Below are 72,089 nucleotides of genomic sequence, written 5' to 3'. Positions count from 1 at the left end.
CAAAGTTGGCAAAAATTGTTTACAGCCAATGTTTCTGATAAAGGTCTCATTTCTAAAATATATAAATAACTGTGTCAAATTTATAAGAACACAAGGCATTGCCCAACTCATAAATAGTCAAAGGATATGACCAGATAATTTTCAGATGATGAAACTAAAGCCATCTGTAGTCATATGAAAAAATGTTCTAAATCACTATTGATTAGAGAAATGCCAATTTAAGCATCTCTAAAATACCATTTCACACCTCTCAGATTGGCTATGACAAAACAGATAATGGTAAATATTGGAGGGGATGTTGGAAAACTGAGACACTAATGCATTGTTGGAGTTGTGAAATGATCCGATCATTCTGGAGAGCAAGCAGAAACTATGTCTAAAGGGTTGCCAAACTGGTGAACATGGAGTTGAGGGTACAAATTAGTGAATTTAGCGGGGAACTAATCCTAACAGTAAGATAAGAGACTTAATCAAAGACTATCACACGAAATCTCTAAACTTCTTAAAGACCAGAAACTGTGGCAAAAGGGAAGACCTAGAGAAATGCTAACCTCAGAGTATATTCAAGACCAGGTGGGTCTTATATGAGCCATTCAGGATTTACAAATAGAGTGCATCCTAAACATAAACTTCACCCCATTTCCACATCTACGCAATGAGGATAGTAAGAACTATAAAGAATGGAAAACACTGTATACCTCAATGCAATTCTTTGGATCAAGTGCGATAGAGATATGTTGCCAAAAAAAAAAATCTAATTGCCTTGCAAGAGCTGATTGTTAAATATTATTGGTGAGCACATCTCAGAAATTCACAATCTCTAAAAATCAGTTTTTAAGGTTTTGCATATTGCATAGACTTAAAATGATAATGCCAACTCAATTTAAAAATATGTTTTCCCAAATTTACATATTTAAAATCTGTGAGATACTGTGTTTTAGTACTGGTAGTTATCCACTTTTTAGAATTATGAAAACCTGGATTGAAGAGTTGTTACTGAAATAGTGTGCAACTATGAAAACGTTATTTGAACTTTTAGTTTAATGGACAATTAACTCCAAGCATGAAAATTACAGGAAAATTACTAATCTTCAATAGTGGAGGAAATTTATATGCTGTCCAATGAAAAATAACTATATAAATAAAATCATATGATTAGAGGAAAAAATAAAATAACCAAATAAAGTTTGTATTCCAGTTGCATATATGATATAACATTCAAGCTTCTATATAAAAGAGCTCAAACTACAAAGTTCTTTCTATATTAGGGATTTTTAATGTTTGTCTATATCATAGTTCCTTTTGGTGGTTTAATGAAGTCTATAGACCCCCCTCTGAGAATCATCATCATACACATATATAAACATATATATGTATGTATATACACACACACACACATATATATAGGTAAATGTTTTTGTGTATGAATGTTTATGTGAAGAAGGTTTATTAAAGAATTCAATTATTTAGAAATATTTATAAAACACTTTAAAAACAAGCTCAAGGTATATGAATATTATATAATATTATTGTTTGGTAAGAAATGACCAACAAGATGATTTCAGAAAGGCCTGGAGAGACTTACACGAACTTATGCTGAATGAAATGAGCAGGACCAGGAGATCATTATATGCTTCAACAACAATAATATATGATAATCAATTCTGGTGGACCTGGCCATCTTCAGCAATGAGATGAACCATATCAGTTCCAAGGGAGCAGTAATGAACTGAACCAGATACAATGAGCGAAAGAACTCTGGGAGATGACCATTACATTGAATTCCCAATCCCTATATTTTTGCCTGCCTGCATATATATATATATATATATTTAACTTCCTTCACAGGTTAATTGTACAATATTTCAGAGTCCAATTCTTTTTGTACAGCAAAATAACGGTTTGGACATGTAAACTTATTTTGTATTTAATGTATACTTTAACATATTTAACATGTACTGGTTATCCTACCATCTAGGGGAGGGGGTGGGGGAAAGGAAGGGAAAAATTGGAACAAAAGGTTTGGCAATTGTCAATGCTGTAAAATTACCTATGCATATAACTTGTAAATAAAAAAGCTGTAATTAAAAAAAAAAAAGCTCAAGAATCCTGGGTTAATAATTCCTACTTTAGATGCTTATTCTGGAAGTTTTTAAACTCTAAATGTTTTTTCAAACATGCCAAAGGATTATTTATTTTGATTCACCAATGGACCATTTTTTTCTTCAAGATTATTCAAGGAAGCTGGTTTTATCAAGCTTCTCAGATGTGTTTCCCCACAATATTTTAAGACAAATCAAAAGCAATTTGAAACATGTGATATTAAAGTTTAGATTTAGAAATGGATGAATGTTTCTACTATGTAGAAAGACTAAACAATGGGGATACAAATAGAGAAGCACGGTCATTCTTGCTATCTTTTTCAATTGTTATTTTTTATTAAAGCTTTTTATTTTCAAAACATATGGACAAATAATTTTTCAACATTGACCCTTGTGTAGCCTTGTATTTCAAATTTTCCTCTCCTTTTCCCCATCCCCTGCCCTAGATGGCAAGAAATCCAATATGTGTTATACACCCTTTTTGCTTTCAATGGACTCATCTATTAATGGGAGGAAAAGAGAGAAATAAAATAACACATATAGGAAATTACATTTGAAGAAAGTGTAGAAAAGTCTTGTGGTCTTAATGGTTAATACTAAGGCAGATAGCAGCACTTAGTAATCATAGAACTTAAAATGCTCTTATGATCAAAAACTTAAATTTGAATGGGATTAGAGACAATTTAAACAAAAATCATTTAATGGATCTAGAAACCAAGATCCAGAGAGGTTAAGTTAGTTTGACCAAGGTCTCACAGTTATTAAATGAAAGAACAGAGATTCATATTCATGTCCTCTAACTTTAAATTCATACTTTTTAGTACTTTTTAATAGTTCTATACCATGACTTACATAAAGTAAAAATACCAATTTAATTAATTTGGGCAAATCCTTAAATTAATCAATGCTCAAATAGCATATGTTGCCCTTGATTACATTACTTTTCAGCACTGTGAATCATGTTGAGAATGTCTAATTGGTTGACCATATTTTAGCATTTTCAGGTAAATTTAAGATTTAATTTCAGGACATTTACTCAGTACTTTATAGAACTGTAAGCACTTACTACACTGTGACAAATTAAACACATATGGAATTAATTGGCAAAAATCCTTAATTAAGAAAAAAATTTTGACCAAACATAATCAAACACAAAGGTCAGAGTGTCCTACTGGGTGTCAAATTTTAATCAGTGCTGACAACTAATGCACTGTTAGTGGGAATGAAAGGCCAAGGAACAGATGTGTAGACAGAAAAGGCAGACTGTTTCTGAGAGCCAGATTTATAAGTTTGTTAGGGGTGGAGATAGCAGTGAGAGTGGGACAGAGGAACTGGATCTCCCTGTAAACGTAGGAAATGCAAACAATATGCTTAAGGAAAAGTAAGATTGAAATGCCCCCAAAGAGCAGATCAAAGTATGAATGTAAACATCTATTATTCCCAATGAAGCCTAGATATTAACTAGTAAGATTTTTTGTAATTTCAACAAAGAGAACATGGTATAATTTGACATGTTTTAAGGATAATATAAAGGAATGTTATAACTCATTATCCTATTCCCATTTTCTGTTTATTGTTCATGATACTAATGTACTTGATCAAACTATTTAAAGAGAAAAAATATTATTTTTTTTCAAAGAAGATTATTTTTAATGAAATGACTTAGTGTAAGAGAAAAGATTCCTGGAAACAATTGTACTACAAGACATAATCTGCTAATTCAAGCAATTTATTTCAGAAACTTGAAATTTAATCTATAAACTTGCCCTTTTAGAAATTCTGTGAATTATAAGTAATTAACATTTAAACTTCAGTTAATAAATGGAATATGCAAAATAAATATAATTGCAAATAATGAAATAACTCATATTTAAAAATTCTTCCAAGGTATCAAAATGATTTTTACCTGATAATCCTTTTAAATAATCAGTGTATATATGATTATCTCCATTTCAAAGATAATAAAACTGAGTTTTTGAGAGATTAAATGACTGGCCATAGAACTATTAAATGTCTAAGGTAGGATATGAACTGAAGTCTCTTTAGCTTTTTTTTTTTTTTTCTTTTCATTATTCAACATTGCCTGAGTTTTGATTGCCAGAATCATTTTTTAGGGAGATCCATCTAAGACTATATATCATAATTTCTATCAAATGGTAACAAATGTAAACTACCAATTTCAACAAAGTTGATTGAATGTTATGCCCATAAAGTGGACAAAATATTGTAATTGTTTCACTTTGGAAGAATTTATTTATCTCTTGAGAATAGAAAGTAAAGGTTAATTTATCAGTCTTTCATAAGCCTCATCCACCATTAATGACACAAAGTCAATATTAAAATCTTCAGATATACTAGGCCTCAAAAAATATTCAAACAACTTCTTTCTTCTCAAAGATAATCCATCCCTTCCTCCCTTTCTTTTCCTTCCCTTTCTTTCCATTTTCCTTCTTTTCCCTTTTCCTCTACTCTACTCTCTTTGCTTTTTTCTCTTTCCTTCCTTTTTTCTTAGATCCTCCCCCCTTCCCCTTCTCTCCTTCTTTCCTTCCTTCTTCCTTCTCTCTTTACTTCCTTTTCTCCCTCTTTCTTTCCCTCATTTCTTCCCTTCTTCTTTCCCTTCTTTCGTCTTATTTTTGAACTTAGAGTTTTTAGGTTATTTCTTGGTATTCTAGCAAGTAGTGAAATATATGAAATCAATGTTGTTTAGTGGTATTTGTTCATGAACCATCCCTCTAACTCTCTGAATTCCCCAGTGCCAGCCAAGTAACAAAGTAGATAAAGCATGATCTTAAGAAGACCCGAGTTATCTTATAGGTGGGCAAGTTAGTTAACATCTGTATGTTGCAGGTTTTCCATTTACTAAATGGAAATATTCTTTAGTAACTACTTTCCAGGGTTTTTCTGAGGATCAAGACTTGAAAGATGAAAAGCATTTTGTAAAATATAAAATGCTACACAAATTTGTATTACTAATACCAATACCACACCACCACTACCATCACTATCACTACCACTCCTTCTGCTCTTCCTCCTCCTCTTCCTTTTACTACTACTATACTAACCATATATGTAAATGATATTACAGTGTCCAGAGTTCAGTAATGTTTTTTAATTATCATTTTCTTAAAAGGGGGTGGTGGTTGAGCAATGGAAGCCTACTTTCTATAATCTCTCAATTCACCCCCAGCTAGAGTTCAGGTTTACACTTTATCATTCCCTTATTCAATAAACTCTAGTCACTCTCCATCTCCTCCATGATTAAATAAAAAAAAAAAATTCTCTTTAGCACTGAAAGGTTTTCCTAACTTATTTCAAACCATTACTTTCCAACTTTCTCATACATTATATCTCCTAGTGTGCTCTTCTATTCAATGACATTTTTAGTTTGTGGCATGTTAATTGGTAATTGGCCATCTCCTGTGCCTGGGATGCTCTCTATCTTTATGTTTGCCTTCTGGCTTACCTTGTCCCTTGAAGTTTTAATAAAATTCCATCTTCTTCAGAAACTTTTCCCATCCTTTTTGATTAAAGTGTTTTCGTTGTATAGTTTATTTTCTATTTAAACATACATAGCTTATTTGTTCATAATTTGAATATATTCTCATCCACTAGATTATGGCTGAGTTCAGATTGCAGCTCAGGAAGACAGAGAAAGGAGCTGAGGAGGGGAGTCAGAGCTTTGCAGCTTCCACACACCTGGCAATCTTCTGTGAACCTCTTAGGCTACTCTGTCCAAGTTGCAAGCAGGTGGTTTGATAGAGTTGCTACTAAAGGCAAATTGTAAACCACTGAGCCACAGAAGAACATCAGACATAGCCACTATTAATCAGTTGCAGAAATCAATCAGCAGAACTGGCCCAGAGAAAATTAAAGCAGTTGTCACTCTTTAGCATTGAACAGACCTCAAACCTTAAAAAAAAAAAGAATAAAAAACAAAAATGAACTCTCACCATAGACAACTTTTAAGGAGAGAGAGAAGAACAGACCACAAATCATGAAGTTCCTAAAGGAAAAGCAACTCCAGAAGAAGTCCTAGAGAAAAACATGACCTGGTCCCCATTTCATAAGGCTTTCTTGGAGCATTGCATAAAGGATCTTAAAAGAGAATTAGAAGAAAAATTAGAAGAAAAATGGGGAAATGAAATGAGATTGTTGGAAGAAGGAATGGAGAAAAATTGAAAAATTCAGTGAACAAAAATTTTTAATTGGCCAATTGCAAAAGAAGCTAAAAAGGTAATTGAAGAAAATAATACACTAAAAGTTAAAATTGAACAAATGGAAGTTAATGATTCTATAAGACTTCAAGAATCAGGCAAACAAAAAGAAAAAACTGAAAAAAATAGAAGATAATATGAAAAAATGCTTAGGAAAAAAAAAAAAAAACAACTGACTTGGAAAATAGATCTAGGAGAGACAAATCTAAGGATTTTTAGGTTTCCTGAAAGCCATGATTAAAAAAAAAGAACCTAGATATTATCTCCCAGGAAATTATAAAAGAAAACTGCCCTATATTTTAGAATCAGAGGTAAAATAGCTATACAAAGAATCCACTGATCACCTCCTGGAAAAGCCCCCAAAATTAAGCCCCCAAGGAATATTGTGGCTAAATTACAAAACTATCATACCAAGGAAAAGATATTACAAGCAGCCAGAAAGAAACAATTTAAATATCAAGGAGCCACAATTAGGATTACCCAGAACCTAGCAGCTTCTACATTAAAGGATTGAAGGGCCTGGAATCAGATATTCTGAAAAGCAAAGGAACTGGGATTATAGCCAAGAATAACCTATCAAGCTAAAATAAGCATTATATTTCAGGGAAGAAGATGGACATTCAATGATATAGGTGAATTTCACCTATTTCTGATGAAAAGACCAAAACTGAACAAAAAATTTGATCTTCAAATACAGAAATCAAGGGAAGCATAAAAAAAGGAACAAATCTTGAGAACTATATTTTTGTTATGGTATACTTAGAGAATGTGAGTATAATTTGATTTTATTGTGATAATATGAAAAAAAAACTTGAGGTAGAAAGGGCATCATTCTGGAAAAAGAGAAAAAAGTAGGTAAAATAAGGGAAATTGCATCTCATGAAGAGGCATAGAAAATCTATTATAATTGAGAGAAAGAAGGGAAAGAAATGAGAACTGTGTAAATTTTACTCTCATTAGGTTTGGCTCTAAGAGATAATATCAGACATATTTGGTATCATAAAGAAACTTGTCTCACCTTATAGGGAAGTAGGAAAAAAAGGGAAAATAAATGGAAAAAGTAATACAAGAGAAAACAGAAGAATTAGGGGAAAAGTGTAAAAAGGAGGAGGAGATCTAGAGGGGGAAAGCAGGTTGAGGGAGTTGGTCATCAGAAGCAAAATACTGGGGAAGAGGAAAGTGGGAAATAGAAAAGCATAACCTAGGGTAAATAAGATGGCAAGATATACAGAATTAGTTATTTTAACTGTGAATGTGAATGGGATGAACTGTCCCATAAAATGGAAGTGGATAACAGACTGAATTAAAAGACAGAATACTACAATATGTTGTTTACAAGAAACACATTTAAAGCATAGTAATATATACAGAGTGAAGATAAAGGGCTGAAACAGAATATATTCTGCTTCAGGTAAAGAAAAAAAAAACAGGGGTAGAAATTCTGATCTCAGATCAAGTAAAAAAAAAGATAGATCTAATTAAAAGAGATAAAGGAGGAAAGTATATCTTACTAAAGGGTACCATAGATAATGAAGAAATATCAATACCAAACATATATGCACCAAGTGGTATAGCATGGAAATTCCTAGAAGAAAAGAAAAATGCAAGAAGAAATAGACCGCAAAACAATACTAGTGGGGGATTTCAACCTTGCTCTCTCAGGACTAGATAAATTAAACCACAAAATAAATAAGAATGAGTTAAATAAAATAGTAGAAAAGTTAAATATGATGGATCTTTGGAGAAAATTAAATGAAGATAGGAGTTTACTTTTTTCTCAGTGGTTCATGGAACTTATAAGAAAACTGACTATGTGTTAGGGCATAAAAACTTCAAAATCAAATGCAAAAGACAAATAGTAAATGCATTTTTTTCAGATTATGATGCAATAAAAATCACATGAAATATAAGGCCAGAAGAAAACAGACCAAAAAGTAATTAGAAACCAAATAATCTCATCCTAAAGAATGAATGGATGAAACAGCAAATGATAGACACAATTAAAAATTTAATTCAAGAGAATGACAATAATGAGACAACAAACCAAAATTTGTTAGATGCAGCCAATGTGGTAATAAGGAGAAATTTTATATCTCTACTTGCCTACTGGCATACAATGGAGAAAGAAAAAATAAATGAATTGGGCTTGGAAGTAAAAAAGCTAAGGAAAAAAAAATTAAAAACCCCCAATCAAATACCAAAATTGCAATTCTAAAAAGAAGAGATTAATAAAATTGAAAAATTAAAAAAAGATTGAATTAATAAATAAAACTAAAATTTGGTTTTATGAAAAAAAATGACAAAATAGATAAACCTTTAGTTAATTTGATTAGAAAAAGGAAAGAGAAAAATCAAATTGTTACTCTCGGTAATGAAAAGGGAGAACTTTCCACCAATGAAGAGGAAATTAGAGCAGCAATTAGGAGTTACTTTTCCCAACTTTATGATAGTAAATTTGATAACCTAAATGAAATGGAGGAATATCTACAAAAATAAAAATTGCCCAGATTACCAGAAAAGAAAATCAATTACTTGATTAGTCCTATTTTAGAAAAAGAAATAGAACAAGCAATTAATCAACACATTAAGAATAAATCTCCAGGACCTGATGGAATTACATGTGAATTCTACCAAATATTAAAAGAACAATTAAGTCCAATATGATATAAATTATTTGAAAAAATAGGTATTGAAGGAATTCTACCAAATCTCTTTTATGACACAAACATGGCAATGATACCTAAATCAGGTAGCTTGAAAACAGAGAAAGAAAATTATAGCCCAATCTCCCTAATGAATTTTGATACAAAAATTTTAAACAAAACATTAGCAAAGAGATTATAGAAAATCATCCCCCTGCCATCTAGGGGAGGGAGTGAGAAGGAGGGAAAAATTTGGAACAAAAAGTTTTGCAAGGGTCAATGTTGACAAAATTACCCATGCATATATTTTGTAAATAAAAAGCTATAATAATAAAAAAGAAATGCTTTGATTAATCACATTGTTGAAAAGAGCCAAATCCATTATAGTTCATCAACACATAATCTTGTTTTTACTGTGTACAATGTTATCCTGAGCTTCACGTCACTTAGTGTATGTCTTTCCAAGATTTTCTGTAAAAGACTGCTCATAATTTCTTCTGGAACAAGTGTGTGTGTGTGTGTGTGTGTGTGTAAAAGACATATACCATAACTCACTTAGCCATTCCCCAAATTATGGCCACTCACTAAATTTCCATTTTTTGTGCCATTACAAAAAGAGTGCAACAAACATTTTGCACATATAGTTCCTGTCTTCTTTTTTATGATTTCTTTGGTATACAGACCCTAGAGGGAGACTGCTAGATCAAAGCATATGGACAGTTTTAAATCATAGTTCCAAATTCCTCTCCAGAATGATTGAATCAGTTCACAACTCCACCAATAATGTATTAGTGTTAGAGTTTTCCTACATGCCCTTTAACATTCATCATTATCTTTTCCTGTCATCTTAGCCAATCTGATGGAAGTGATATGGTACCTCAGAGTTGTCTTAATTTATATTTTTATAATTAATATTGGTTTGCAGAATTTAGTCACATATGATGTCAAATGATTTTAATTTCTCCATCTGAAAATTGTTTATATCCTTGGAGCATTTCTTAATTGGGGGATGGCTTGAATTCTTATAAATTTTAGTCAATTCTTTATATATTTTAGAAATGAGACCTTCATCAGAGACATTGAATGTAATTCCTCCCCCCCCCAAGCTTTCTGCTTTCCCCCTTTTAATCCAGTATGCATTTGATTTTGTGTGTGCAAAAATTTTAAATTTAATTTAATCAGAATTATCCTTTTAATCATAATCTCTAGTTCTACTTTGGCCACAAATTCTTCCCTTCTTTACTGATCTGATAGACTACTCCTTGTTCTGCTAATTTGTTTATAGTATCATCTTTTATATTTAAATCATAAACCCCTTTTAACTTTCTTTTGGTAATAGGTATTAGATGTTGGTCAATATATGCTTTCTTCCATTTTCCAGTTTTCCCAGAAATTTTTTATTTCTTAGTGAAGAATTCTTATTGTAGAAGTTGGAGTTTTTGGCTTTATCAAATAGTATATTATGCTAGTAATTCATTATTGTGTCTTTTGTATATTACCTATTCTACTTACCCAGAATTCTATTTCTTAAATGGGATTATTTAAGTAATTTATGTCTTCTTCTGCTAATTTGAACAATATGTATGTCTTTAAATATGTGTCTATTTCATGTATATTATGAGATTTATTTGCACACAATTGGGCAAAATAGTTATTAATTATTGTTTTACTTTCTACTTCATTGGTAAAAATTCACCCTTTTCATTTTTGATACCAGTAATTTATTTTTTTTCTTTCTTTTTTCTTCAAATTAACAAAAGATATATCCATTTTTAATTACTGCTTATTGACTGATTGGATGACTACTTATTTAAAAGAGGTAGAAAAAGGACTAGAACTTTTGATAGGTGTGTCACACAAAACCACATGTATACATACACAAGCACATGAATGAACACATATTTAAAAGATAGAAAAATATTAATGAAATGACTACATTGTCAAAAATCAAGTTCTTTATTTCTGGGGAATATGTTTTTCTCACAATAATTTCTCTGGATCACATTGTCATCAAGATTGGAAGGACCTCTATGATCATCTAGTCAAGTAAAACTCTCATTTAAAGAACATTTTGTATTTGTTTAGTGGGTTTCAGTCATGTCTGACTCTGTGAATCTTTTGGGGGTTCTTGGCAAAAATATTATAATGGTTTGCAATGTCCTTCTCAAATTCATTTTACAAATGAGGAAACTGAGGCAGTATTAAGTTAAGTCCTGAAGTTATGTTTAAACTTAGGCCTTCTTAAATCAAAATTCATTTCTCTAGTCATTGTACAACTTAGCAACCCATATAATATTTTAAACTACCCAACCCCTTTGTGTGAAAAAAAAAGCCTTTTGACATAAATAATGTATAATTACTTTTATTTTTTTAATAAAAAAGTTTCAAATGATGTAGTGATTTTTGCAAAATAGCAAATTCTGAGATCATGTTTGTAGTATAGTTTTCCAAATCTTATGATTTGTGAACTTTTTTCTACTGACTGAATTAATTTTATAGTTCAAAACCATATAAAACTTTTAAAAATATATATAAAGAGGATCATTCCATGGAACAAACTTGGAGTTAGATTAAATATGTTCAAATGAAAAAAAAAAATGGTAGCTTTAAGACATGATTCTAGATATGTGTTTGCCCAACCCTATCAGAATTTGGAATTTTGATATTACTGGTGAGTCTTGCTCTATTTATGTATTAAGCTCTATGTACCATCACATTGGTAAGAAGTGGAGATACAAATACAATCAGAAAGTCCCTTGCTCTCAAGGAACTCAGTTCTAATTTGATAGCACAATAAATAAAAGGAAGTTGAAAAATAAATAAAGGGAAAGAGTTGGAATTCTCCTCCTAAGGGATGTCGTAAAACATGCAATCAGAGAAAATAATTTATAGAGATTGTATGTAATTCTGTTGTGAGAAGGCCATGGATAAAGTAAAATTTCATGTGAGGAGGCTTCTGGATCATGGTTTTGAAAAGTCACAGAGAATACTGAGAGAAACATGAAAAGATAGAAAGATTCATTTTAGAGTTATATTTTGCTTTGTGTTCTTCCTTCCACTATGTTTAGGTCATGGGGGAAGTGTACAGCAAATAAATCTGAAACTTCCAATGAGGACTGGGGAAAAGTCTCCCCCCCCCGCCCCCCCCAATGTCCCAGGATCATGATAACATGATGACTATGACCACATGGATGCTAGTGCAAAAGAAGTTCATTACTTGACTTTGTACATGGATCCCTGCCTGCCTTTTTTGTCTTCCATTTTTTCCATTTTTATGGAGTTGTCCAAGTTTGTAGACTTTATAATTTTGAAAGGACTAGAAGTCTTGGATCACATGATATTGGAGCTAAATGAATAAAAGAAGGAACCTCTGAAAACTACCTTATTGATGAGGATTAGCCCAATTTGGACTATTTTGTCATCAGTCATGCTGGGAATTGTATAGACATTACAAAGTTGAAGTGAAGTATAAAATGTTCAGTAGTCCTACAAATGTCTTTATGTCCTGATGAGTTCTAATTATGAATATTATAGCAGTGATAAATTGCTGAATCTTGTTTAAGCCATTATATTAGTTAGCAATGATCTTTATGTTTAGTATTTCTTAAGAACAAAGATATAAGAGCTGAACTAGGCATTAAACATTATGTATTCAATACCTCTCTATACTCTTCCTTTGGGAATATACTTCATGTAACCTGTAACACAAAATATATACAAATTAGTTCACAAGACCCTTGAATAGATGTTTAATGATGCAAAACCTATAAGAATAGAAAACCCAACAAACTGAAGAGACACTATAGAAGTGTTCAGCCTATCTCTCCAGGATTATGTCCTTGTACCTAATCAAGGTTGCCCCATCAGCACTGAGTGGTTGAATTACATTATACATCCCTGACTCATAAATAGCCTTTAGGGCATGATAGAAACATGTTTTATTGTTACTGTCAGTATAAAACTGAAATTTATCTGTAAGCCAAAAATCCTACAATTCTGAGCTTCACTCACACTTTTCTTTTGATGAAGTTATATGCTTCCTTTTTAGAGATGAACTCTCTCTCTAGTAAATGATGAACTATCACTCTAGTAAATACCACAGAGTCCTTGTTTTTTCATTTATCAATTTCTGAATTTCCTCATAATTTTCATCAAACTAATTTTGATGTTTGTGAGTATTCTGGCCCAGATGAGTAAATGCAATGTTGTACAACAATATTTTGAAAACTGTTTACTCCTTTTCTTTTTTCTTTTTTCTTTTTTTTGTCTTGTCTTTTCTTTTTTTTGCTGAGATCATTGTGGTTAAGTAACTTGCCCAGGGTCACACAGCTAGGAAGTGTTAAGTGTCTGAGGCCAGATTTTGAACTCCAGCACTCCTGACTTCAGGGCTGGTCTTCTATCCACTGGGCCACCTAGCTGCCCCCTTTTCCTTTTCTTCTCCACTGTTGCCAACCATGTCTTGATTTGTCTTTCCCTTCAAGTTTGCAAAAAACAATTCCTGTTCAGGAGAGATTCTGTTTGACATTAAGGCTTGTTATAGTAATTTGGCTTCAGGGAAAATGATTTTGTTGAATGGAAATGTTTAACTTGGAGAAAGCAAGTCTATGATCAGTTTAGCACTTTGTAACACACACTACTATCATCACTCTCACATCCTGTCTGTCTCTTCTCCTTGTAATGACTTAATCTATTAAATGCCAATGTTTCCCATATGGGTGCATACATGAAGATTTATTTCCTTCAATTAAATAAAGGACTCCATTGATAGTGAGAAGGTAATATGAAGTATAAAATTTCAGCAATAAGTGAGCATTGTCATTGCTGTTTCTGACTCTATTCCTCCCAAGCACTCCTTCCTATGTTTGGTAGTCAGTGTCTAGTCTTCTACTAAAGTAACCCTAAATTAGAACCTTTTCCTCTCTATTCTTATAACTTAAGAAACTTAAAAAAAACTCTCCATTTTGGCCTTTTATCTTTTCTAGGCAGTGATGAATGTGTTCTTCCCCTAACAATAATCTTTTTTGCATAAGCATGGTGAACAGAAATTAGTATAAAATTAGTATTAAATTAATTAGTATAAAAATAACTAGGTGAAGTTATGCTAAAATATAAGACAGAAACTATCTATCTATATATCAGGCCCTGAACTCCATAAATGTATTACAAAATTCTAAGTCTTTCAGACTTTTGCTGTGAGGTTTTGTTAATTTATATAAGAAAATAGATACTTATGTCTTTTCAAAAAGAATCTGTCTGGGGTTATTGTTCCATTCTCTCAAATATAAGACTTAAATGACATAGGATTGAAGTTTTTCCCCTGATTTTTAAATATTCATGTTTAAGAAATGATGGCATTGTGAGAGGTGACCTCTATGCAAAACACATTAAAAAGAAGTGCTAGCAAAAGAGTCAAGATAGTTTCCCCCCCTTCCCCTTAGGTTTTTTTTTTTTAATACTAGCTTTATAATTAAGCAGAGGAATAATTAAGACTGCTTGCTGAGGCCAAGAAGGGACCCTTCCCTATCTTTTCTTAGCCTTTCTCTAATGCCTCCCTAGTGAGTAACCTTGAAAATCAGTTTTTAAGTTTTTAATGAGAAGACTCACATCGAATTTATAATCTAATTCCATAAGCCTACCAAATTTAGTTTGGCATATAAGATATTTTATTGGATTAGAAAACAAGTGTCAAACTTCCATTCAAGGAAATTAATAAACTCCTGTTAAGCTGGCTTGTCTTTGAAATCGTTAAAATGTCCTATGCAAAGACATTGTAATAAGTGGGATTGTGGTGCCAATTTTAATCTATAAAGTTATTAAAGTAAAAGAAAGAGTATAGAACAATGAAGCAAACCAGTTAAGCAAAAATATTGTTATATTAATAGATGAGAATATTTGACAAAATGAATCAATGAAATTCATTACAATTAGAATATAATTTTATGACTTGGAGTGCTAAGTAGTGATTACATTGGATTAAATCTACTAGCTGTTATAAAGTGTTCCAAATATTTAAAAGACAATTTTTTTTTGATCCAGGATTGGCACTAGTGGTCACATGGTTACTATCAGAGGCAATAACATCGTGTACAGCATTGGTTTTTGACTTAGAGGACATGGATTTAGATTATGGCTGCTTCTTACTACTTGTATAACTTCCCTAGGCTTGAGTGTTCTTGTTTATATGACTAGATAATTTCAGCAATTTAGCCTAGTTGATACCTATGGCCATATAGTTTTCTCTTCCAGGCCTCTTTCCCCAAACTCTAATGAGCTTTCCATTATACTAAATTGTCTTTCTCTAAGTTATTATGAGAACCAATATAATGAATTGATGATTTCATTTATTTAACTGATTTCCAAATTCCATATACACCCAAGTTGAGGTATTAAATAAAATCAACACCCATATAAGTCTGAATAAATACATAGAAATATTTGAACGCATTCCCAGAAAAATAGCTAGAATATTATTTGAGACTTATTTTTCATATAACATGTCATATAGATAAACGTAAAATTTCTGGTCTAGGTAATGGTTCTAAATTTTATTCTCTACTTTTATTTGTAAGGTCAAATATATTAAAAAATCATACTTATCCAAAAGGAAAGAGATATTGATTTCTGATATATATATATATATATATATATATATATATATATATATATATATATATAAAATCTACATAATGTAAAAATTATTTAGATAATTAAATGTATCTAAAAGCTTTTATAGAAATTAAAGAGAATAGAAGACAATATTAATACTTATTAAGGACATATGATTTGGAATTATATTTTAGCTAAAATAATGGCTGACTACAATTATAACAATTCTCTTCAAGTGTTTAAACACATGCAATACAAAATGACCCAAAAAACTATTTGAATATATGTCATATTCACTTCATTGTGAAGATGGCACAGTTTCTTAGAACTGGATCACAGAAGTATTGACCTGAAAAGGCCTTTGAGAAGTTGACTAACCTGATTTCTAAGTGGATGCATACAAAAGAGCAAGTAATGGGGGAAAGAACAGTTAAACACTGATTTTTAGGCAAGAGGACTTGGGATTCAATATCAGACCTACTAATGACTGCTTATTGGACCTTGAGAAAGTTATTTAAAAATTATAATACCCACTTTTATTTTTAATAATGCCTACTTTCTTCCTCTAAATGGGGTGGGAAATAGTGTGGACTTAAATATCCCAAAATTCCTTTTCAGAATCTTGTTGTAACAGAAGTTAATGTAGATGTTTTATTATGATATTTCTACTGGATGTGAAACACAGTGCTAGTTAGTGGTGGAGGTATTTAGTTTTGTAGTCAGAAATTGTCATCAAAATACACTGACATTAAAAATCTGAAATCAGACTCCCACCCCCCATTGACTGCAAATAAGTCACATAGTCTCAATTAATCTTATTTTAAAAATTTGTAAAATGGAGATAATCATAAAAATATCTTCCAAAAAGTATTGTTTGTTCAAATTGTTTTAAAATTTAAAATTGTTATACAAATAGAATCTATTGTGAGAGAACCTTCTTCAATAAAAATTAAAATATAGTGGGGAATAATACATAAAGAAAGACTATTGTAATATATAAATACACAATAAAAATTAAAATATAGTGGGGAATAATACATAAAGAAAGACTATTGTAATATATAAATACACAATAATATATGCATATATAAGTATATATATATATATATATATATATATATCTACCTACATATATACATACACATACACACACACACATATTATCCCAGACCTGTGATTTCACCTATTTTTATCAGTTTAGTTAGACAAAAACTTGTCATATGTTCGCATGTGCGTGTGTGTGTGTTTGTGTGTGTGTATGTGTATACGCTACTATATATTCTTAGAGAGTTGTCTGAAAACACTGGAAGACTAAGCGATCTGTATGTTTCATGAAAAACTAAACAATTATAAAACAAATCAAGATTTAATGTATAAGAAAAGAACTAAGTCACCAGAGATAGATCTTCATATTCCTGAATATTTTTAATGACTATAACAATACACTCTAACATTTCACAAATTTTATACTAAATAATAAATTTCCCTTATAAATATTATGATTTCAGTAAGAAAAAGAGTACTCCTACTTTAAAAAAAAAAAAAAAAAACTTTTCATCAGCAAGAGAATGTTTTAATAGGAATCTTTCAATAAAATGAAAATTAAAACCAATTAATCAATATTTCTACTTTTTTGAAGGGGAGGAGCCTAGAAAAGCTGAGTTGAGTTGAGAGTTAATAAGATTACCCAGGACTTAGAAGCTTTAACATCAAAGGATTAGAGGGCCTGAATATGACATTTTAGCAGGCAAAGAACCTTGGACTTCAGCTAAAAACCAACTACTCAGCAAAACTGAGCATAATCTTTCAATAGAAAAGATGGTCTTTTAAAGAAATGGGATTTTCATTCATTTCTAATGCAAAGTCCAAAACTGAACCCAAAATGTGATGTTCAAATACAAGATTCAAGAAAAACATAAAAAAGGTAAACAGGAAAAAGTAATGTTCTTTAAAGGTTAAATGGTTTATATCCTTAAATGGGAACATACTTGTAACTATTGAGAATTATATCTTGGTTAAAGCATTTAGATAATGTATTCATAGATTGAAGGAGTAGGTATAATTTGTCTTTAATGTGATGATATAAAAAAAGTTAAGTGATAGAAAAAAAAAGTTTATACTGGGAAAAGAAGAAAGGAGAGTTAAATGGGGGTAAATTATATCTCATGAAGAGATACAAAAATCTTCTTACAATTGACAAAACAAAGAAAGTGAGGTGAACATGATTTGATTAATCTCATGGGATTTGATTCAAAGAGAGACATATATGCATCTTATTGTAGAAGAAGCTATTTTACTCTATAAGGAAGTAGGAGGGCAAGAGGGAAAGAACAGAAAAGGGAAAGCTGATGATAGAAAACAGATCAGATTGAAGGAGGTGAGAGTCAAAAGCAAAGCACTGGTGAAGAATGGAAGAGTTAAAGAAGAGAGAAATATAAATGGAGGAAAATATGATGGAGAGAAATACATTTAGTGATAATTGCAATGAATGAAATGAGATGAAATCTATCATAAAACAGAAACAGCATACTGGATTAAAAGTGAGAATTTTACAACATGTAATTTACAAGCACTGAATTTAAAGCAGAAAGATACTCAAAGAAGAATGGTAAAAGTCAATAGTAAAACATATTATACCTTAGCTAAAATAAATAAAAAAAGAAAAGCAGGAGTAGTGATCCTGATTGCAGATCAAGCAAAAGCAAAAACTGATTTAATTAAAAGAGATAGGAATGAAACTACATCATACTAAAGGATACCATCAATAAAAAAGCATTATCAATAGTAAACATATATTCAACCAAATGGCATAGTATCCAAATTCTTAGAGAAGAAGTTAAATAAATACAGGAAGAAATAAACAGCAAAACTGTACTAGTAGGGTATCTCAACTTCTCTCTCTCGGAATTAGATAAATCTAACCACAAAATAAAAAAGAAAGAAGATAAGGAGGTCAATAAGTGTTTTATAAAAGTTAAATATGACAGACTTTTGGAGAAAACTGAATGGGGATAGAAAGAGAAATAACTTTTCTCAGTGTTAATTTGCACTTACACAAAAACTGACATTGGGTATAAAAACATCACAATCAAATGTAGATAAGCAGAAAAACTAAATGCATTCTTTTCCAATAATGATGTAATAAAAATATATGTGGAAAAGATAGAACAAAAATTAATTGGAAGGTAAATAATATAATCCGAAAGAATGAATGGAGTGGGGTGGCAGAGCCACGATGATGAAGATTAAACAGGACACTACCTGAGCTCTTCCTAGTTTTCTTCTGAATGAACACTAGATCAAACCTCTGAACTGATTTTGAAGTGACAGAATTCAGAGATATTCAGAGTGTGATAATTGTTCCAGTGTAAGATATTTTGGAAAGACTTCAGGAAATGTCTACCTCAATTGGGCAGGGGGGAAACATGGCCCAGAGCATTGGAGAGGTTCAGTGCAGGGAGGCCCTAGTGCAGGGAATCTAGTGAGAGGCTCTTAGCCAAAATATAGAATGTAAGTTACTCTGTCTTAGTCCAGAAAGCCACATTAGCAATGATATCTCCAAGACAACTACAGAAGGCAAATTGTGAGTCCTTAAACCCCAGCATAATAAGTAGGATTTGATCAGGCCACTTAGCACAGAGGGGAAACTTGCAGCATTGGCCCAAAATTCAGTAAGAAGGTCCTGTTACCCTGTAAAGGAGGCTTGGATAATCTCCCTTGATCCCTAAGAGCATAACTCAACTTTTAAAAACAAACAAAAAAGCAAAAAGAGTCCTGAGTATAGAGAGCTATAGAGATAGGGAAAAGCAGAAGCCTACAAATTAAACCTCAAAGGTAGATATAAATTGGCTTCTAGTTTACAAGGGTTTTCTTGGAAGAGTTCAAAAATAAGATTAAAACAGAGCTAAAAGAAAAGTAGGGAAGGGGGAATGAGATCCTTGCAGGAGATATATGAAAGTTGATTGGAGAAAGGAAGGTAACATATTGGAGGAGGAAGCTAAGAAATGGACTGAAGAAAACAATTTCTTAAAAATAGAATTGATGAAATGGGAAAAAAAATCAAATAAACAAAAGATCTTTAAAAGCACAGATGGCCAAATGTAAAATAGGTAGAAATGCTAACTGAAGAAAATAATTCACTAAAAATTAAAATTGGAAAAAAATGGAAGTGAATGACTCAATGAGAAATCAAGAATCAGTCAAACAATATTTCAAAAAATGAAAAAAAGAGAAGCAAATGTAAAATACCTCACTAAAAATACAAATGACCTGGAAAATAACCAGGAGAAAAATCCTAAAAACTATTGAATTGCCTAAACCCCATCGTGAAAAAAAAAAAAGAGCCTAGAAAACATCTTTCAAGAAATTATCAAGGAAAATTGCCCTGATATTCTACAACCAGAGAGTAAAATTGTTGTTGAAATAATCTATCAATCACTTCTTGAAAGAAATTCCCAATCAAAAACTCCAAGGAATATTATAGCTAAATTCCAGAATTATCCAACAAAGAAGAAAATATTGCAAGCAGTTAGAAAGAAACAATTCAAATTTAGAATAAACAAGAATTACCCATAATCTAGTAGCTTCCAAATTAATGAATTAAAGGGCCTGGAATATGAAATTGTGAAAGGTATAAAAAAAAAAAAAAAAAAAAAAAAGCTTTGATTACAACCAAGAGTTAACTACCCATTTTTAGGAGAAAATACAGACATTCAATGAAAGATAGGATTTTTACTCATTTCTAATGAAAAGACATATTTGTTCTCCAAATATGACTCAAGAGAAGCATAAAAGAGTAAACAGAAGAAAAAATATTTTTAAACGTTAACATGTTATATCTCTTCACGGGAAAATGATTTAAGAAAAAACACAAAAACACGGGAAAGCTTTTAAGAGAAGATCAATTAATTGGATAAGCAACTAATTAAGCAAGGATTAAAAAAAAAAGATTAATTCCCCCTCCCAATGAACTATCAAATTAGAAATCCTGAAAATCAAAGGAGGGAATAATAAAATTGATAATAAAAAAACTATCGAAATAATAAACAAAACTAAAAGTTGATTTTATAAAAAATAATAGATAAAACTTTGGTTAATTTGATTAGAAAAAAAGAAAACCAAATTAGCAGTATCACAAATAAAAAGTGTGAATTTACTATCAATGAAGAAGAAATTAAGGTAGTTATTATGAGCTACTTTGCAAAATGGTATGCTAACAAATCTGATAATCTAAGTGAAATGGATGTGTACTTATAAAAATAGATTGCCTAGATTAACAGAAGAGGACATAAATTACTAAATACTCCCATTTTAGAAAAAGAAATTGAACAAGCCATCAATGAACTCCCTAAGAAAAAAATCTCATGGGCCAGAAGAATATACAAATAAATTCTATTTATTTAAAGAATAATTAATTCTAATAATATATAAATTATTTAGAAAAATAGGTGAAGGAGTTCTACCAAATTCCTTTTATGACCTAGATATGATGCCAATATTTAAAGCAGGAATGATCAAAATAGAGAACTAAAACTATAAACCAATTTTTCTAATGAATATTGTGGCAAAAGTATTAAATTAAATATTACCAAAGAGATTACAGCAACTTATGTCTAGAATAATACAATATTACCAAGTAGGAAAGCTATCAGGGAAACTATTAGCATAATGGACCATATCAATAACCAAAGTAACTAAAAACATATAAATGTGATGTGATATATGAAAAAATGACAAAATATAGCAACAATTTCTATTAAAACCTTTAGAGAACATAGGATTAAATGGAGTTTTTCTTAAAATAATAAGTAGCATCTATCTAAAAACATCAGCAAGCATTATATGTAATGGGGATAAACTAGAAGCATTCCAAAAGGATCAGAGTGAAACAAGGTTACCCATTATCACCTGTATTATTCAGTATTGTCATAGAAATGTTAACTTTAGCAATGAGAAGAAAAAGAAATGGAAGGAATTAGAGTAGATAATGAGGAAACCAAATTAACATTCTTTGCAAATGATGTATGGTATACTTAGGAAACACTAGAGAATCAACTAAAAATTACAACCAACAGTTAATTTTAACAAAGTTGCAGGATATAAATTAAAGCCACATGAATCATTGATGTTTCTATATGTTACAGATGAAGTCCAACAGTGAGAAATAGAAAGATAAATCATATTTTAAAGTAGATAATATAAAAATATTTGGAAGTCAAGTTGCCAAAACAAAGCTAGGAATTATATGAACACAAACATAAAACAATTTTTACACAAATAAAGTTCAATCTACACAATTATCAAGTGCTCATGGGTAGTTTGAGTTGATATAATAAAAATGACAATCCTTCCTAACTTAATCTACTTATTCACTGCCATATCAATAAATTGCCAATAAATTACTTGATAGAGCTAGAAAAAAATAGTAACAAAATTCATCTGGAATAACAAAAGGTCAGGAATTTCAAGAGAATTAATGAAAAAAAAAAAGCAAAAAAAGATGACCTTGATGTACTAGAAATGAAACTATCTTATAAAACTGTGGTTATCAAAACCATATGATATTAGCTAAGAAATAGAGAGTGGATCAGTGGATTAGATTCAGTTTACAAGACACAATAGTCAATGATTATAGTGAACTAGTGCTTGATATTCCTAAAGACTTCAGCTTCTCAATTAAGAACTCATAATTTGAAAAAAAAAAAAAAACTGCAGGGAATACTGGAAAATAGTATGGCAGAAACTAGGCATTGAGCAACATGTAACAGTATGTTAACAAGTTTGAAATTAAGAGATTAAATGATAATTTACCTTTTCACAACTTTGAAAAGGAAGAAATTTACGACCAAAGAATAACTAGTGAACAGGATGAAATGAAAAATGGATAATTTTGATGATGTTAAATTAAAAAAAAAGTTTTGTACAAACAAAACCAATGTAGTTAAGATTAAAAGGGAAGCAAAAAGTTGGAATTTTTTTTTTAACATCCTGTGTTTCTGATAAAGACTTCATTTCTAAAATACATAGAGAACTGAATCAAATTGAATATAAATTATTCCTCAATTGCTAAATGATCAAAGTATATGAACAGACAACATCTTCAAAATGCTAATTTTGTGTGGCTTCTTATAGCTCTTTTCCAGCAGAAAAATGCAAAGTAAATTGGCAGCACAGCAAGAAACAAAACAATAACAACAAAAACTTGCTATCTGTGCACACTTTTAGCTTATAATTCCTGTTCTGACATTAATCAGTATAGATTTTACCAAGAGCAAATCAAATAAAAAAAAAAGAAAATTACCAGAAACATAAGTCTACTTTATTCAAGAATTGAACTACACATAGTACTATGTAGATATTTGGAATATCAATTGAATGCTTGCTAATTCAAACATAATTCTCCCAGTGGCTAATGATAAAAGTTTTCTCTTGGCTAGAAATAAATTTAATTTTATAATTGTTACAACAAAGATAAAGGATACAATTTATAAAAATGAGAGCAGTATAGTTTGCAATACACAATGCTTTTCAAATAATCATAACAAAGGTATACTGAAAAATATGTCTATACATGAACTAAATAAATAAATGGCAACCTAAAAAACTATCTACTATGAAATGAAACATTTAGATGAAATGATGTTAGGTCAGAATGTTTCCTAACTTTCAGATACTGATTTGGTCACAGGATCACCAGTAATCATAGCTGAAAATTAACATTTTCATTTGGATGTTTAGGCTTATTTAGATGTAGACACTTATGAGAGTATAACTCAGAATTCTCTATATATGTGCTGTTTGATTTATAATCAATATTAAATTTAAATTGTTTTTGTATAAAACTAAATATCCCCAATACTTAATGCAGCACCTCCCACATAAATAGCTAAAACATTATTTGTTTCCAATAATTGAAATGAAATGTGGATTGTCAATATAGTGTTTAAATTTTTTGCTATCTTCCTATAGGATCCATTTTAATTTTTATGTCAAGACTGAATATTTTATAATACTAAACTAAGGAAATATATATTGGAAGATAAATGAAAAGAAATAATTCATTCAAGGACAAAATACAATAGATTTTGTATGATTTGCTATTTTTAATAATATATTTATCTGTGCTCTGCAGAATGCAGAGTAGAGAAAAACACTGGACTAATAGTCAGAAAATGTATGTGTAAGTTGCAGTACTTAAGGAATGTGATTTCTACTTTTACTTTTTTTCTTGAAAACCAATTTAAAATGTCAGTTTCATACAAGTACAAATTATTATTTTTTTAAATTATGTCTTATGTATACTACAAATGATTAATTTTACATGAATCAATTAAGTACCTATTAATTTATGAATTGATTCAAGGTATGATGATATAAGAGATTTTGGACCAGAAGCAACTATAGAGACCAAGGAATCCCTAATTTTTCTAATGAAGAAAATAAAATTCAGAATATGTAAATAATTTAGATAAGGTTTCACAGTGGAAATTCAAACCCAAATATTCTGATTCCAATTATTTAAAAGTGAGTGAACTACAAATATTATGTTTCGGGAAATTCTAAAAAGCAGAAAGCAATATCAAAAGAGATAGACCAATATTTTAAGATTTTTTTTTTATTATTTTAGGATATGCCATGATCAGGACCAGCAAATTGAATATTATAGAATTTCCTGTGAAATAAAATATTATTTTTAATGTAAATTGTAACTATTATTTAATTTATAGTCTTAAAAAGTTACCTAGAAGTGGGTTGTCTTTCATGCTTGAAGATGAAAATGACATCAATATGTTGGAGTCAAGGTTTGGCATGTTCAATTGTGGCTGATAAGACTAGTATGAGCTCAGATGTCTCTAACAGGGAGGACACAAGAAATCCATATAAACATTTGAAATGGATATATCTCTAAACTTTTTGTATTCCATAACTCTTTTGAGCTACAGAACATTCTTTAATACAAACATACAATTCAGGGCAAAGCTGTTCTGATGTACTAACCATTATTTGTTATCCAGAATCTGGGCAATCATATTGTAATTAAAATAACATATAATATTGTTGAAATTTTTCAGGCATTCAAATTTTGTCAAAATTTTCCATAAGCCTTCAAAATTGGCAGTGTGAGAGGCCTTTGTTAGATCAACAAATATTGATCTTACCTCCTGACATTTCTTTGGAATTGTCACTGAGAAAACAATGTATTAACTTCTGCTTGGCCCTTTATGAAGGCAAATGGCCATCTTCTAGGTGAAGGCTAAACTTATTAAGGAGGATTTTGGCAAGAATCTTGCTAGAAAGGATTAAGAGAGAGAGAAGAACGTCTTCCCTTTCTCCCGTGATTGTTACAGAACAACCTATTTCCCTTTACTTTTTAAAATTGGAAAATGGAGACATCCTTGAAATCCTGGGGAATAACCTCCTCTTTGTATATAACTTGGAAAATTTCTGTCAGCTTGTATGAGCAGAAGTCTCTTTACCTTGTAAATCTCCACTGTAACATAATTACCATCAATTGGTTTGTGAGATGAGAGGAATCTAATGACATTCAAAACCTCTTCTTCAGGTGGAAGTTAAGGATATGGCCAATAGCTTAAATATTGACTGATAATAGTCTGTTAAGAACACTTTGGGAATATTCAGCCCATTTCTGCTTATCACTTATCAAAGAATCATGTCTTTATCACTAATCAAATTGGTCACCAAACGCTGAGTGGTTTTGCCCATAGCCTTTAGGTCATGATAAAATCACTCTGGATTGTTTTGCTCTGGATTGTTACTCTTCATTTAAACTGAATTTCATTTACCTTCTTACTGATGTAAGAACCCTACATCTTTCTAAATTTCACTTGCACTTTAGAAAATTAATAGTGAAGTTAAATGCTGCCTTCTTAGAGATGTATGAACTAATCTGCTGATAAACACTAGGGAATTCTCATTTTTCACTTCAAAGTTTCTGAATTTCCCCATTATTTTCATCAAACTAATCTTGGTATTTGTTAGTTTCCAGCCCAGATGACAAAATTCATTGATGTTCATCAATTCTTTAAAATCTGCTCACTTTTTTTTTTTTTTGCTTCATTATTTTTGACTATATATTGGTTCATCTTCCCTCCAAGTTAGCAACAAACTGTTCAACCTCATAGAATCACTCTGAATTGTTAACATTAAGGCTTCTTGTTCACCTTGCTTTGGGATCACTTTTTTTTTTGTTTTTTGTTTTTTTTTTTTATTTATTTACAAGTTATATGTATGGATAATTTTACAGCATTGACAATTGCCAAACCTTTTGTTCCAATTTTTCCCCTCCTTCCCCCCATCTCCTCCCCTAGATGGCAGCATGACCAGTAGATATTAAATATATTAAAGTATAAATTAGATACACAATAAGTATACATGACCAAACCATTATTTTGCTGTACAAAAAGAATCAGACTCTGAAATATTGCACAATTAGCCTATGAAGGAAATCCAAAATGCAGGCAGGCAAAAATATAGGGATTGGGAATTCAATGTAATGGTTCTTAGTCATCTTCCAGAGCTCTTTCACTGGACATAGCTGGTTCAGTTTGGTTCACCTCATTGCTGAAGATGGCTATGTCCATCAGAATTGATCATCATATAGTATTGTTGTTGAAGTATATAATGCTCTCCTGGCCCTGCTCATTTCACTCAGCATCAATTCATATAAGTCTCTCCAGGTCTTTCTAAAATCATCCTGTTGGTCATTTCTTACAGAACAATAATAATCCATAATATTCATATACCAAAATTTATTCAGTCATTCTCCAATTGATGGGCATCTACTCAGTTTCCAGTTTCTGGCCACTACAAAGAGGGCTGACACAAACATTTGTCTCTTTCCCTTCTTAAGTATCTCTTTGGGGTATAAGCCCAGTAGTAATACTGCTGGATCAAAGGGTATGCACAATTTGATAACTTTTTGAACATAGTTCCAAATTGTTCTCCAGAATGGCTGGATGTATAAACAATTCCACCAACAATGTATTAGTGTCCTGTTTTCCCACATCTCCTCCAACATTTCACATTATCTTTCCCTGTCAGTCTAGCCAGTCCGACAGGTGTGTAGTGGTATCTCAGAGTTGTCTTGGTTTGCATTTCTCTGATTAATAATGACTTGGAGTATCTTTTCATATGGATATAAATAGTTTCAATTTCTTTGTCTGAGAATTGTCTTGGACAGGAATGTTTGGCTTAGAAAAGATAAATATGATTGGTCTAATACTTTATGTCACATGTTTCTTTCATCAGTTCTACATCCTATATGTCTCTTTTCTTTACAGTAACATAGTCTATCAAATATCAAAATTGGTTGTGAGAGTACATCCACAAAAATTTTTTTGTAAACCAAAGATAGTATTGGTGATGGGAAAGTCATGAGATTTATAAGTCTTTAGTAGTAAATGACTACTGCTGTTTTTATTTCTGACTCCATTACACTCAAGGATATACTCTTATGTCTAATAGTCTGCCCTTGCTCTGGTAGTAAACTTTCCCAGAATTATAAATATTCAAATGAACCAAATATTTAGCAGTAAAGTTTTTTTTGTGTTTGTTTTTGTTTTGTTTTTTTGCAAATGGAAAAGATAAGAAAATTCATAATAGATTTTGATAGCAATGTAGGAGACCAATATTTTTCTCTCAGTTTTAGAGCAAATAAAAAAGAGAAACAATAAAAAATATATAGTGGACCAATTAACTAGCAAAATTCATTTTTCCTTTAAATTATGGTAACTTTGGATGTGTGTTACTCACAATTTTTTTTCCAGAATCACATGGCACCTTGCCAAAAACTGATTATATCCCATAATATAAACATTATAAATATGTTTTTAAAATAGAAATAATCATATATTTTATATGTGTGACTCTGGTTTGAATCCTTCAAAAAATCACAACCAACTTTCTATCTAAAATATTAAATTTCTTCCTCACTTTTTTCTCCAAAATTTTAAAGTTAACAGCCTAACATTCTGAACATCTGTTATCACTCACTTTTACCAAAAGTCAGCTCATCTTTTCCTTCTATCATGCAATATTTTGCTAGTATCTTTCTTTGTAGTACCTCTTCTGTTATATACAGCTGCCAATTTCCATACATCATTCACTTTTCCATTCCTTCTAGGTAATGCAAATATTTACTTTTTTGAAGGTAGTAGAAATCCAGTTTTCATAACCACATATTGAAAACACAATTCTTTATTTTTATAGGAAACATGAGCTCAATACTTTTCAATTTTCCAGAAATAATACATCCTAGTACCCTCCTCTTTTTCAAGTCTAGTTTCAAGTTATTTTCATCTGTGCTATTTACTCCTCAAATGAATGCTATTTGACAAGTTCTCTATGGTATACCATCAGATTCATTTAGAAATCTGGGCAATAGTTGTTGTCCTTCCATCTGGTCTTTCCTGTAAGGACAGATAAGCCAAAATCCTCTGAATGCTTACAGTTTTATTCCAGGGGATTGTCATCTACAAGCAATAGCAGCTGGTGAACCTAATCATCAATTTGGAAAATTTCTTAAACCTTTAATTTGTGGTAAATTCACTTTGTGTTCACAGTGCAGATGCTTTTGGCAAAAATTCATATCCTGTTTTGTGCTTTCTTTCATATATGTGTGTGTGTGTGTGTGTGTGTGTATGTGTGTGTGTGTATGTATATATATTATATATACATAAATATGTACACACATACATACTTTTTTTAAATCAGAGGATCACTGAACAGAATTATTTCTGTTGTTATATATTAGAAGAATATGGACATTCAACTAAGTAAAACTTCCTTCTCTAAATAGCTTATCATGGATTATCAGCCAAACATGCAGATCAAAGGCTAAAGCATTTCTCGGTTCTTTTGCATTTAGATGACTAGGAAGTAAAATCTTAGTTGAGCATTTATTCTCCGAACTAATCAGATTTTTTTTTAGTATTATTCAATATTTTTAATACCTAAACTAATTTTGTGGAAGTAGGGGTGTGGTGAGAAAGAAAGAAGAGTCATACTAAGTTCACCATACCCTGCCAGGCATAATCCTCCATGTTACTGATGTATATGAGTGTGTACACACACATTACATACAAACTAGAGATATATGTATATGTAAATATGTACACATATATTTATACATACAAACAAATGCATATGTGTGCTTATATAAATAGGTATGTATTTGTATGTGCCCCTATGGGTGGGTGTTTATATTTGTATACATGTGTGTGTGTTTGTATGTGTGTGTGTATGTGTATTAGATATATAGAGATACAAATGTGTAGACTGTGGTCTTGAAAAGTCACTTAAACTTTCTGGGACTTGTTTTTTTTTAATTTCTAAAATTAGGATATCTCTGTTCTAATGGGCTTTTGTAAGAATAAAATGAGAGTTTGCAAGAATCAAATGAGTGTTTATAAGTTTTCTTTACCTTGTCTATTAGCAATCAAAAGAAAAAGGAGGAAAATGACAAAAATGCCTATTTCTTGCTTCTTTCCTTCCATCCAGCTCACCCCATCATTCCATAGATCAGGAACATGGTGAAATAAGAGAGAGAAACCCCTTAGGTGATATCAACAACATTCAGAAACATTTCTTTGGGGGAAATTTTTAAAGTGCTTAAAAATCTTAAAATGTTATACAAATGGAAGCTTTTATAATCATTGTATATATACAATATATGTATTGTGCGTGTGTGTGTGTGGGGGGGGGGTCACATACACTGTTAAAAATCACCAACAGGAAAATGAACTCCATAGTAGCTGAAAAATTAATAAAGGTTCTAAAGATCAAGTAATGAAAAATATCTCATTTTTCATCACAATAAGACAGGGAAGGACTAGGGCAAAAAGTTCTATATATCACTGTTAAGGACCATGTCTAAGTGTGAAACCCAGAAAGCCTGTGAGGGGTTAAAGAGGACTGTGCCATTATGGGGCAGCTGTGAATCATAACACACTTGAAAGAATTGCCTTTACTGATGTAGATGTTACTTGTGAATTGGGAATTAAATAAATTGGAGGCAGAGGGAAGAGGAGAGAGGTCAGACAACACAACTGCTTCTCAGTAGAAAGGTCAGAGAACAGCAACTGCCTCTCAGTCTTCTTGAATCATCATTATCCTTTCATATGAAGAGATCCATTCTATAGATCTGAGTTAGTACAGGAGATCTTAACATAGGTCAGTGGTGTGAAATTCAAATAGATCCCTGAAATCTCATATTGATTTAGAAAACAACAAATTGTCATTATCTATACTATATTGTATTTTAATTATTTTGTTAAACATGTCCTTGTTATTTTAATCTATTGAATCAATGCTCCAGAATTTGCTACCACGTAAGTCTTTTGAGATGATACTTCTATGAAGTACCTTTTATTATTTATTTCCTTAAAGATATCATAACTCCAATTCTTTTCAAAATTCCTCAAGGGTTATGCATTACTGCATCATTGACTTCTGTGTGATAATCATTTTTAATTCTTAATTCTTTGGAGACTATCATGTTCTATGTCTCTCTGCCTCATAGTAACATAAGCAGAATGGCATATTAATAAGATAGGACTTTTTTCTCAAAGAAAAATGACTCCTTGGAGTCATTAAATTATGTTTTAAAGGTATATATCATATTTAAAAATTAAAACAGAAGAAAAATTCACTGAACAATGAAAAGCACACAACTGGAGAGTGTTGGCAAGGAGTATATGAGTACAAACTGAACTAAATTGCTTTTGAATAGGTAGATAACATTGGTTCCAAAAGCAGGACATCTAAAGAAGAAATAGTAAGATCATTTTTGTACTACTATTTCAAAATAGCCAGTACATGAACTTTTGGCAGATAAAAACTTGGAGATAAAGTAAGTAAATAATAAAATCTAGAATGCTTATTTTTGAACAAATTGTATAAAGTTTGAATGTGAATCAAGATAACCCACAATTATGTAAATAGGAAAAAGGTAATGCAATCAATCCAAGACAGAATAAGAAAACTAGAAAAAAAAAATTCTGTACTGTTACTGACCATGTATTTGGCACTTAAGTTTTCTAAGATTCATCTTTACTGGTCTATAAAGTAAGGATAATATCTCCTGGACTGTTTATGCCACAAGGTTATAAAAGAAATGACAACAAGAAATGGCAGTATTTGGAGAAATGCAAAAAAATAAAGCAAAACAGTTGTAAATTGTGAATATGACAGTCATAACAATGATTCCTATTACTTGCAAATCAAATAATTATTTTTTCAGGCATACATCATCAAACAAACTATTAGTTTGATATGATTCCTTTTAGTTATACTCAAATACAATTGATATCGTCACTGTCTTCTTTAGTTTGAAAAAATTTGATATATGACTGCTTTCAATTTCCATCTACTGAATAATACCCTATGGGTCTGAAATTTAATGCAGCTTATCATGATGTGGAGTTGCAATTCTGGAAGAAATACTCATTAAGCTCAAGGTCATACTAATCGTTACTGTAGAAGAAACAATGATAAGCTCTTAGAACTTGAACAAGATGATGAAGTGACAAAAAAAATGATGCACAAGAAATAGTTGAAAGGATTGTCATATTTAACTTGAAGAAAAATATAGTTCATAATAATGGAAAAATTAGATTTTTTAGACCTGTCAGACTCTGACACAAGGAGAACATTATATAACCTCTCTGACCAAGTGTTTTGTTGCAGATTATATGAAGATTTTTAAGGTCCATTTGAACTTAGTATGGCTAAGTTAAGTAGAATGGGTACTGAACAGGGGGTCAGAAGGAACATGGATTCTTATCACATGCTGATTGTATGTTCATTGAAAAATAAACATCTGGAGGCAGCAGTGTAATGGGCTGAGGCTTGAGTTGATGCACTGAGGTCCCAAGCACATGAGGCTAAATAGTAATTAGACCATACTCTATTAATATATAAGCTTGGAGAAAGAATGGCCCCCACCCACTCTTTGTGCAAGTCCTGATGGGTTGTATAGGAAATGCTGATTTTGGTGGGTGGAGGCAGGGGAATGGAAAAGGAAGGGGAAGGAGAGACTGCTTGCATTGCCATTGTGACGGCTCTTTCAGCTCAGATCTCCCTCTGTTAGCTGGCTTCCTGTCGCAGCTGCCCATATTGCTATCGCAATCTTCCTTGCCCATATTGTTATCACAATCCTTACTCACCTCTTCACTTCAATAAAGATTGAAGATTTTTCCCTTAACCTGAATTCCTGACTCCAGCTGATGTTAAATATGTGGTCATTACACAGCAGATAGTGTTGGTCAGTCTCAGACTCTTAACACTTTCTAGCTGTGTGACTCTTGGCAAGTCATTTAACCCCAAATGTCTCAAAAAAAAAAAAAAAAAAAAAAAGAACAGAAATATAAGGAGCATTATACAAATTAACAAAAAAAAAAATCTGGCTTCTATCACTTGTACAACAGTCAATGAATGAGAATGTACTGGATAAACAAATAAATGTTATTAAATGATTGCCAAGTTCCCTTGAAACTCATTCTTCACACCATTTTTTGAAAACTCCATCCTGGGGTCCATCAGTCTTTATTGGTATCTGCCGCCTAGAGCTAAAATTTTAGGAAGAAACCCATCCATGCTTTATTTCCATTACATTTGAATCCTCTCCAGAGTCTTTATATTAAGGAACTGTGGGCATTTGCCATAGACTAATTGTACAAGGATATATCTGAGTTCCCTATCAATTGGATAAGTAAGAAATTACTCACTTCTCACTCAAATGACCTCAAGAAGAAATATCAATTGGACACAAAGTTTACATTTTTTAACTTTTTCAGTGTCATTGCATAAAACTGAGTTTTATTGAGACTGTGAAGGAAACATAGGAACAATTCTATCTGTCCTTTACTTAGAGCACACCAGTGTTTTTATTTTTTCCCCTTTTCCCCATTACCTATTGTAGCAAGGTTCAATTCTTTCATGGGTATAATCTGAACTTTTAAAGAAACCTGAATAGTTGGAAATAACAGATAACAGTCATTTTATTTTATTTTTTTTATCATCTGCAATTTTTTCTCATTTGATAGTATTTTATCAACTTTTATATGTATTTGGGGGCAAATGATAACATCATTTGCCCCCAAATACATATAAAAGTTGTTTCCAATAGTCAACTTTTTAAGATTTGAGTCCCAAATTTTTCTTCATCCTTCACTACTCTTTATCCTCTTCCAGATAACACGTAAAATCATAGGTTGTACATGTATGACTGCAGATATACATGTACAAAATCCATATCAGTCATGTTATGAAAGGAAAATCAAAACAAGGGGAAAATCAGGAGGAAGAAAAAACAACAGTAATTCAGTGAATAGAATATGCCTCTATCTTCATTCAGCTTCATGGCCCTTTCTCTAGATGATAATGGCATTCCATCATAAGTCTATTGGAATTACCTTGGATCACTGTGTTGCTGAGAAGAGCTGAAACTATGATATTTGACCATCACAAAATGTTGCTACTGTGCACAGTTTTCCTGCTTTTGCTCACTTCCCTCAGCATCATGTAAGTTTTATTTTTCTTAAGTCTGTGTTCTGTCATTCCAAAACCAATTCTGTCATTGATCTGAGGGATGCCAGGAGGAGATCAGATAAAGATCTGTGTACTCTCCACCACCTTGACTCCACCTCCAAATAAATTTCCATTTCAAGAGAACTTATATAATAAATATTACATGTTGTGTTAAGAGCTGTCCATATTTTATTTGCTTCCTTGTTCATTTTCTTTTGTTCACGGCTGTGCACTTTTTATGTTATTTTTTTTCCCCTTTCCTCCCCACCTGGTCCCTCAAGAAGGCTATAATTGAACATGTGATGCCGCAAGGGAAAAAAAAAGAATTAAAGGACCTGAAAATAAAAGGAGATAGAATTTTCAAAATTTAGATAGTCAAAATGGTGGGAGGAGGAGATATTAAGTAACCACTTAAAGAATTGAGAAATATTCAGTACTTAGAGGTAGTCCATGCTGAGACAATAAAAATGGCAACACTGTCATAGTTACTTTACCATTTTAATATCTATCCAAAGGCCTGTTTTATAGAACTTGATCAAATAATAACAAAATTCATTTATTGGAACACATATAGAATATTAAGGGAAATGATGAAAAGTGGTAAAAATGAAAGAGGAATAGCACCTCTAGATTTCAAATTAGGTTATACAGCAACAGTTGTCAAAACCATTTGGGTTGGGTTTGAAAAAATGGCTCAGTAAATCCATGGAACATACTAGATGGAGGAGAATCAAAAATAATGAAACTCAGTAACCTAGTTTTCACTAAGTCCCCAAACAGATCATTTTAGAAAAACATTCTATTTGATAACTGCAGATAAAATTAGAAAACAGTCCTGTAGAAATTATATTTAAATCAATTTCTTACATAATTTCCTATGTTAAATTCAAAATATATATGTATCCTGAATATTAAAGGCCATTTTAATGATCATAAATAATTTCATTATAATATTAATAATTTCATATATTTATATTATATAATAGTAATATATGATTTATATTTATATAATATAAATAATTTTAAATAATAAAATATTTATTATCATAAATAAAGATATTTTACCATTAACATAAAAAACTAGAAAAGAAAATAGAGATCTTTTAAAGCTATGGGTTGGAGATATTTTATTAACCAAAAAAGGGAAAGAGGAAGTTATAAAAGATAAAAAAAAGAAAAATTGGGGATTACATGAAATTGAAAATCATTATATTTAGAATAAGAGACAAAGAAGTTAGTTATGGAAAAAAATCTTTATATTAAATTTCTCAGACATAGGTTTGGTATGTAATATAATAGAGATGTCTAACGAAAATACATTAGTGGTGTCAAACTCAGATAGAAATGGGACTACAAAACCATAAATAAGGATCCCATTGGAGTTGCATTTTGATTTAGAAAAACTTATTTTAACATTGTCGGCTATTGTATTTTTATTTTGTTTTGTTAGATATTTTCCTATTACATTTTAATCTGTCACAAGGCACACTCATGAGTGTTGATCCATAGATTTAATACTTTTACACATATAACTAAAAACCATTCCCCAAGAGAAGAAATAGCCAAAATACATGTAAAAAAAAAAAGTTCTCAAAAGATGTTCTTACATTGCTAAGACTGAAAAAGGCAAATCAAACCAAGAAATTTTATGTTAGCCTAACAAATTGACAAGATGACAAAAGATGTGAATAGTCAATGTTGAAAGGACTATGAAAAAGACTGACGTACTAATTCATTGGTGATGGAGTTACAAATTAGTACAACAATGATAGAAGGCAATTTGGAATTATATTAATAGATCTATTTCAATGTCCATACCTTTTGACCCATAGACTCTCAGAGTAGGACTACATCTCAAGTAAACAAATCAATTAGCCTTTATTTAATGCTAGATATCAGGCACCATGCTAAGTGCTGAGAATACAAACACATGTGTAAAGAAAGACAGTTCCTGCCTTCAAGGAGTTTATATTTTAATAAGAAAAAAAAAAACTCATAAAAGAAAATTGAAAACCATGGGGAATAGAAAAGGAAAGGGAACAAGGGAAGTTACCTATGGTAAAGAAAGGACTCTAGAGAGGCAGAATCAAACATCAGAAAGGAATGAAAATGTTAACTTTGCTAATCTGAACACTTCCCTTAAAATAAGGTCTCCATGATGAACTGACCAATCAGATAGAAGGAATCCTCTAGGAAGAGAAGTCTGCTTGATAAAAGTAGAGAAAGAACACTACAGATCAAAAAGGAGCCCGTAGAGAAAGGGCTTCATGGATAAAAAGAAGCTTCAAAAAATTTATAGAAGCATTCCTGGAAACAATGTAACTGCTGATTAGTTGGAGAGTAGATAAACAAGTTAAACTATATGCATGTAATATATTTAATATATGGATGATTAAGACAGAGAGGGAGGGAGGGAAAGAGAGAGAGACAGACAGAGAGAGAGAGAGAGAGAGAGAGAGAGAATGAGAATCAATCAAGGAGATATCCATAGTATTCAGCAGTGAGCTTCAAAATGAAATCACTAAGTTAAGAAGAGATAGAAACAAGATGGAGATATGGTAGGAAAAAATCACACACACGCACAAACACACACATGCACAAACACACACACACACACACACACACACACACATGCACTGCACATTTTACCTCGATGAACCATGGATCATAAGTTTTTTTGTTTTTTTTTTAATGTTTCTCAGTCCAGTATTCTTGATATAAAATAAAATTTTAAGACATTTTAATGGACTTAAATATTTAGTATAGAGAATTCTTTGGTTGACCCTGAGTAAGGTTCCCTCTAGTTTTTAAATTCTATGTTGTTGGCTATTCTACATGAGCAAAAATTAGTGAATTTCTGGGTATACATTCCCGACTTTACTATTACAATCAAATATATTTCTCCTGAGAGAAAGAAAAAATAATATTTGATCATTCTTCTTTGATCATTTGATCACTCCCCTGATTCAGCTCCTTTTTAATGCTCTTTAAAAGGTGTAAACTCAAAGGTTGACTACTCCTCTGAGAGTGAGATTATGGGAGGTGTAAACTTGGATATCTCCTGAACTTCTGAACTCTCATGTGTGTGCTAATGTGTGAACAATCTTTCTTTTCTCTTTCCTTCTCACTCTCCACACCATCTTCCAACCAGGAAGGCCTGGGGCTGGGAAGGGAAATTAATCCTTTCATTTTAAGATTGATATCAGGGATGGAGGTGGGGAGGAATCTGAAAAGATAGTAGAGTAGGTTGGTAAATTTCAAGCTCTCCAGATTTCCCCCACAAATAGAACAATTTTGTGCTTCAGGGAAAATATAAAGTGGTGAAAAATCAAGAAGATTTAGGGCAGAACAAGGTCCTCCAGGAACAACCTAAGAAGATCTGAAAAAAAAGACTGGGATTAACCCTTGGGAAATGCAAACACCTCCAGGCTAGCTCCAAAGAACACCACGTGGAGAGCCCTGGGGCTAGCTGATTGTGACTTCAGCTTCAACAGGAACCACTGAAATTTTCAACTTCTGAACAGTTTATGGAGTTAGGGTCCTATGAACTTGTGAATTTATGAAAAGCCACGGTTTGATTATAATTTGGGAGCAGATCACTGAACTTTTAGAAACTGTACTGTACACATTTCCTTGATTCTCTAAGGAAAAGAATTGAATTCAAATGAGTAGAAATTAGTAGGAGAGCTATTATGTCAATACTAAAATTAAAATGGACCTGACTCAATTTTCAAAGATACACTTTATATATACAATTTAATACAACTGGCTTTAGGAAATAATATAAATTACAGAATAAGGAAAAAGGAGAAAGAGCAGAAGGGGGAGAATTCAAATAAACTAGGTGAAAAGGATGAAAAATTAGATAAGAATGGAGTTAAGTACAATTCTGAGTGTGGCACTTCACAGCAGGAGCATTTCCCATCCCCTGGCCTACTTCCCTCAATTAACCCTTTATGGGTGGAGGGAAAAGGAGGAGGGACAGAGGCAGTAACACATTCAGCACCACCTATGAAGCAGCCTATGACAAGATGACAAGAAGCATGGGTTAAGGAAGAAAATGAAGGGCAGGATGTATCTGATTTAAAAAAATGCATAGTCTGTGATTGAAAAGTTGACTCTTCAGGTCAAAAAGGGAGAAGATACATTCCTTTTGATTGGGAAGAAAATCAAGGATTTGAAAACAGGTTGTACTCTTTCTGGGGCTACATTGTCTTATGTTAAGATGTTACTAGGTAGTTTGGCTTATGAAATCTTAATCCCTTTTGATTGGAAGTCCCTAGCAAGGACATGTTTAGAAGCTGGACAAAACTTGTTGTGGCTTTCAGAGTATCATGAATCATGTAGGATTCAAGCCCAATGCAATAAGCAAACTAGAGTGAATATATAAATCACCTTGGCCCAACTAGCAGGTGAAGGTCAGTACGTAGAGAATTACCCCATAGGAGTGTATGAAAAAATTGCTACTGCTGCAACAAAAACTTGGGGTTCCCTCTCAGGGGAATGTCAGAGGGAAACCTTCACAAAAATAGAGCAAGGTCCCAATGAACCTTTTGCTAATTTTGTGCAATGTTTGCAAACAGCTGTCACAAGAATCACTGGTTAAAATGCAGCTACAGAAATAATGACCAGACAACTGGCTAAGGAAAATGCTAATAAGGTATGCAGAAGAAGTCTATGGGGACGACACAAAGATGCTCCTTTAGAGGAGATCATAAGATACTGTGCCACAGTATGCACAAATGCTTATTATACCCAGACTATGATGAATATGGGAAGACAGGGTCCTTGTCTACAATCCAAGCTTCTTTGCTCTCCAAAATATTATGTTCCAGTCCCTTTTCACCTTTAAAGTAAAAGCTGCTAGGTTTTATATAATCTTAATTGTGACCCATTCATATCTGAATTGTTTCTTTCTGGATACTTGTAGTATTTTCTACTTGATCTATTAATTCTGGAATTAACAATGATAGTCCTTGGAGTTTTCACTTTGCAGTCTCTTTTTGGGTATTGATATGTGGATTTTTTCAATTGCTATTATACTTTCTGATTCTAAGATATTAGTGTAGTTTTCCTTGATGATTTCTTGAAAGATGTTCAGGTTCTTTTTTTCATCATGGTATTCCAATTATTCTATGATTGTTTCTCTTGGATCTATTTTCCAGCTCAATTGTTTTCCCATGAGGTATTTTACATTTTCTTCTATTTTTTTTTCCATTTTGGTAGAATTTATTCAACTGAATCTTGATGTCTTATTGAGTCATCCACTTATATTAAAATCTAATTTCTAGTGAATTATTTTCTTCAGTAAGCTTTTCTACTTCCTTTTGATTTTGGGCAATTCACTTTAAAGTACTTGTTTTGCTCACTGGATTTTTTTTTCCATTTCACCAATTCCACTTTTAAAAGAGTGTTCCTCTAGTTAATTTTTGTGTTTCCTATTCTAAATCTTCTTGAAAAGTTCTTTTCCCATTTTATTTTAACTCTCTTTTAGGAGCCATTTTGAATTCTTCAGTGAGAGCCTTTTGATTTGGAGATTACTTCATATCTCACTTTGTGGCTTCACCTGTAATGGTTTTTCCTGTAGCATCCTCAGGATTTGGATTCTGTTATGCCCTGTCTCCATAATAGCTATCTATGGTCAGAACTATTTTACTCATTTCTGAAGACTGAGGGCTACTCATAGGGCACAGGGGAGATTGTCCTGACATTTCTCTATGGGGCCATAAGGGTTTTATGCTATACAGGGGTCTACCGTGCTGCAGGATTACTCTCAAAACTGGATAAACCTGGCCAAGTCCAGCTTGTTATGTTGCGGTTTGGATTGCTCACTATTCATTTTCTATAATTGTGTTGAAAGTCTCATACATACTATGCTGATTTCCCTGGCCTTCTGAACCAAGATAGAGTGATCAATGCTATTGTATTTTGACTAAGACAATTCTACTTGAATTCCCAGTTTCAGGTCTCCCCACCCTAGGTTTCCCTGTTCTTCACCTGTGCTGGGCTGTATTCACTCTCACAATTGGGATAGGACGTTCCTCAAAATCCAAGAGCAAGAGATACAAAGAGAAATTCCATTCAAAATAACTGTTGATAGCATAAAATATTTGGGATAGGACGTTCCTGAAGGTCTTCCAAGATTTCTTATGCAGAAAATTTGTTACATGGCAAATATTGTGGGTTATGTCATTCCAAAACCCATTCAGAGGTTTGATCTAGTCTTGATTCTGAAAGAAAACAGGAAGAGCTCAGGCAAAGTCCTGAATATTCTCTACCATCTTGACTCTTCCCTTTTTCTAGCTAATAAAAATAGTAAAAGGGCCTCTTTCTAGGTTTATCAAAGAGATAATAAATATTTTGTAACTACATGTTAACATGATTCAATATGTCCTTGGTATAAAATATTGCCATGATGAATGAAAGGATCTTGATGTTTATTTGTTTTATTTTTTAATAGCTTTTTATTGACAAAGCATATGAATAAGTAATATTTCAACATTGATCCTTACAAAAACGTCCGTTCCAATTTTTGTCCTCCTTCTCTCCACCCCCTCCCCTAAGATGGCAGGTAGTTCCATACATGTTAACTATGTTAAAGTATATGTTAAATACAATATATGTATACATATTTCTACAGTTATCTTGCTGCACAAGAAAAAAAAAACAGATTTTGAAAGAAGGTAAAAATAACCCGAGAAGAAAAACAAAAATAACAGAAAGAGTAGAAATGCTATGTTGCAGTCTATACTCATTTCCCAGGGTACTTTCACTGGGTATAGCTGGTTCTGTTTATTACTAATCAATTGGAACTGATATGGATCCTCTTATTGTTGAAGAAAGACACTTTCATCAAAATTGATCCTTATATAGTATAGTATAGTATAGTGTAGAATGATCTCCTGGTTCTGCTCATTTCACTTAGCATCAGTTCGTGTAAGTCTCTCCAAGCCTCTCTGTATTTATACTGCTGGCCTTTTCTTATAGAACAATAATATTCCATAATATTCATAAAGAACGATTTATTCAGCTATTCTCTAATTGATGGGCATCCATTCAATTTTCAGTTTCTAGCCAGTACAAAAAAGGCTGCCACAAACATTTTTTGTACATATGGATCCTTTTCCCTTCTTTAATGTTTCTTTGGGATATAAGCCAAGTAGTAAAACTGCTGGATCAATGAGTATGCAGTTTGATAACCTCTTGAGTATAATTCCAAACTGCTCTCCACAATAATTGGATCCCTTCAGAACTCCACCAACAATGCATCAGTGACCCAGATTCCCCACATCCCTTCCTTTTACTTTAGTCTCCTATCCATCTCCGCCTTATGGGGGAGTTTACTCCATTCATATTTATGGTTAAAACTACTAATTCTATATTTTCTGCCATCTTGTTATCCCCAAATTATGCTTTTCTATTTACTTTCCCCTTTATCCCCTTCCCCAGTTTTAACCTTAATGAGCACCATTTGCCTCACACATCTCTTTAGAATCCCTCTCTCCCCCCTAGAGACCCTCCCCTTTTCTTAAACGTTTCCCTCACTATTTCTGTATTCCTTTCTATTTACCCTACCTCTTTCCTTTTTGCTCTTCCCCTCCCACTTTTTAATTAGATGGGAGAAGTTTTTCTGTAAACCAAATATATCTAATATTTTATCTTTGAGCCAATTCTAATGAGAGTAAGATTCACATTTTGTTTATCCCCCTCCCTTCTTTCCCACAGATGTAATAGGCTTCCTTTGCCTCTTCGTGAGATATAGTACCTCCATTTCCCCCTTTTTCTGGTACAATTTTCTTTCCACCTCCAGTTCTTTTTTTTATATTATAATGGTAAAACCAATCTATACATGTACTCCTTGTATACACCCACAACAGACATATAGTTCTCAAGAGTTATTTTTACCTTTTGATGCTTCTCTTGAGTCCTATATTTGTTTTTTTTGTTGTTTTTTTTTTTTGTTTTTTGTTTGTTTGTTTGTTTAGCTCTGTTTGTTTCAATCAGAAATAAATGGAATTCATCTATTTCATTGAATGCTCATCTTCTTCCCTGGAAGAAAATGCTCAGTTTGGCTGGGGAAATTATTCTTGGCTGAATACCAAGTCTCTTTGCCTTTCAGAATATCAGCTTCCAGGCCCTTTGATCTTTTAATGTGGACGCTGCTAGATCCTGAGTAATCCTCATTGGGGCTCCTCAGTATTTGATTTTTTTTTTCTGGCTGCTTGTAATATTATTTTCCTTTGTCTCATAGTTCTGGAATTTAGCCACAATATTTCTTACAGTTATAATTTTGGGATCTCTTTCAGTAGGTGATTGATGAATTCTTTCCATGACTATTTTACCTTTTGATTCTGTGTTTTCTGGGCAGTTCTCTTTGATGATTTCCTGAAAAAATAGTGTCTAGCTCTTTTTTTCATCATAATTTTAGGGAGTCCAATAATCCTTAGATTATCTCTCCAAGATCTATTTTCCAAGTCTGTTGTTTTCCAAAGTATGTATTTATCACTTTTTTCTATTTTTTTCATTTTTTTATTTTTTATTTTGCTTGACTTATTCTTGGTGTCTTCTCTAGTTTTCATTTCCATTTGTTCAGTTCTGATTTTTAATGAATTATTTTCTCCATTTACTTTTTAAATTTCTCTTTATATTTGTCCACTTGAGTTTTTAAATGGGTTGTTTTGTTCCATTTTGCCAATTTTATTTTTTAAGGAGTTATTTTCTCTTTCCAATTCACAAATTCTATTTTTCAGGGACTTGTTTTCCTTTCCCACTCTACCTTTTAATGAGTTATATGCCTTATTCAGATCCTCTTGCAAAGCTTTCCTTTCCTTTCCCCATTTTTCTTCTAGCTCTCTTTTAATATTCTTAAATTTGGTCTATGCAAGCCTTATGTGGTGGGGATCAGATCATATCCACTTTTGGGTTTTCATGTAAAGATAAACTGGTTTGAGTCTCCTCAGCATTTGAAATCTGCTTTCAGTATAGAAGCTATCTATAGTTAGAGTCCACTTTTCCTTTTTACTCATTTAAAAAACAAAACAAAACAAAACAAACAAAATAAAAAACAAACAATAAAAAAAATGCTGCAGTCTGCTTATGGAACAGTGAGATATTTTCAACCTGCAGACAACAGGAAGTGGCAGTGAAGTGGCAGTGGGATGGCAGTGACTGTGCTGGGATTAGTGGTTCCATGATGAGATTGTGCTGAGTCCCCCTCCCCTCCTCTGCTGGGTGTGTGTGGCCAGGTCCTGAGAGACTCTAGTGTTTTGGAGTTAAAGTCTTTACCCTCTGTGTTTATAGCTTCTCTGCTGATCTATTGGCTTATTGCCAGGGCAGAGTAGTAGAACCTGTAGTAGACTTCTCCCCACAGATTTTCCACAGAGACCACACCCTACCCCATTCTGGTCTGCTCAGGGTGAGCTGTTCTCCATCCTCTCACTGCCTATATGCCTGAGTCTACAAATGGCCTAGCCATTGTTCTGTCCCTGAGTGCTAGCAAAAACCTTTTCTTGTGAATTTTGAGATTATCTTCTGTTGGTAATGTGTTGTCCTCCAATATTTGTGGTTTTGATAGGCAAGCACTAATTCAGAGACTGAGTTTCATAAAATAGTAGAGGAGAGCTCAGAAAGACATATGTGTCCTCTCCAACATCTTGGTTCTGTCCCCTTGATGTTTATTATAGATATTATTTTTATTACACATTTCTTATATACTGTATGCTATAGTACAATATTAGCTCCTGTTCTGCAATAACATGCATTCAAAATTTGGCCCACAAATGCATTTAAAATTATTTTTCTCTTTGTTTTTTATTTAAAAATTTTATTATAGGGGACTTCCGGTTAAGATGGCGGAGAGGAGGCTCACAGCTGCATAAGCTCCATGCTTTCTCTCACTATCCACTTCATTACAAGCCTCTGAATCAATGCTTGACTGAAAAAAACCAACATATAGTTACCAAGAGAAGCCATCCTTGAGATCCTCCAAGAAAGGTCTGTCTTTACTGGAGGGCTGGGGCGGTTTTAGATCGGGTGCAGGCAGCGGGCAGCGGCAGTGAGAGCACGGGAGCAGACTGGAGAGGGGGTGGGGAGTGATCGCAGCCGTCTGTGCGGGGAGAGCTTCGCTACAGGTTTGGATACTTTGCTCCGGCAGCAAGTCAGCAGCCCAGCAGAGAAGCTAAAAACACCGGGGCTGAAGAACACAATCCCAAACAGCTGGAGTCTCTCAGGACCTGGCCGCCCCCCCCCCTTCCCCCCCCACAGTGACTCAGCACGCTTTGGGATCTCAGAGCGCACGTGCAACACAGTCCTGCTAGTGCCTCACTGCTGCCCCCTGCAGTCTGTAGAGGAAGCTCGATAACACACCCAGTCCCCCCCCCCCCAAAGAAAGACTCCAGTTTTTTCTGTTTTTCTTTGGTAGTTTGTCTTTGATTATTGGACAGAATGAGCAAGAAGCTGAAGAGGACTTTAACCCTTGACAGCTTCTATACAGATAGAGAGCAGACTCTAAATCCTGAGGAGACTAAAAACAGGCAGTCCCCAGGTGAATCCCCAAAGGAGGAGATCATCTGTTCCTCAGCACAGATGAACCTCATAGAAGTGATTAAAAAGGCTCTCACAAGGGAGCTAGAAGAAAAATGGGGAAAGCAGAGTGAGGCTTGGGAAAAGGAGAGGGAGGCTTGGCAAAAGAGCCTGGAGAAAGTTAAAGAGAGAGTGGATAAAGAAGTAAAATCCTTGAAAAATAGGATTAGTGAACTGGAAACAGAAAACAGCTCTCTAAAAAACAAAATTGGCGAAATGGAAAAAAATTCCACAGAACAAAAGAACTCAATTGGACAATTAGAAAAAGATTTTAAAAAAGTGAGTGAAGAGAATACTTCACTGAAAATCAGAATTGAACAAGTGGAATTGAATGACTCGAGGAGACAAGAAGAATCAGTCAAGCAAATCCAAAAAAAATCAAACAATGGAGAAAAATGTGAAATACCTTCTGGGGAAGACAACAGACCTGGAAAACAGATCCAGGAGAGACAATCTGAGAATCATTGGACTCCCAGAAAAACATGATGAAAAAAAGAGCCTGGACACTATTTTCCAGGAAATTATCAAAGAGAACTGCCCAGAAGTCATAGGAACAGAGGAAAAAATAAACATTGAAAGGATTCATCGATCACCCACTGAAAGGGATCCTAAAATCAAAACACCAAGGAATATAGTGGCCAAATGCCAGAACCCTCAGATGAAGGAAAAAATATTGCAAGCGGCTAGAAAAACCCAATTCAAGTATCAAGGAGCCACAATAAGGATCACCCAGGATCTGGCAGCATCCACATTAAAAGATCGAAGGGCCTGGAATATGATATTCCGAAAGGCTAAGGAACTTGGTATGCAACCAAAAATAACTTACCCCGTGAGAATGAGCATCTTTTTCCAGGGAAGAAGATGGACATTCAACGAAGTAAGCGAATTTCATCTATTTCTGATGAAAAAACCTGAACTTAACAAAAAGTTTGATGTACAAATATAGAACTCAAGAGAAATCTAAAAAGGTAAAGATTAATCTTGGGAACTATATTTTGACTATATAGATATATAAAGAATACATGTATACCTTGTTCTAGAAATTGATGTGGAAAGGACATTGTACCAGAAAAAGGGTAAAGTGGGGGTAGTACATCTCATGAAGAGGCATAGGAAACCTATTATATCTGAGAGAAAGAATGGAGGGGGATGAATATAGTGGGTATCTTACTGCCGTCAGAATTGGCTTTAAGTGAAAAATCTTAAGACATATTCAATCTATGGTGAAACTTCTCCCATCTCATTGAAAAGTGAGAAGGGAAAAGTGAAAAGGGAAGGAATAAGCTAAGCGGAAGGGAATACGGGAACTGGGAGGGAAAGGGGTAAGATAGGGGGAGGAACTCTAAGGCGGGGGGAGGGATACTAAAAAGGGAGGGCTGTGAGAAGCAAGTGGTGCTCACAAGCTTAATACTGGGAAGGGGGGGAAAGGGGAAAGAAGGGAGAAAAGCATAAACCGGAGTTAACAAGATGGCAAGTAATACAGAATTGGTCATTCTAACCATAAACGTGAATGGGGTAAACTCCCCCATAAAGAGGAAGCGGTTAGCAGAATGGATTAAAAGCCAGAATCCTACAATATGTTGTTTACAGGAAACACACCTGAAGCAGGGAGATACATGCAGGTTAAAGGTAAAAGGTTGGAGCAAAATCTACTATGCTTCAGGTGAAGTCAAAAAAGCAGGGGTAGCCATCCTGATCTCAGATCAAGCTAAAGCAAAAATTGATCTAATTAAAAGAGATAAGGAAGGACACTATATCTTGCTAAAGGGTAGCATGGATAATGAAGCACTATCTATATTAAACATATATGCACCAAGTGGGGTAGCATCTAAATTCTTAAAAGAGAAACTAAGAGAGCTGCAAGAAGAAATAGACAGTAAAACTATAATAGTGGGAGATCTTAACCTTGCACTCTCAGAATTAGATAAATCAAACCACAAAATAAATAAGAAAGAAGTCAAAGAGGTAAATAGAATATTAGAAAAGTTAGATATGATAGATCTCTGGAGAAAATGTAATGGAGACAGAAAGGAATACACTTTCTTTTCAGCAGTTCATGGAACCTATACAAAAATTGACCATATATTAGGACATAAAAACCTCAAACTCAAATGTAGTAAGGCAGAAATAGTAAATGCATCCTTTTCAGACCACGATGCAGTGAAAATTACATTCAACAAAAAACCAGGGGGAAGTAGACCAAAAAATAATTGGAAACTAAATAATCCCATACTAAAGAATGATTGGGTGAAACAGCAAATCATAGACATAATTAATAACTTCACCCAAAAAAACGATAATAATGAGACATCATACCAAAATGTATGGGATGCAGCCAAAGCGGTAATAAGGGGAAATTTCATATCTCTAGAGGCCTATTTGTACAAAATAGAGAAAGAGAAGGTCAATGAATTGGGTTTGCAATTAAAAATGCTAGAAAAGGAACAAATTAAAAACCCCCAGTCAAACACTAAACTTGAAATTCTAAAAATAAAAGGTGAGATCAATAAAATTGAAAGTAAAAAAACTATTGAATTGATTAATAAAACTAAGAGTTGGTTCTATGAAAAAACCAACAAAATAGACAAACCCTTAGTAAATCTGATTAAAAAAAGGAAAGAGGAAAATCAAATTGTTAGTCTTAAAAATGAAAAGAGAGAACTCACCACTAACGAAGAGGAAATTAGAGCAATAATTAGGAGTTACTTTGCCCAACTTTATGCCAATAAATTCGACAACTTAAATGAAATAGAAAAATACCTCCAAAAATACAGCTTGCCCAAACTAACAGAGCAAGAAGTAAATATCCTAAACAGTCCCATCTCAGAAAAAGAAATAGAACAAACTATCAATCAACTCCCTAAGAAAAAATCCCCAGGACCAGATGGATTTACATGTGAATTCTACCAAACATTTAAAGAACAATTAACTCCAATGTTATATAAACTATTTTAAAAAATAGGGAATGAAGGAGTCCTACCAAACTCCTTTTATGACGCAGACATGGTACTGATACCTAAACCAGGTAGGCTGAAAACAGAGAAAGAAAATTATAGACCAATCTCCCTAATGAATATTGATGCTAAAATCTTAAATAAAATATTAGCAAAAAGATTACAGAAAATCGTCACCAGGATAATACACTATGACCAAGTAGGATTTATACCAGGAATGCAGGGCTGGTTCAATATTAGGAAAACTATTAGCATAATTGACTATATCAATAACCAACCAAACAAAAACCACATGATCATCTCAATAGATGCAGAAAAAGCATTTGATAAAATCCAACATCCATTCCTAATAAAAACACTTGAGAGCATAGGAATAAATGGACTTTTCCTTAAAATAGTCAGGATCATATATTTAAAACCATCAGTAAGCATCATATGCAATGGGGAAAAACTGGAACCTTTCCCAGTAAGATCTGGAGTGAAGCAAGGTTGCCCACTATCACCATTATTATTCAATATCGTATTAGAAACACTAGCCTCTGCAATAAGAGTCGAGAAAGATATTAAAGGAATTAGAGTAGGCAATGAGGAAACCAAACTATCACTCTTTGCAGATGATATGATGGTATACCTAGAGAACCCCAGAGATTCTACCAAAAAGCCATTGGAAATAATTCATAATTTTAGCAAAGTAGCTGGCTAAAATAAATCCCCATAAATCCTCAGCATTTTTATACATCACCAACAAAACCCAACAGCAAGAGATACAAAGAGAAATTCCATTCAGAATAACTGTTGATACCATAAAATATTTGGGAATCTATCTACCAAAGGAAAGTCAGGAATTATATGAGCAAAATTATAAAAAAGTCTCCACACAAATAAAGTCAGACTTAAATAATTGGAAAAATATTAAGTGCTCTTGGATCGGCCGAGCGAACATAATAAAGATGACAATACTCCCTAAACTAATCTATTTATTTAGTGCTCTACCAATTAGACTTCCAAGAAAATATTTTAATGATCTAGAAAAAATAACAACAAAATTCATATGGAACAATAAAAAGTCGAGAATCTCAAGGGAATTAATGAAAAAAAAATCAAATGAAGGTGGCCTAGCTGTACCTGATCTAAAATTATATTATAAAGCAGCAGTCACCAAAACCATTTGGTATTGGCTAAGAAATAGATTAGTTGATCAGTGGAAATGGCTAGGCTCACAAGACAGAATAGTCAATTATAGCAATCTAGTGTTTGACAAACCCAAAGCCCCTAACTTCTGGGAAAAGAATTCATTATTTGATAAAAACTGCTGGGATAATTGAAAATTAGTATGGCAGAAATTAGGCATGGACCCACACTTAACACCATATACCAAGATAAGATCAAAATGGATCTATGACCTAGGCATAAAGAACGAGATTATAAATAAATTAGAGGAACATAGAATAGTTTATCTCTCAGACTTGTGGAGGAGAAAGAAATTTATGACCAAAGATGAACTAGAGACCATTACTGATCACAAAATAGAAAATTTCGATTACATCAAATTAAAAAGCCTTTGTACAAATAAAACTAATGCAAACAAGATTAGAAGGGAAGCAACAAACTGGGAAAACATTTTCACAGTTAAAGGTTCTGATAAAGGCCTCATTTCCAAAATATATAGAGAACTGACTCAAATTTATAAGAAATCAAGCCATTCTCCAATTGATAAATGGTCAAAGGATATGAACAGACAATTTTCAGAGGATGAAATTGAAACTATTACCACTCATATGAAAGAGTGTTCCAAATCATTATTGATCAGAGAAATGCAAATTAAGACAACTCTGAGATACCACTACACACCTGTCAGATTGGCTAAGATGACAGGAAAAAATAATGATGAATGTTGGAGGGGATGCGGGAAAACTGGGACACTAATGCATTGTTGGTGGAGTTGTGAACGAATCCAACCATTCTGGAGAGCAATCTGGAATTATGCCCAAAAAATTATCAAATTGTGCATACCCTTTGATCCAGCAGTGTTTCTATTGGGCTTATATCCCAAAGAAATACTAAAGAAGGGAAAGGGACCTGTATGTGCCAAAATGTTTGTAGCAGCCCTGTTTGTAGTGGCTAGAAACTGGAAAATGAATGGATGCCCATCAATTGGAGAATGGCTGGGTAAACTGTGGTATATGAATGTTATGGAATATTATTGTTCTGTAAGAAATGACCAGCAGGATGAATACAGAGAGGACTGGTGAGACTTACATGAACTGATGCTAAGTGAAATGAGCAGAACCAGGAGATCATTATACACTTCGACAACGATATTGTATGAGGACATATTTTGATGGAAGTGGATTTCTTTGACTAAGAGACCTGAGTTTTAATTGATAAATGACAGACAAAAGCAGCTACACCCAAAGAAAGAACACTGGGAAACGAATGTGTACTATCTGCATTTTTGTTTTTCTTCCCGGGTTATTTATACCTTCTGAATCCAATTCTCTCTATGCAACAAGAGAACTGTTCGGTTCTGCAAACATATATTGTATCTAGGATATACTGCAACATATCCAACATATAAAGGACTGCTTGCCATCTAGGGGAGGGGGTGGAGGGAGGGAGGGGGAAAAAAATCGGAACAGAAACGAGTGTCAATATAAAGTAATTATTAAATAAAAAATTTAAAAAAAAAAAAACCTTAAAAAAAATTATTATAGCAGAAGTTCCAGGGGGTGGAGCCAAGATGGCAGAATGAAATTGGGGGGGGGGGGGGTTAGGGTTAGGGTTCTTCAAGCTTCCCTGTTTTCCTTGAAAACCACATGAAATCAAGTCTCTAAATAGAATCTGATGAAAAGAAATGACTTTTCACATAAAGATAAGTTGAAAGAAGTTTGAGAAAGGTAATTCTTACTATATTGAAAGAAATAATCAGTTCAGCTTACACAGTATTCAGGAAAACTAGTGAGAGGGATGTAATTACAGCAGTTCAGCAACTGATACCCACAGATCTAGTTCAGTTGCAGCCCCCAGTCCAAGCTCAGGAGACAAATTCCCAGTCCAAAAACCCTGGTTGTTTTCTGGAGATAGCAGGTAGGGCTACCCTGTTCTGTGAGCAATACAGCAACACAAGAACCTCCTGTGCTGAAAGCCAAGGGCTTTGCTACAGGGAAAGAGTTACAGGGAAAGCTTGGAACAACTTTACCACTGAAACAGAACTCAGTCATAAAAAGTGCAAAAAGGAGGGGGGGAGAGGGAGTGAAGAAAATAAAAAATGATCAAGAAACAGAAAAGAACATTAAAGAAAGAAAGTTACTATGATGATAGGAAAGACCAAAATATCAACTCAGATGAAAACAAAATGTCCATAGAGGAAATTTCAAAGAGTGAAATGAATTGGTCTCAAGAACAAAGAATCTTTTTGGAAGTGTTCATAAAAGATTTAAAAAAGTAAATAGGAGACATTAAAAAAAAAGTATGCAAGGGAGAGTTGAGAGAGTTAATAGCTTGGAAAAGAAAGGAAAAAAAAAAAGACTGACGAAAACAATATCTTAAAAAACATAATTGGTCAAATGCAAGAAAAAAATCTACTACAGAAATAAATTCCTTAAAAAAACACAATAGGTCAAAAGAAAAAAAAATCTACTGCAGAAAGCAACATCTTGAAAAGTATAATTAATCAAATGGAAAACATCTAACAAGTCTAATTAAAGAAAATTACACTTTAAAAATGAGAACAGGGCAAATGGAACCTAATGACTCTATGAGACACGAGGAACAACTCAAACAAACTAAAAAGAATGATAAAATGGAAAAAAAAAAATAAAATGCAACATTGGAAAAATAGCTGACCTGGAAAAGAGAAACAATTTAAAAATTATTGGTCTCCCTGAAGGCCATGACCAAAAGAGAGAGAGAGAGAGAGAGAGAGAGAGAGAGAGAGAGAGAGAGAGAGAGAGCCTAGATAGCATTTTAAAAGAAATCATTAAAGAAAACTTCCCTGATATAAAAGAACCAGAGAGTGAAAAATCATTAGAAGAATCCATCTATTATCCCAGAAAGAGATACTACAAGTAAAACCTCAAGGAACATTATTGCAAAACTCCAAAACTATAAATTCCAGTTAAAAATACTTCAAAGTACAAGATAAAACAATTCAAGTATTAACCAGCAACAGTCAGGATTACCCAGGATATGGCAGCTTCTGAAATAAAGGATCTGAAAGCCTAGAATACCATATTCCTGAATGCAAAAACTTGGAAGTATTATCTTTCAGTGCAGGAGATAGATCTTCAATTGACTAAGAACCTTTCAATCATTTCTATTGAAAAAAAAAAAAACTAAACAGAAAATTGAATCCTTAAACATTGGATCCATGAGAAGAATAGAAAAGTATGCAGGAAAAATATTTTTAAAGGTTAAACGATATACTTAGATGGGAAAATGTTATCTACAACTCTTGAGAACTGTGTCTGTTATTGGAGCAGTTCTAGAGGGCATATATGGACAGAGGTTGTAGATATGAATGGACTCTGATGTAATGATATCAAAGAAAAAGACATTAAAGGGTAAGAAAAGATTGTACTTGAAGAAAAGGAAAGGGCAAGTAAAACAGAACAAATTACATAAATTGAAGAGGCACAATAAAACTATTACAATAGAGGGAAAGAAGGTAGGGGAATAAGCTTATTGTATGAAGCTTAATTGTCTAAGTTTTGACTAAAATAGGGAATTATATAATCACTCAATTGGGTATAAAAATTTATTTTATCCTAAAAGGAAATGGGAGAAGAAAGGGGAAAGAAAAAATAGGGGCTGGATAGAAGGGAGGAAAGAAACACTAAGAGAAAGTAGAATGAGAAAGAAAGAAGGGAGGAGGAGTGATAGAAAGAAGGGCAGATTGAGGGCAGGGTAGATTAGAAACAAAACATTATTAAGGAAGGACAGGTTGAAAAGAAAAAAAAAACAGACAAAAATATATACAGGGGAGAAAATAGATGGAAGGAAATACAGAGTTGGTAATCATAAATCTGAATTTGAATGGGATAAACTCTCCTATAAAACAGAAGCAAATAGCAGAGTAGATTAAAAATAATAGAATCTTACAATATGTTGTTTACAAAACACAATTTTGAAACAGAGAAATACATACAGAATAAGGGTAAAAGGTTGAAGTAGAATTTATTAAACTTCAGCTGAAATTAAAAAAAAAAAGGCAGGGGCAGCAATTCTGATTTCAAATAAAGCAAAAGTAAAAATAATTCTAATTAAAAAAGAAAAGAAAGGAAACAATATTTTGTCATTTGGTTTGGTTATTCTCAAAGGTTCACAGATCCAAGGCAACTCCAATAGACTTTGATTTACAAATGCCATCTGTATCCAGAGAGAGAACTATGGAGACTAAATGGAAATCAATACATGCTGGATTCACTTGTTTTTTTTCTGCTGCTATTTTTTCCCTTGATTTTTCTCTACCAACATGATTAATAAAGAAATGTGTATTTTTAAAAAATAATTTATAGGTATAAGGAGAAAAAAAAGTAATAATTTCATTCAAAATAATAACAATAATGAGACAACATATCCAAACCTTTGGGATGCATCCAAAGCTCTTATTAGGGGAAATATTATATCTCTCCACAGTTATATGAACAAAATAGAGAAAAAAATGATCAATGAATTTGGCACACAAACTATAAAAGCTAGAAAAGCCACAAATTTAAAACCCCCAATTAAATACCAAATTAGAAATTCTGAAAAACAAAGGAGAGATAAATAAATTTGAAACTAAGAAATTTATTGAACTAATTAATAAAAACTAAGTTAATTTTATGAAAAAAAAACAAAATAAATCAACTTTTCTCTGATTTGATTAGAAAAAAGATAGAAAAAATTAAATTATCAGCATCAAAAAAGGAAAAGAGTAAACTTGTAACCAATGAAAAAGAAATTAAAGTAATAATTATGAGCAATTTTGCCCAAGTCTATGCTACCAAATCTGACAACAATTGAAATGGATGAATATTTATAAAAATATGAATTGTCCATAAAAGGAAGAAAGAAATTAATTAAATAGTCACATTTTAGATAAAGAACTTGAATAACCTATCAATGAACTCCCAAAGAAAAAATCTGGAGGACCAGATGGATTTACATGTGAATTCTACCAAACATTTAAAGAAAAATTAATTCCAATACTATGTATGCTATTTGAAAAAAATTAGGTAAAGAAAGAGTTCTACCAAATTTCTCCTTTGATACTGATACCTAAACCAGGAAGAACCAAATAGGGGAAAAAATGCAGTCTAATCTCCCTAATGAATATTGATGCAAAAATTTAAATAAACTATTGATTAAGAGATCACAACTTATTATCAGGTTAATACAATATAACTAAATAAGATTTATACCAGGAATGTAGGGCTGGTTCAATATCAGCAAAACTATTGCCACAACTCACCACATCAATAACAAAACTATCAGAAATTATGTGATAATCTCAATAGATGCAATAAAAAACTTTTGGTAAAATTCAGCACCCATTCCTTCTAAAAACACTAGAAATCATAGGAATCAAAGGAATTTTTCTTAAAATGATAAACAGCATATATCTAAAGCTATCAACAAACATTATCTGTAATGTAAAGAAGCTGGATTCATTCTCAGTAAGGCCAGGAGTGAAACAATGATGCCCCTTATCACTACTTTTATTCAATATTGTATTATTGGCTTGAACAATAAGAAAAGAAAAAGATATTAGAATAGCTAATGAAGAGATAAATATATCATTCTTTGCAGATGGTATGATAATATATTTGGAGAATCAAAGAGAATCATCCAAAAACAAAATTGAAACAATTCACAGTTTTACCAAAGTTTCAGGATATAAAATATAGCCATATAAATTACAAACACTTCTATATAGTACTGACAAAACCCAGCAGAAAGAGATAGAAAGACAAATTCCATTTAAAACAACTGTAGGCTCAATAAAATGCTTGCATGCATCCCTGCTAAGACAAACCCAGGAAGTATAGGAACAAAATTACAAGACACTTCTTATGCAAATTAAGTAAGAATTTTTAAAAATGGAAAAATATCAATTGTTCATGGGTAAAGTAAGCTAACATAATAAAAATGAAAATTCTACCTTAATTTGTTCACTGTCATACTAATCAAAAGGCCAAATATTTCATAGAGCTAGCAAATGTAACAAAATTCATCTGAAAGAATAAAAGTGCAATAATATGAAAGGAATTAATGGAAAAAATACAAAAGATGGTGTACTAGCAGACTAGATTCAAAACTATATTGTAAAGCAAGAAACATCACAACCATTTAGTACTGGCAAAGAAATAGAGTGGTGGATCAGTGGAATAGGATGACTTCTCCCATAAAACAGAAGCATGGGAATATGACATGGGAATGAATGAATCTTGTATTTGATTAATTCCCAAACTCCAGTTTCTGGGATAAGAACTTACTATTTTACAAAAATTGCTGAATAATGGGAAAAGAATATGTCAGAAACTTGGCATAGACCTATATTTCATACCCCATGCCAAAATTAAGGTCAAAATGGGTATGATTTCAGTATAAAGGGTGATACCATAATTAAGTTAGGAGAGCAAGGATTAGTTTATTTTTCAGATCTTTGGAGAAGGGAAGAATTTATGAACAAAAAACTGAATACATTATGAAATGAAAAACAAACAACTTTGATTGTTGGAATCCTTACTAACTGCTAACTAATTAGAGTTGAGCTAATCTTACAAAAAAGATTTTGGCCAGAACCTGAAACAAGGTACTAAGTAGAACTAATTAATACAAGGCTTGTGTTCACACCTTTACTCATTGGAGTCCACAAGTATGCTAGCTTCACAAAGTACACTTTCTAACTTCAAGGGAGTCCACACCTCCCTTAAAGCTTGTTGGGCCAGAGAGAACTATGGGAGAAAACCCATAATCCCATTCTCTCAGAAGAGTTAGATAAAAGGCCAGCGATGAGGGATCTATGGCAGAATACATTTTTTCCTCTTGGATGGCTGATCGCGCTGGACTTGAGAGGAGCGACTCTGGTGCAGAGAACACTTTGACGGATTTCAGTGGAGCTACGCAAGAAGCCCTCTCTCCGTGGCAAGTTGGTGGCTGGGCTCCCCAGAAGGAGATAAGAGAGACCTTCCATCTCTGTCTTGGTTGGAGGCAGAAGAAAGCAGAGGCAGAGGCTGAAGGATAGAACCTTTGGATTTGGAGACATCCGAAGGGCTCCAAGCCTCTAAACCGGCTTTGCCTTGAGAAGAACAAGAACTCCAGCATTTGAACTCTAACATTTGATTACATTAAATTAAAAGGTTTTGCATAAATAAAACCAACACAAACAAGATTAAAAGAGAAAAACAAATGGGGGAAAATTTGTTACAGCCATTGTTTCTGATAAAGGCTTAATTTCAGAAATATATAAGGACTATGTCAACTTTACAAGAATAAAAATCATTCTTCAGTTGATAAATGGCCAACGGAAAAGAACAGACACTTTTTAGATGATGAAATTAAAGCCAACTCTTGTCATTGAATAAAAGCTCTAAATCACTCTTGATTAGATAATTGAAAATATAACTCTGGGTTACCCTCTCACACCTCTCAGACTGGCTAAAATGACAGGAAAAGATAATGATAAATGTTGGAAGGGATGTGGGAAAACTGGAATACTAAAACATTGTTGGTGGTATTGTGAAATGATCCAACCATTCTGGAGAGTAATTTGGAAGCACTTCCAAAAGGCTATCATACTGTGCACACTGTTTGATCCAGCAGTGTTACTACTGGGTCTGTATCTCAAAAAAATCATACAGGAAAGAAAATGACCAACATATGCAATAATGTTTTTAGCAACTCTTTTTTGGTGGCAGCAAAGAATTATAAAATGAGTAGATGCACATCATTTGGGGAATGGCTGAATAAATTATGGCATATAAAAGTAGTGGAATATTATTGTTTTATTAAAAATTATGAATAAGATGATTTCAAAAAGATCTGGAAATATTTACATGTGCAGATGTTGAGCGAAGGAAACAAAACCAAGAATATGTTGTACACAGTAACAGCAAGATTGTAAGATGATGAAGCATGGCAGATTTGATTCTTCACAGCAGTTCAGTGAGTGATTCAAGGAAATCTCAATAAACTTTGAACAGAAAACACCATCTGCATTCATAGAGAGAACTATGGAGACTGGATGTAAATCAATGTAAACTATGTTCACTTTTTCTTCTGTTTTTTCTTCTTCTTTTTTTTTCCTTTTGTTCTGATTTTTCTTTCCCAACATGATTCATAAAGAAATGTTTAAAAAATAAATGTATATGCATAACAAAAAGTAATAAAAAGAAAAAAAGAGAAGAAATTATAATAGCTTTTTAACTTTTAAAATATATGCAAAGAAACATGTTTGGACATGTATACTTATTTTTTATTTAATTTATACTTTAATATATTTAACATGTATTGGTCAACCTATCATCTGGGGGAGGAGGTAGAGGGAAGGAGGGGAAAAATTGGAACAAAAGATTTGGCAATTTTCAGTGTTATAAAATTACCCATGCATATAACTTCTAACTAAAAAGCTATAATAAAAAAAAAAATACATGCAAAGATGCAAAATCTTCTGTCCCAAAATGTTCTTCCTGCCTCCTACCCACCCTGTCCTCTAGACAGCAAGATATCAATATAAGTAAAATATGCCATTCTCTTAAACATATTTCCATATTTAGCCTGCTGCTGAAAATGTTTTCCCAGGTTGTTGCTTCCCTTCTAAACTTGTTTGCCTCAGTTCTGTTTGTACAAAGGCTTTTTTAATTTGATATAATCAAAATTTTCTATTTTGTGATCAGTAATGGTCTCTAGTTCATCTTTGGTCACAAATTTCTTTCTCCTCCACAAGTCTGAGAGATAAACTATCCTATGTTCCTCTAATTTATTTATAATCTCGTTCTTATAGTTGCTTATAAGAAGAAAAAGGAAAAAGTGGGGAAGAAAAAAAGAAACAAATAACAAAAATGATGAAAATACCATGCTCTGATCCACACTCACTCTCCATAGACCTCTTTCTGGACTCTTCCCATCACAAGCCCATTAGAAATACCTTGAATCACTTCATTGCTGAAAAGAGCCAAGTCCATCACAATTAATTTTCACATAATCTTGTTGCTATGTACCACGTTCTGTTGATTCTACTTAATTCACTTAATATCAGTTCATGTAAATATTTCCAGGCTTTTCTGAAATCAACCTGCTCATAATTTCCTTCAGAACAATGATATTCCATTATATTCATATATCATAACTTATTCAATCATTCCTCAACTGAATGGCATCTAATTAGTTTCCTGTTGCTTGCCACTACAAAAAGAGCTGATGCAGACATTGTTGCCCATCTAGGTCCCTTCCTCTTTTTTGTGATCTTTTCAGGATACAGACCCAACAATATCTTTGCTAGACCAAAGGATGTCCACCATTTGACACACTTTTGGGCAAAGTTCCAAATTGCTCTGCAAAATGGTTGAATCAGTTCACAACTCCACCAACAATGTCTTTAGTGGCCTTGGCTACCCACAATCTTCCAACATTTATTGTTATCTTTCCCTGTCATTTTAGACAATCTGAGAGGTATGAAGTGGTACCTCACAGTTGTCTTAATTTGTATTTCTCTAATCAATATTGATTTAGAGCATTTTTTCATATAACTATAGAAAATTCTTCATCTGTAAATTGTCTGTTCATATCCTTTTACCATTTATTAGTTGGGAATGACTTGTATTCTTATAAATTTGAGCCAGTTTTCTATTTATTTTATTTTATAATAACTTTTTATTGACAGAATCCATGCCAGGGTAATTTTTTTACAACATTATCCCTTGCAGTTGCTTCTGTTCCGATTTTTCCCCTCCCTCCCTCCACCCCCTCCCCTAGATGGCAAGCAGTCCTATACATGTTAAATATGTTGCAGTATATCCTAGATACAATATATGTTTGCCGAACTGAACAGTTCTCTTGTTGCACAGGGAGAATTGGATTCAGAAGGTAAAAATAACCCAGGAAGAAAAACAAAAATGCAAATAGTTCACATTCATTTCCCAGTGTTCTTTCTTTGGATGTAGCTGCTTCTGTCCATCATTTATCAATTAAAATTGAGTTAGGTCTCTTTGTCAAAGAAATCCACTTCCATCAGAATACAACCTCATACAATATCGTTGTTGAAGTGTATAATGATTTCCTGGTTCTGCTCATTTCACTTAACTTCAGTTCATGTAAGTCTCTCCAAGCCTCTCTGTATTCATCCTGCTGGTCATTTCTTACAGAACAATAATATTCCATAATATTCATATACCACAATTTACCCAGCCATTCTCCAATTGATGGGCATCCATTCAATTTCCAGTTTCTAGCCACTACAAACAGGGCTGCCACAAACATTTTGTCACATACAGGTCCCTTTCCCTTCTTTAGTATTTCTTTGGGATATAGGCCCAGAAATAACACTGCTGGATCAAAGGGTATGAACAGTTTGATAACTTTTTGGGCATAATTCCAGATTGCTCTCCAGAATGGTTGGATTCATTCACAACTTCACCAACAATGCATCAGTGTCCCAATTTTCCTGCATCCCCTCCAACATTCATCATTATTTTTTACTATCATCTTAGCCAATCTGACAGGTGTGTATCTCAGAATTGTCTTAATTTGCATTTCTCTGATCAATAGTGATTTGGAACACTCTTTCATATGAGTGGAAATAGTTTCAATTTCATTATCTGAAAATTGTCTGTTCATATCCTTTGACCATTTATTAATTGGAGAATGGCTTGATTTCTTATAAATTTGAGTCAGTTCTCTATATATTTTGGAAATGTGGCCTTTATCAGAACCTTTAATTGTGAAAATGTTTTCCCAGGTTGTTGCTTCCCTTCTAAACTTGTTTGCCTCAGTTCTGTTTGTACAAAGGCTTTTTTAATTTGATATAATCAAAATTTTCTATTTTGTGATCAGTAATGGTCTCTAGTTCATCTTTGGTCACAAATTTCTTTCTCCTCCACAAGTCTGAGAGATAAACTATCCTATGTTCCTCTAATTTATTTATAATCTCGTTCTTTATGCCTAGATCATGGACCCATTATGATCTTATCTTGGTATATGGTGTTAAGTGTGGGTCCATGCCTAATTTCTGCCATGCTAATTTCCAGTTATCCCAGCAGTTTTTTTTTTTTTTTTTTTTTTTTTTTTTTTTTTTTTTTTATCAAATAATGAATTCTTATCCCAAAAGTTAGGATCTTTGGGTTTGTCAAACACTAGATTGCTATAGTTGACTATTCTGTCTTGTGAGCCTAGCCTTTTCCACTGATCCACTAATTTATTTCTTAGCCAATACCAAATGGTTTTGGTGACTGCTGCTTTATAATATAATTTTAGATCAGGTACAGCTAGGCCACCTTCATTTGATTTTTTTTTTTTCATTAATTCCCTTGAGATTCTCGACTTTTTATTGTTCCATATGAATTTTGTTGTTATTTTTTCTAGATCATTAAAATATTTTCTTGGAAGTCTGATTGGTATAGCACTAAATAAATAGATTAGTTTAGGGAGTTTTCTATATATTTTAGAAATAAAGTCTTTATCAGAAACATTTGAAGTAAAATGTTCCTCCTAGTTTTCTGCTTCCCTTGTAATATTGGCTATATAAATTTTTTTTTGTACAAAATCTTTTAATTTAATATAATCAAAATTATTCATTTTGCATTCCATACTGTTCTCTAGTTCCTCTTTTGTCATACATTCCTTATTTCCCCACTGATCCGATAGGTAGTCTATCCCTTGTTCTTCTAATTTGTTTATATTTAAATCATGAACTTATTTAAACCTTGTGTTGTAATAGGGTGTAGATGTTGCTCAATACCTAATTTCTGCCACACTGTTTTCTAGTTTTCTCAGAATTTTTTTTCAATTAGTGAGTTCTTAGTCAGAAACTGGAGTCTTTGGGTTTACCAAATGCTAGATTACTATGCATATATTGACTATTGTGTCTAGTAATCTTAGCCTATTCCACTGAGACACTACTTTATTTCTTAGTCAGTACCATGTGCTTTTGATAACCACCAGTTTATAGTATAGTTTTATGTCTGGTATAGCTAGGCTTCTTTTCTTTGCTTTTTTTTTTTTTTTTTTTTTCATTAATTCCCTTGAAATTCTTGACCTTTTTTTCTTCCAGGTAAATTTTGTTATATATATTTTTTTTTCCCTAACTTTATAAAGTAATTTCTTGGCAGGTTGAATGGATTGTCATTGAATGAGTAGATTAATTTTGGTAGAATTGTCATTTTTATTATATTGGCTCTGCCTATGCATAAACACTTGATATTCTCGCATTGTTTATATCTTAGTTTATTTGTATGTTTGTGTGTGCATTGATATTATGATGATAAATAGATACATCATACATAAATACACATACATATATATGTACTGAGAAGATATAGGAAAAAATAAAAATAAAAATCTTCCTCCCCAAATGCATAATCCTTTATTCTACCTCATTCTTTAAGTAGACTGGTTTAATCTTAAAGTGTTTTATAATTATATAGATCCTAGCTTTGTCTTGGCAGGTAGACTACTAAACATTTTACAGTATCTGTAGGTTATTTTAAATGGAATTTCCTTTTCAATCACTTGCTGGAAATTGTTTTCAATATATAGAAATGTAGATGATTTATGTGGGTTTACTTCATATCATTCAACTTTGCTAAAGTTGGTAATTGTTTCTAGTGCTTTTTTTAGTTAATTCTCTAGGATTCTCTAAGTATACCATCATATAATCTGCAAAGTGATAATTTTATTTCCTCATTACCTACTCTAATGCTCTTCTATTGCTTAAAATTAACATTTCTAGTACAATAATGAATAGTAGTGGTGATAGTAGACAAACTTGTCTCATGGCCGATGTTATTCAGAATGCATTCAGCTTCTCTTCATTACAAATAATGTTTGATGTAGATTTTATATAGATACTGGTTATTATTTTAAAGAAAGTTCCTTTTATCCTTATGCTCTGTAGTGTTTTTGATAGGCATGAGTATTGCATTTTGTCAAATGCTTTTGAGACAATTTTAAGATTTGTGTTAGTTTGGTTAGTAATATGGCAAATTATGTTGATAGTTTCCTGAAGTTGAACTAACCTTGCATTCCTGATATAAATCCTATTTGGCCATTGTTTTTTGTCCCAGAGATAAGTTGCTATAATATCTTTGTTAATATTTAATTTAAGATTTTTACATCAATATTCATTGAAAATTTTTCTTTTTCTGTTGTGACCTTTCCTCCTTTTGGTATCATCATCATATTTGCATCATCAAAGGAATTTGGTAGGACTCTTTCTTCCCCTATTTTTTCCAAAATAGTTTTAAAAATAAAAGATATTGTTATTTAAATATTTGGTGGAATAAACTTGTAAATACATCTGGCCTGGAAGATTTATTTTTAGGGAGTTTATCAATAGCTTGTTCAATTTCTTTTTCAAAAATGAATCTATTTAAGTAATTTATTTCACCCTCTGATAATCTGGGCCATTTATATATTTTTTGAATTATTCATTCATGTCACTTATATTATCTTTGGCATACAGTTGTGCAATAGCTCCTTATTGGCAGAGATTCCAAACATGCTAGCCATGTGAGGACCCTCTGTACACTGTACCCTCTGTCCAATGCCCTCCTTATCTCTATCTTCACCTATCTCCTTACTTCCAAACCCAATAATAAACCTCTTTTAAAAAAATAGCTCCTTATTGTTGTTTTACTTTCTTCTTCTTTGGTGATAGGCAAAAATTATTTTTTCCAAATCTCCTGGTTTATTTGTTTGTTTGCCTTCCTTCCTAGGATAATAAAAAAAAAAATAATGATGAGTTAAAATAATGTAAGAAGATAATGAAAAATTGATCAGCTATTTCTTCAACTTTGGGCACTTTGTGAGCTATACCCCAAGAAAGACTTCTCTCTTCATGTTGCTAGTATATTCTTGTGTTTATCAAGTGAAATGGGCCATTGGGAGTCATTTCAGTGAGCAAAAAGGGAGTTAATTCTTAGTTTTTTTAAAGTAGCAATATCAATATGATTCATAAGTTTATCACTCTAATTCTACTTATACAATTTATTTTGTTAAAGACTGATAAATTTATTAATATTGTTTTGAAATTTCCGTGGGAAGTGTAGAAAATGAAACAATGTTTTTATTTTGGATTTTTTTGAAAATTACTATCATTAATAGTTATAGTAGAAATAATGATCTTTTTTTTCTTCTTGAGTGTGAATTAAAGGAAAAATAGTTACCTACACTGAGTATATTAGGATTTTTTGCTGCAGTGCTAAGTGCTATGTTTTCTTAAAAAGTATTTAAAATTATCTGCATCATTTTGAAAATAATATTGTTATTATTATCATCAAATGCTTTAAGATTAAAACTAGCCTCTTTAAAAATTGAGGTGTTATATAGAGGACTGTATATCTCCACTTTGGGGAGAATGGTATTTATTTCTATTTTTCCTTTATTTTCTCAGTAAATGTGTTCTCATACATGTGTATATGTATACAGTATTTTTATATTACTTATATACATTTTTATTTCTCTCTCTCTATATATATATAATATGTGTGTGAGTGTGTGTGTGTGTGTATGTTTGTGTATATATGCATGTATTCGTATATATGTTAATACAAGTGTGTGTGTGTATGGGGAGGGGGTTGATGGTCATGGTGATAGTGGTGGAATTATCTATTTAACATTTACAGCTATACAATAGTGTAATGGATAGCCTTGGAACACGGTTATGGGTGTTTTTGATGGGATTGTGTTCAAATATGGGTTTAACTAAGAAATTTTCCTTCCAAAAACATTTAATAAGTCAGGGCCAGGAAATTATTTCTTATGAAATAGAGGTAAAGACAAGTTGCAACTTGAGAGCTGCAAACATGCAGTACATAATATTACAAAAAAGGTTCAATTTTCAGTTGACACAGAGCTTGCTTTTATTTTTGTTTGGTTTAGATCTTGTTTACAGAACAGAAATGTAGCTTTTATTGTATCTATTAATAACCATTAAAGTATTTGATCAGAAAATGTTTGTAAAAACCACATTTTACATAGTCTTCATTTTATCAAGCAAAAAAAGTAGTATTCAGAGGGGTGAAATTTTTCATCCCAGGTCCCTACTACATCAGCATTATTTTGGAACCAGGAATGACAATCTCCTCCACTGTCTCTCAGTAACTATATTTGACAATAAGCAATGGATAACCTATGGCATCTTAGTTCCTTGTAAATTGACTTAAAAACAAAGATAGTCCTATTGGAGTTGGAATATTAATAGAAATGGTACTTATGTTCTATAAATATTATAGTAATTCTCTTTCCCAATAAACTAAATTGCAGTTAAATGTGTCATGATGCAATAGGAAAATAGCATTCCTTCGCCATATTTTCAACACTCTGACTTTGTTTTTGTATTCCTTTTATTTAAAAGAAATGTCATGAATTAGAAAAAAGAACACTATGAGTTGAGAGACTAGAATTCTTGTCCTAGGTCTGCTATTAGTTATCTATGTGACCTTATGTGTAAATAAACAACTTTCTGACCCTCTTTTTTCTCAGCTATAAAATAAAGTGTTAACTTATTACATTCTGAATTTTATTTTTATAAACAAACTAATTTCACTGAATGTCTCCATCACAATACTTCTTCCAACACACAATACTGGTGGTATTCAATTCTTGCTTTTCAACTCTGTTCCCACATTTAGTATTTCTATATTGAATATAATAAAAATATCCTTTATTCCATTCTTTAAACTTTATGAGTCTAACCTTAATTAAAGTGTTATTTTCAATAGGCCTTGTCCTTGGTGAGCAGACACAGAATAATTGATGGGGAGAAATTATTTTCTGCTCTATAGAATATCCTAAGTGCTTATAGCATATGCTTTTGTATCTTTGCCTGTTTTTTTGTAGTAATTGTATGTGTGTATCTGTGTGCATATGTATGCATACAGATACACACTCATATACACGCAAATTAATTCTGCTCTTGTAATCCCTGAAACTTATTATCTTATCCTGGGAGGGACTTTTGTATTAATGCACAAGTTTTCTAAGATGCAAAGGTTTGCCCTCTCATTCCACAGGTATTTAGCTTCATTGTTATACAAATCAATGTATTAATTGCCTTATCTTTCAGATATACACAGATTAAATGTTCACTACTTTGAAATGCTTAGCACTAAGATACAATGTTAAGAGCTTTTCAATCATCTTAAAGGACTTGGGAAAAAAGAGTCCTCTGAAAATTGAGCACAGAAAAAGAAATGCCAAGTTCTGGGCTAGGCAGCAGGATAATGAGATTGATCTTTCATTTCCTTCCCCACAATTTAGCCAGGCTCATACATCACTATGCAAAGTGAGAAAAAGAGAAAATCTGGCAACATTCCCATATCTTTAGATAGTGCAATATTTTGGAATAGGAGTCTTGATTTTACTAGATAGGCTGTAGCACTGCCCAATTTCATGGAAAACTGCCAACCCACCAAGGATCTCAAGTCCTTGATATGATTTGTTAAAGCCATCTTCCGAAAATATCTATTCTAAGCAACTAAGAATACTTAATAAGGAGGGAAAGCTTTGCCATTACAATATGTCTGAAGTTGAAAAATGAGTAATGGATTTGACATTAGGAGAGAGCTGAATTCAAATCTAGCCTAGATGATTACTAGCTATATGACCATAACTGTGCCAATTAAAATCTAAATTATATCTGCTTTAAAATAGAGATAAAATAAAAACTTAGAAGTTTTTTTTCTGCCTATATTGATTCTTATAAGAAGCAAGTGATTGATTGTATGTGTTTAAGCACATGTGTGCTTTGACAATTATAAAATATGATTTTGATTGTAAACCCAATTTGAGAGTCAGAAACAAACAACTTCAGTGGTAAAGGCAATGCTAAAATGGTTGAGCACAAGAAGAAGTACCTCAAATTCCTCAAAATGTATCCTGTCAAAATATCTAGAAAATGTACCATATCTAATCCAAGTCTGAGAAGAATTCAAGAAAAATCACAACTACTCATTCCAGTCTAGAGTCACATAAGGAGAAGGAAAGAATAGTCTGTAGACATAGGGGAAAAGCTTTGAAAAGAATTACTGTACACAGAGCATTCTATTATAGAATAGATTTGTAATCCTAGGTAAGTAAAATTCTATGGAGTGTAGATGAGGATAGGTGAAAAAGGTTACTCAACAGATTTCCCCCCTGGATTAGATGGCTTTGAGAACATTGAAAATTTGCAGGGTTATACTCTATGCTTTCCCTGAGCCTGTACATCAAGAAAGCAGCAATGGATCAGCCCAGAACTGATACAAATCATGTCCCCTTTGACTTTTGGGAAGAAATGATGGGGGTGAATCCTGAAATTATCCAAACTCTCCTCTGAAAGAGGCCTATGCCTCAGGGAAGTTAAGTGGTCTCATTCAATTGGGAATCTAGGCCAGGCATATGGGGACACCCTCTATTGAGTTGAATATTAGTCTGGAACCACTCCTAGTAGCTCAAGCTCCCAAGATAAGTAATCTCTTTTCAATTGGAGACCTAGACTTGGGGCACTGACAATATTAAGGGAATCTCATTTGAAGCCTCAGATGGCTAATAGAAGACAACTCTGAACCCTGAATCTTTGCAAAAGTCCTAAATAGGATTATGCTTGCTAAGGAAGCTACCTTCTTAGCAAGCTGTCCTGCCAGGACTTTTTTTTTGCCCACTGGTGAAGATATTATCTTCTCAGTGCTAACCTTTGCTATCTTCCTAACAGGATCTTTTGCCCTAGCAAGCTGGATTCTCAGTGCCAGTAAATCCCTTTTGCCATACAGATTTGGGATTTGAAAATTCTTTCACACAGGACCCGTGCCTCCCAACAGAAGGGATCTCCCACCCCACTTTGCGTACTTCATCACAACTACCATTAACCTCATCAGAATTTCTACATAGAAGAAAAAAAAATTAACACTAAATCTAAAGTCAGGAAATAGGTTTGAAGAATGGATAAACTTAAATATATATATATATATATATATATCTCACAATAAAATTGTTTTGGGGTCAGAGATGCTCAAAACACCAAACCAGAAGAGAATAATAGGCAAAATCCCAAAGAAATATTTTATGGACATACATATTTTAGAATATATAGATTAACTTTCTTTTTTCCTAATCACCTTTGGAGATAGACTTAGTAGTGATACTGATGCATCAAAGAGGATAAATGTTCTGACAGCACTATGGGCATAGTTTTAGAAAGCTTTCCAACAAGGTTGGATTAGTTCATAGTTCTACCAACAATCAAATAATGCCTCAATTTCTCACCATCCCCTAGAACATTTATTGCTATCCTCATTGATCATTATCTCCAATTTAATAAGTATATAATACAATAATAAAGTTAACTAGAATTCCTAAACAAAATGAAATGAGTGGAGGGAAAAAGTTAAAAGTTTTTTTGTCAATATAAGAGAATCACAGGGGAAATCAATTAAAGAATTAAGAGTTATGGAAGAACAAAATGGGAAGCAGGGTTAAGATGGCAGAATAAAGCCCTCCAAATAACTTTAAACAATGACTCTAAACATATTTTAGAGTATTAGAACCTGCAAAAAGCAGAAGTAAAACAATTTTTCAGATGAAGACAATTGAGGTCAGCAGGAAAGATCTTTTGAACCAAGATAGGAATGCAGCCCAGTCCAAACCAGCACAGCTCTAGCCCCAGCAAACCAAGAGAAGTACTTGAGAGTCTCTGACATCACAGCAGTGGTGATTTCCAGACCTCTCAGCCCATAGATACAAAATATAACTTGGAAAGATTGAAGGAAGGGTTTGCTGTACAAGGATGAAAAAGCTTTGGGAAATCAGCAAACTAAAAGCAGGATCTGAATTATCAACATCATCCTCACCATCATTACTATTATCAGAATCAGTATTAGCAGCAGCAGCAGCACAAAAATCAGCTTCCAGGGACTCTAACCTACAGATGGTTAGGGACAGAATATTTTCTCAGAAAATGGTGACTTTGCTAGCACTGAGACAGTATTGTGTTGTTTGTCCATACTCAGAAACAGCTGGTAGTTCTGGCTCACAGTCCCAGAGTGAAGAAGAGCACTAGTCCACCAAAATTTACAACCAGAGTGGAGCTGGGACCCTCTTCACAACTCCAGGGCTGAAAAGAATGCTTGTCATGTGAAAAAAAGATTTGTACCTGTCATTTTTGTAGTGGCAAGAAATTGGAAATTGAATGAATGCTTATCAGTTGGCGAATGACTGAGCAAATTATGGTGTATGAATATAATGGGATATTATTATTCATTAAGAAATTATGAGCAGGCTGATTTGAGAAAAGTCTGAAAAATCTTACATGAATTGGTTGAAGTGAGCAGTCAAGAAAATGTTGTACACAATAGCAATAATAGATGATGATCAACTGTGATGAACAATGACGTGATTTCAAGCCAAATTCAATAAATTTGTGATTGAAAGTGCCATCCACATCCAGAGAGAAAACTACAGAGACTGAATGTGGATCAAAGCATAGTATTTCCACTTTTTTTGTTGGTTTGTTCTTTATTTGTTCATTGGTTGTTGTTTTTTCCCCTTTATTATGTTTTTATCTATTTTTTTTTTTTTTTTTACTGCATGAAAAGTATAACAATATACTTAGAACAATTGAATGTGGAACTTATATTGAATTGCTTACTGATTTGGGAAGGGGGTAAGAGGAAAAAGGAGAAAAAATTGGAAACAAGGTTTTGCAAAAATAAATGTTGAAACTATTTTTGTATGTATTTGGACAAATAATGTAGTATTTTTTTTAAGAGTGTTTGTAAAGAATAAAACACTTCTCTTGGATCATATCACCTTGAAAAACTGAAAATTTACTGGGCCCCAGAATGATCTCTGAAAACAGCTGCACAGAATATCTGAAGCTTAAATCATTGCTTTCTGGAAACAAGGAAAGAGTTAAAAGTCAATAAATAAAATAGTAAAATGAGCAAACAAGAAATAAAAAGGTTCTGACCATGGAAAATTATTATAATGACAAGGCAGATCAAAGCACATTCAGAAGATAACAAATTCAAAGCTCTGACATCCAAAGCCCCCAAGAAATATAAAAATTAGTCTCAGGTTTTGAAATAGCTCAAATAGGATTTTGAAAATCAAGTAAGAGTGGTAGAAGAAAAATTGGGAATAGAAATGAGAATGATGCCAAAAAAAGGTCAAAAAGCTAATGATAAGAATGATTTATAAAGCAAAATTGATTGAATGGGTGTAATGACCGCGTATTTAAAATCAGCCGGAGTCAGGAATTCAGGTTAAGGGGAAAATCTTCAATATTTATTGAAGTGAAGAGGTGAATAAAGATTGCAATAGCAAATATAGGCAAGAAAGATTGCGATAGCAAATATAGGCAGTTGCGACAGGAAGCCAGCTAAGAGAGAGAGCGATGCGAGCCGAGCCAACCATGGCAATGGCAATCCCAAAAGCCTCTCCTCCCCTTCTTTTCCACTCCCCTGCCTCCACCCACCAAAATCGTCATTTCCTATACAACACATCAGGACTTGCACAAAGAGTGGGTGGGGGCCATTCTTTCTCCAAGCTTATATATTAATAGAGTATAGTCCAATTACTATTTAGCCTCATGTGCTTGGGACCTCAGTGCATCAACTCAAGCCTCAGCCCATTACAAATGGGAAAGGAGGTACAAAAGCTTAGTGAGGAAAATAAATCCTTAAAAATTAGAATTGAATAAATAGAAGCTAATGATTTTATGAGAAAGCAAGAAACAATTAAAAGAACAGATGAATGAAACTATAGAAAACAATATGAAATATTACATTGGAAAGAGAGCAGACCTGGAAAATAGATTTGGAGAGATAATTTTAAAATTATTAGATGAAAAAAATTAAAATTATTGGATAACCTAAAGCCACAGTAAAAAGACCTTAGACATAATTTTTCAAGAAATTATTAAGGAAAACTGTCATTATATTGTAGATCCAAAGAGTAAAGCAGAAATTGAAAGAATCCACACTGAATCACCTCCTAAAAGAGAGCCCAAGATGAAAACTCCGAAAAATATTTAAGCCAAATTCTGAAACTCCCATGTCAAGGACAAAATTTTGCAAGTATCCATAAAGAAGCAATTCAAATATGATGCCATCATAGTCAGGATAACACAAAATTTAGCAGTTTCTAAAGGATTGGAGGACTTGGAATTTGTTATTCCGATAGCAAAAAAAACTATTGTTATATCAATTAATCATCTACCTATCAATACTGAGTACAGTTCTTCAGAGGAAAAGGTGGAAATTCATTAAAACAGAGGACATTAGAATTCTTGATGAGAAGACCAGAGATGATTAGAAATGTGACTTTTCCTTTGATCCAATGATATCACTACTAAGCCTGTATCTGAAAGAGATCATAACAGAGATAAAAAGACCCAAATGTATAAAAATGTTCATAGCTGCTCTTTTTGTAGTGGCAAGCAAATAAAAACTTAGTGAATGGTCATCAGAGGGATATAGCTAAATAAGTTATTGTATATGAATATGATGGTATATTATAAGAAATGACTAAGCTTACTGATTTCAGAAAAGCCTAGAAAGACTTACATGAACTGAGATGTGAGTAGAACCAGGAGAACATTATAAGATTGTAACAAGATTATGTGATGATTAACTGATAGTCTTAGTTCTCTTCTTCTCAACAATGTGATAATTCAACACAATTCTAAGAGACTTGGGATGGAAAGTAGCATCTGCATTTAGAAAGAGAACTATGGAGACTGAATGTGGATCAAAGATAGTATGTTCATTTTTTGTTTGTTGGTTTTATCTTTCTTGTGTTTTTTCTCCCTTTTATTATGATTTTTCTTGTGTAACATAAGAAATATGGAAATTGTATTTTAAAGAATTGCATACATTTAATCTATATCAGATCACTTACTGTCTTGGGGAAGTAAGTGGTAAGGGAGAGAAGGAGGAAAATTAGCAGCACAAAGTCTTACAAAAATAAATACTAAAAACTATCTTTACATGCATTTGGAAAAATAAAATATAATTGAAAATTTTACTTTTAAATGCAGGTCTCACTGGAAGCACAAGGGGATAATCAGAAAAGGGAAATCATAAGGGGCTTAATAAGGTTAATCTGTCTACACTCTCATAGAAAAGGATATACTTGTAATTCATAAGGACTTTCTCATTATTAATGTAGTTAAAACAGAAGCAGGATATATAGACAGAGGTGTGACTTGAATATTAATGGAATAATACCTAAAAAATAAAATTGAGGAATGGAAGGGAAATGTTCTAGAAGAAAAAGAAAGAGAGAGGGGAATAGTGTAAATTATGTACCAAAAAGAAGGCAAGAAAAAGCTTTCAAAGTGAAGGGGAAGAGGGGAATCATAGGAGCAGTAAGCGATCCATATTGTCATCAGAAATGGTCCAAGAGGGAATAAACAACATGCTCAATTGGATATAGAAATCTATCTTTCCCTGCCAAAAAGTAGTAATGGAAAGAAAGAGAAGAGAGAGTGAGGGTGGTAAAAGGTGGGCATATCCAGGGATGGGTGGTCAGAGCCTTTAAGGATACTTTTTAGGTCAGACACGTTTTAAGAGGGATAAGATGAAAGGAGAGGATAAAATAAATGAGAGAGGGAATAGAATTAGCAAAGTAATTGTGAAAAGAATTATGAAGTTTTTTAGATAGAACTCTTGTTTCTCAAATATATAAGGGACTGAGTCAAATTTATAAAAAATAAAAGCCATTCCCTAATTGATAAATGATAAAATGATATGAATAGTTTTCAGATGAAATAATCAAGTTATTTATAGCCAAATTAAAAAAAAATACTCTGTATTGATTGGAGAAATGCAAATTAAAACAATCCTTACATATTATCTCATTTCTATTAGATTGGCTAATTGACCAGAAAAAGGAAAATGACAAATATTGGAGGGAATATAGGAGAAATGAGATATTAATGAATTATTAGTGGAATTATGAGACCAAAGGGCTATAAAATCTTGCATATGTTTTGATTAATAGTACGTCTAATTGGCATATGTCCAAAAAGATATTTTTAAAAGAATGAAAAAGTACCTGTAATTTTTTTTTGTTTTATTTTCCCACTTGCCTATAAACAACACACCATTTTTTATATATGTGCATTCATTTTTCCTTATGAATCACTTTGAGAGAGAAATATCAGAACAAAAGAAAACAACCAAAAGAGAAAAAAAGAAGAAGAAAAAAAGGTGAATACAGCATGTGTTGATTCGCCATAGTTCTCTCTCTAGATGCAGATGGTGTTTTCCAATCAATTTTTAATGGGATTGCTTTGGAATACTGAACCTCTGAGTATTACTAAGTCTGTAATAGTTTATTATAATACAATCTTGCTGTTACTGCATGCAATGTCTTCCTAATACTACTTGTTTCACCCAGCATTAGTTCATGTAAAACTTTTCAAGTCTTTCTAAAATCAGTTTTTTTCCATCATTTTCTATAGAATAATAATATTTCACTACTTTTATCTACCCTAGCTTATTCAGCCATTCCCCAACTGATGGGCATCTACTCATGTTCTAATTCTTTGCCACCTCAAAAAGACCTGTTACAAACATTTTTGCACATGTGGGTTCCCCCACTCCTTTATTATTTCCTTGGGATACAGACCAAGTAGTGACACTGCTGTATCAAATGGTATTCACAGTTATATAAACTTTTGGACATAGTAAAGGGATCTATATGTACAAAAATATTTATAACAGCTATTTTCTCAGAGCAAAGAACTGGATATTGAAAGGATGCCCTAAAATTGCAGAATAGCTGAATAAATCGTGCTTTGTGATTGTAATGGAATACTATTGTGCTATTAGATATGATGACTGGATCCTCTGAGAAAAACCTGGAAAGACTTACATGAGTTCATGCAAAGAAAAGGTACTGTGTACAAAGTAACACAATACCCAAAGATGATTAGCTATGAATAACTCAGCAATACAAGAATGCAAGACACCCCTGAAAGACTGATGGTGAGGATTATCCATCCTCAGAGAAAGACCTGATTATTTCTGAATACAGACTGAAACATACTTATTAAAATTTTCATTTTTCTTGAAGTTTTTTGGGAGGAAAATGTATTTTCTTTCACAACATGAAATGTTTTTATGGAAATGTTTTGCCTAGCATCACATGCTGTCTTTTAAGTAAGTGTATGGAGCTGGGAAGGGAGAAAAAAAGATAATTAATTAAAAATTATTTTACATGTAATTGTAAGAAAAATAAAATATCTAAATAAGCATTTTT

The sequence above is a fragment of the Antechinus flavipes genome, chromosome 1 (genome assembly GCF_016432865.1).
Source record: "Antechinus flavipes isolate AdamAnt ecotype Samford, QLD, Australia chromosome 1, AdamAnt_v2, whole genome shotgun sequence".
NCBI classification, from domain to species: Eukaryota; Metazoa; Chordata; class Mammalia; order Dasyuromorphia; family Dasyuridae; genus Antechinus; species Antechinus flavipes.
The sequence above is the reverse complement of the archived record's forward strand: the minus strand, read 5'-3'. Positions refer to the sequence as shown.